The sequence below is a fragment of the Poecilia reticulata genome, chromosome 3 (genome assembly GCF_904066995.2).
Source record: "Poecilia reticulata chromosome 3, P_reticulata-male-v2, whole genome shotgun sequence".
Lineage (NCBI taxonomy): Eukaryota > Metazoa > Chordata > Actinopteri > Cyprinodontiformes > Poeciliidae > Poecilia > Poecilia reticulata.
Genome location: NC_088832.1, coordinates 3823838 through 3895926, shown reverse-complemented (window position 1 = coordinate 3895926; position 72089 = coordinate 3823838). Strand labels below are relative to the sequence as shown.

Sequence of the window (72089 nt, the reverse complement as noted above, 5' to 3'; positions counted from 1 at the left end):
GTAGATGTGAGTGGTCAAAGAGGGTGGTGCCGGTCTAGCGTACCGTTGAGTGCTGGGGGGGCGGATGGACGGCGAATTGCAAGAAGGGGGAGGAGGTTTGGCTGCAGAAGGAGGGGGCGAAGGAGAGACATTGGGGGGCTAGTGTACCATGAGAGGTGCACTAGCCCCCCTTCAATGTACAGGTAGATGTGAGGGGTCGTAGAGGGTGGGGCCAGTCTATCATACCATTGAGTGCTGGGGGGGGCGGCCGGACGGAGAATTGCAAGAAGGGGGAGGAGGTTTGGCTGCAGAAGGAGGGGGCGAAGGAGAGACATTGGGGGGCTAGTGTACCATGAGAGGTGCACTAGCCCCCCCTCAATGCAGAGGTAGATGTGAGGAGTCGAAGAGGGTGGGGCCCGTCAAGCATACCATTGAGTGCTGGGTGGGGAGGCGGGGTGGGGACAGACCTCTGAGACCTCCTCCCCCTTCTTGCGAATTGCAAGAAGGGGGAGGAGGTCTGGCTGTAGAAGGGGGGGGTGAAGGAGAGACATTGGGGGGGCTGGTGTACCATGAGAGGTGCACTAGCCCCCCTTCAATGTAGAGGTAGATGTGAGGGGTCAAAGAGGGTGGGGCCGGTCAAGCGTACCGTTGAGTGCTGGGTGGGGGGGCGGCCGGACAGCAAATTGCAAGAAGGGGGAGGAGGTCTGGCTGTAGAAGGAGGGGGCGAAGGAGAGAATTAATCCCCCCGATCCACCTATAAATGCTATTTTATTTATATAATTAGGGCTATTGTAAACAAATATTTTAGTAATCGCGTAATCTATCGATTATTCTTACGATTAATCGAGTAATCATATAAAAAAAAATTGACAAAATAAAGTTTTGGTTAATCTGGCATAACAGCAGTGTTACTATCGGATATCAATATCAGTCCAATTTTTCATTTTTGAGCTTCCCTAGCAGTTACTTTTTTGTTGTTTAGAAAACTAACCTGTAATAATAACAACTCGTTTTCTAAGTTAATCTGAGAAAAAGTCATACAAAAATCTAAAATTAATTTCAATTTAATAAAAAGAGGCAGGCTCACAAATACGCTTATTAAAAATATCTATGATTCAGCTTTTAGTTTATGTAGTCAGTCAGTAGATGAACTATCACGTTGCCCCATACATGTCAAGCTTTGAGTTTGAGAATATGGGAAATGTCACCTGAAGTGGTGGTGGGCCATAATTTAACAGTTTGTTCATGTTAAATTATTGGGGAAAAAACTGTTAAATTATGGAAAAATTCTGCTGAAATTCCATAAAAAACAAGAAAGTGTACTGGCAGAAATTACCAGGATATTTCCCTATTTTTTCATGGAAAACTTTGAAATAAAATACTGTTAAATTACGGGAAACTTCTGATAGAAATTCTGTAAAAAACACTGAAAATATCATGGCAGAGAATTAACAGGACATTTTCTGTATTTTTTTTTTTTTCAGAATTTCCATCAAAATATTTTCCTTATTTTAACAGGTTTTTTTTTATGTCAAATTTACCAATATTTTGTTAACCCAAAACTGAAATTCTCTCTTTTTACTCTGTTTTTTGTGATGCATTCACAAACTTTTTAAAAAACCTTCGACATTTCCAAATACCATTGAAGTCTGTATTCTATACCATATGTTAATTATAGTGTAAAATATATTACAGTTAATGTATTTAATATATTATTAACATAATTTTGAAACAAAATTAAATTCTAAGTCCACAGGAAATGTAGTTGTAGAACACAAAACACTTAGTTTGAAAGTATCTCATGCAAAGTGATGTAAAAATGAAACCATTCTACAATCAATTTGCAGACTTTATTTTGCAATTTAAGACCATAAATTGACGTCATCTAGTCTTTATAACTAACCTTTACTATTATATATTAAGAGCTAAACATATTCTTGAGCTTGCTAATGTTTATCTTCTGTACATCACAACTAATTTATTGCATTTTACTATACAAATTTTCAATGTATAAATTAAATGTAAAGCAATCTCGACTCTAGTCTTTGAAGTCAAATAAACAGTTTTGTTAAGTTATTACTATAAGATGGAACATAAAAAAATTGCTTTTGAACATGAAAATCATAGTTGTAAACAGGATCAACATACTTCAAAATAAATGCAGAAAGTCTACCATTATTTTTATGAAATACAGGTATAAATATTTTGTTAAAATCAAATGCTACATAAACCCAGCCGGTAACACTTTACTGAAGGCGGGTGAATAAGACTGACATGACACCGTCATAAACATCTGTCATGGACATGAATAAGTCTTCATAAATATTTATGACTGTTGTCATAAAGCGTCATTCAGTAAATCATGACACTTTTAATACAAAGTTGACATTATTGAAAATGTCTTTGTTTTGACAACTTGACATTAATCTAGACAAAATGATTAATGATTGATTAATAGTATTCAGCAGGTTGTTTTCCAATGTATTAAAATTAAATATGATTGGGACACTTAATGATATTAGCGATTAGGTAATCCATTCAGCAAGCACTTTTACTTTTAATACTTAAGTATTTTTAAAAGCCAGTACTTTTTTACTTTTACTTAAGTACAAATGCTAATGTGGTAGTTTTACTTTTACTTGAGTACATTTTTGTCTGTGTATTTGTACTTTTACTTAAGTACATTTTTTGAGTACTTTCTCCACCACTGCTGAAATGAAAACATGCAGGTCAGTTTGCCTTGAGGACAAGGTTTGGGGAAGAACTCGTGATCTAAATGTTCAATCAATGTAAGCTGTTTTTCACACACCCCTACACATGCCCCTTTCCCCCCACCACCCACCTGGCCCCATCTACCCCTCAATCTCCTCCCCCTTTCCACTCTCCTCCCCTCCTCCTTGGGCTCTGGGTGAAACAATTTTAGGTGAGGGTTTTAAATTTTCACATTTTATTTTGTTAAAGATTTTTTTTGCTCTAGTGGCCTTTATTTGATGGTTAATTGACAGGGAGGGGGGTAATGAGGAGGGAGGTAATGAGGGGGGCGGGGGGAGGACATGCAGCGAGGGTTGCCAAGGCCGGGGGTCGGGCCTGCGACGCCTGCTTCGGGGGCAGGGGTGGACAACTCCAGGCCTCAAGGGCCAGTCTCCTGTAATTTTTAGATGTGCCTCTACTTCAACACACCTGAGTCAAATAATAAGGTCGTTAGCAGGACTCTGGAGAACCTGCCTGAACAGAGGAGGTGATTCAGCTATTGGATCCAGGTGTGTTCTACCAGGGAGACATCTAAGAGTTGTAATGCACCGGCCCTCGAGGACCAGGATTATCCACCCCCTATGTGTGCAATCTGTGCAGTTTGTTGCACCCTAGTGATGGGTAAATGAGGCGTCATGAGGCGTTTCAACTCATAGCAACGCTGTATTGATACTGTGTCACTCAATACTGACACCTGCTGGACATTAAAAATTCCTACAGGCAACGTAGTGATTTGATGACCAAGTCTATACAATAAGATTTAAGTCTTTGTATTTTATTGAATATTATATGTTGTATTATGTCATATCTTCAGTTACATTTAAAATATATGTCATTAAATCGTCTCCTCCAAGATGCCCCGCCAGATTCACAGCTGTATCTACAGCAAAGCGACGGATCTCATCAAACAAGCCTCCGGTCGGGTTTTGCGCTGCCTCTGGCCACAGTTTTTTTTTTTTTCCAGCGGACACTGAAAGTTTCAGTTTCCATCTCCTGAATGGCCAATCTGTATTAAACACCGTAACGTTATTGGCACTCAGGTAGAGAAGAAGCGCGGAGACCGTTTTTACCAATCATATGGTCAATTAGGACGAAGAACACTGTGGAAAAAAAAACTGCACAAAAAAATCTGCGAAGCAGCGACACCATGAAAAGTGAACCGCGTTACAGTGACGGTTCACTGTATATGCAGTCCCTGCAACAGAACAGCCCCCAAACCTCTCTCAGAGGCATTAGTCTGTAGAATAAAAGATCTCTCAAAATCAGGGCTGTGCAGGACTGGACTCTAAGAGATTGCCGTAGGTCCTGAAAAGCGGTTTTGGCCTCCTCTGTCCAGATGATCTTGATGGGGCTTCGGGAACCAGTGAGGTCCGTTAATAGCGCGGCCCTGGCCGAGAAATGAGGGATAAAACGATGATAGAACCCTGCCATACCCAGAAAGGATCTTAACTGTTTTCTGGTCTCAGGCAGAGGGCAGGCCTCTATAGCTGTAATTTTATTTATTTGAGGCTTTATCACTCCATTTCCTATAACAAACCCCAGGTACTCAGTTTCAGTTTTGGCAATCACACACTTGGCTGGATTAATAGTCAACCCTGCAGACTGGAGGCGCTCCAACACCTTCTCCAGACATTTCAGGTGATCTTCCCAGGTAGAACTGAAAATGACTATGTCATCAAGGTAGGCTGCAGCAAAATCAGACATGTCAGACAGTACCTGATCCATCAGTCTCTGGAATGTTGCCGGGGCACCATGTAGTCCAAATGGCATGACTTTAAACTGGAACAGGCCCCACGGTGTCCGGAAAGCAGTAAGCTCTTTTGACCGCGCCATCAGAGGTACCTGCCAATAACCCTTGCAGAGATCTATGGTTGTTAAATATCTGGCCTTCCCAATCCGCTCCACCATGTCATCAATGCGGGGAGCTGGATATGAATCAAACTGTTATTCCATTCAAATACCTGAAATCAATGCAGAAACGTATGCTGCCATCCTTCTTTGGCACCAAAACCACTGGATGGCACTACTCGCTTCTTGATGGTTCAATGATTCCGAGTGACAGCATCAGATCGACTTCCTCTTTCAGTGAAACCAACAGACGCTCAGGTATTCTGTAACTCAACCTTCTCACAGACGCTCCATCTTTTAATACTATGTCATGCTGGACAAGGTCTGTTTTACCAGGATTTTCCTGAAACATATTTGAGTTGCACAGATTTCTCACATGAGCTTGCCTTTCTTCCGAGAGGTGGTCCAGAACCAGCAATTGAGGTGAGGGCTTTGGCAGGTACTGGTTATCCTCTTCCTCCTCCTCTGTCACATCTTGAATAAGAAAAACCTCTGCCTTTGGCCTCTCCACCCATTCTTTAAGCAGGTTGACATGGAGCACTCTGGTGGAACGGGGCTGATCTGGAATGGCAATCTTGTAGGTTTGTTTGCCCCAGTTTGCTCTGGATTTCATACGGACCTTGCCATTTCGCCAACAGTTTACTGTCAGCACTGGGAAGGAGCACCAGCACTTTCTGGCCAGGACTGAAAGACCTCTGGCGCGCCGACTGGTCATACCAGTTTTTCTGATGTCTCTGTGCTTCTTCCTTATGAGCTTGGGCCAACGCCATCATCTTTTCCAGTCGTTCCCACATCTGAACAACATAAGAGACAACATTTACAGCTTGAGATCTTTCTTTGTCACCCTCCCACGTCTCCCTTAACAGAGATAGGGGACCCCGGACCTCATAGCCATACAGCAATTCAAAGGGTGAAAAACCAGTAGAGGCCTGCGGCACTTCTCTATATGCAAAGAGAAGGTAAGGTAGCCACTGGTCCCAGTCTGTACCGGTTTCATTGACAAACTTGCGCAACATTTTTTCAAGGTCTGATTGAAGCGCTCTGTCAGGCCATCTGTCTGAGGATGGTATGGAGTGGTCTTCAGGCTCTTAATTCCAAGGAGTTGGTACACCTGCTTCAACAAAGTGGACAAAAAATTAGTTCCACAGTCAGTGAGAATTTCAGTTGGAAACCCAACTCGTGAGAAGAGCTGTATGAGACAGAAGGCAACTGCTTTAGCTTTTATTGATTTCAAAGGAAAAACCTCTGGATATTTTGTAGCATAATCCAGGATCACCAACATGTAACGATTACCTGATTTACTTCTTTCTAGGGGACCAACGATGTCCATTCCCAGCCGCTCAAACGGGGTGTTGATGATTGGTAAAGACTGAAGAGGAGCTCTGGGGGGAATTCTTAGGGAAGACTTTTGGCACTGAGGGCAGCTTTTGCAGAACCGAGTCACATCAGATCGTATTCCAGGCCAATCAAAATATTTTCTGATGCGGGCCATTGTCTTGTGCTGTCCAAGATGACCAGCCCATGGAATGGAATGTCCTAAAGACAGCACTACCTTCTGGACTGGTTCAGGAACCACCAACTGCACTGCTGACGATATAGGATGCCATCTTTCAGCAAAAATTCCCCCAGGCCATTCAAACCTCGTTCAGGACGTTTATTTCCCTCTGCTTTCTGAAATAAAGATGTTGGAGCTGGATCCCTGTGCTGCATTTCTCTGATGTCAGTGGGGATTTTAAACCCCAAAGGTAACTCAGGCTCAGAGCTAAAAGGTGATTTAACAACAGTGTGTTGAAATTTCTCTTGCCATCGCTGTCTGCGGGACTTGCGAGACCTCCCGGGTGTGGTCTCCAGGTCCGCATCATAAAAAGGCAAGGCACAGAGTGGTTGTATAAGCTCCTCTCTCCTCTTAGCTTGAGATCTGGTCAATGCAACATTGCTGGAACTCAATAAATCACATAACACAGGCAGATCCTGACCCAGTACTGCTGGAAATGGCAGATTCTCAGCCACACCAATATTTAGAAGATAAGGTTGGTCTTGTACTTTAATATACAAGTCTGCTGTTTGATATGACAACTCGTCTCCATGAATGCAGCGGACAGGAATTGTCTCCACATTAACTATTTGCTGGAATAAAGTCTCTGTGCACCAGGGTTTGGGTACTTCCTGAGTCAATGAGTGCCTTTAATTGTTTACCCTCAACTTCAATTGAGGTCGTCTTTAAACCAAACGCCACTTTAGAGTCCACACTTTGTCTGGGCACAAAACACATTTGTGTTATCTTTGTGGAATTCTTCGGGCACATTGGTTTTGTGTGTCCTTCCATCCCACACAGATAACAAATCACCGTCTTGGCTGGGACTCTTAATGGTTCATTCAATGACTGGACCTTTAGAGGTTTACTCACCCCTGTCTTTTGGTAATAGGGAACAGGTCTTGCAACCTCCCTCATTTTCCATGCTTTTTGACTCCAGGGTTGTCCTTTTTTTCGTGCTGCCACAAACACGTCAGCCAGCTGTGCAGCCTCTGCAGCCGACTTTGGGTTATGTTCTTTAATCCATATCTGCAACTCAGGAGACAGCATTCTTAAGTATTGTTCCAAAATGATTATTTTACCGACCTCATGCACAGTTTTTCGTCTTGGCATCACCCACTTTCCATATAACTCCTTCAATCTTGCATACAATTCTTTTGGATTCTCCTCAGGTTTTACTTCCAATGATCGAAATCTCAATCTGTATGTTTCAGGATTAATGTCATACTTTTGAAGCACCGCTTCTTTAACTTTATCATACTCCAAAGAGTCATCCATATCCATGTGAACATACGCACCTCTTGCTTTGCCAGTGAGTAATGGAATCAGATAAAAAACCCAATCTGCTTTTTTCCACTGGCAAACTAGAGCCATGCGTTCAAAGGTTGTTAGAAAATGTTCAATGTCATCCTCATCCGTCAGTTTTTCAAGTCTCGGTTCATGAGAGTAAAACTGACCTGAGGGAGCATGCCTTTGCTCATTATTACAGCAGGTGGGCTCCTCACCTTCATTTGATTCTACATCAGATTGTTGAGACTCATCCAATTGAAGCTCACGAGCAGGGTTGGTACACGCTTGCACTTCCACCTGTAGCAGCTGAAATTGGTGTCGCAATGCTCTGAAGCACTGTTCCTGCCGATTAAACTCCTCCCTTCGTCTTGCTTCCTGGGCTTCCTGCTGGCCCATATGAGAACGAAGAATGGATATCACTGCTGATATTGTGGGTTCCTTACCCTCATTACTATCCACCCCTCCAGAGGCTCCATTTTCCTCTCCAACTTGCTCCTCCATTCCGACAGGCTGGTTTTGAGGCTCTCCTTTTTGTCCTTTGGCACTCCTTCCTGCTCTTTGCATGGCTTGGTAAGGGGAGAGGGCTACTAGAAAAAATAACTGGTGCCTTCAACTGCAATATCCCACTTCTGACACCACTGTGATGGACCGGGCAGTAAAGGAACAGCCAGGCACCAGTTTTAAGTCAAAAATAATTGTTTTTTATTTAACCCAAACAACACTTGGGTAAATAATAGAAAAAATGACAAAAAATTGGGCCCATAAAAGAGGTCAAAGTAACAGACATCAACGCATAATAACTCAAACAAACAGACCTAACTAACACAGACAAAAGGGGAAACTTAAATACTGGCTGATCAGGCCACATACAACACACTAAGGGGAAAATACACAAAAACCTAACTGAAACTAACATAGAGAAATCCCATTCCCCCCCTCTGGATGATGAGTAGTGGTATGAACCAATTTGCAGTCTCAGCTGGCTTGCTCCACCCCATCTCCACCTCTCTGCTCTCCTAAAGGATTGGAGCAGCCAGCCCTAAGGAAACTCAAAACCAAACAAAGGTTAAATCATGCAAAACACAACAATGTAGACTAAAATGTGCGCACTTATTCCAGAATACAATGCCATGTGTTGCCTTCTAAACAAAAACCAGTTATTCTGTAAATTGAATCCTAGACTTAAAGAAACCCAAATATAAGTGAGGTGAACCCATTTATAGTGAGAGTGAATGTGAACCTGTTGCGTGTGGTGAAAGTGAATGTTACCACATTTGTGTGGCTGTCACTGCAGCCATCACACTGAGTTTATCTAGGTGAATCTGAGACTTCATTCTCATGCCTGGCCTCATAATGCCTCAGCATTGGAAAGGTGGATTTATTTAAATAAGACAGTTTAGTTAAACATATTTGACGCTTAACCTGCAGAACATAATATGAAAGTAAACTAAAAGTCAGTTTCAGCTGAATTTGGGTTCAGATAGATTAAGTAGAAACTGACAAGAACCGGATGAAACGACAAAAATGAAAACAAATTTATTTTCCAATATAAGATCAAAATGGTCCCTCACTGCAGAAACATTTCCTTTGAAGCTGCTCCATAGATGACAATGTGAAAACTCAAGAATTTGTTTGGCAAATGCTTTTGACAGATTCGCTTCCTTATAAACACAGTTTGGCATCCAGTGTCATTTCGAAACAGTTCCTGTACTGGTCACGTGACTTGCTGAAACCAATACGCGCACCGACACGGGTGTTGGTCTATGGGCTTGATGCATGAGCCGGCGCGTCGGTGTTGCTGGACCCATCACTATTGCACCCCTCATCACCTTCTCATCTCCCCCCACTCCCTCCCAAAACACCCCACACCCACTTGCTCCTCCCAGCCTTCCCCTCCTTATCTCCTCTCATCCCTTCTTTCCTCCCCCATCCTTGAGCTCTGGGTCAGAATATTTTATTACTAAGTGGGGGTTAATCATGTTTCAAATTACGCACTACATGTTGAGAACATTGGGTTGTGATTCCTTTATGTACATTTTCTTACTTGTCTGTAAATATTATTACTGACTGTGCATAATGTGTTGACACAAAAACATCTACAACCCTCTACTAGGAGTTGTACAGTCTGACTCCCCCTTTTTACACTAGTGGTTTGTCCCAACCAAACAGCCATTTTGCTGCTGGCTTGTTTGCAACCAGCTTGTGAATTGAATTCTCCTCTGAGCAGTTTTATGGTAAGTTTTTCAATATTACTTTGATCTTAAATGTGTTTATTGAAAAATAAGGGCATTGTTTTGTGCCTATACTAATCCTGGTTATTTTGGGGCAAAACAGATATTTTTAATAATTGAGGTCATGTCTCATTTTGTATTATTTTCTTCCTACCCACCACTCCAGGCCTAAGTATGAAATCCTGCGAGATTTTGTGAGATTTGAGTTTTTAAAATAGGGCGGGGCCTATTGTTTGGTCTGGGAGAGCAAGTGGTGAACAAGGAAGTGTAAGGCTGGCTGCTCCAGGTGGGCTTTAAATTGTTGTGATAGTAATCACTTGTTTTTCTTTTTTTTTATTATGATGTGCTTAGGGACGTGTTTAGATGTGTCTCTGTTCCAGAACAACTGAGTTAGATGATTGCATGACCGTCTGCAGCCATCAAGAAGTGCAGAATCATCCACAAGTTAATCATCCACAGATTAAATCCAGGTGAGGCAGAAAGGAAACACTTAAAACATGTAAGGCAGGTGAGACACTGAACTAAACCTGCTAATGACTGATTCAGTCTGTTGATTCTTGTGTTGGTAACTGGTTAAACTGAACTGGTCTATTATTACTGGTGTGGGATCTTTATCAGCATATGGACATTTTGTAATGAATTTAATCAACTTATTTGGAAATATTTGTAGTTGATTGAAGATTAAACCAGCTATTTGATGGAAATTTATTCTGTGTAAATTATAATTTTTCCAACTTCAGTACAAATCACCTTTTGCTCTATTTGTCTCTGGTGGGTTAAATAAACCCTGATCTTCTCTGAGTTTTATCTTTAGGTTTTCTGATAAACTGCCTTTATTTTAAATATTGATTCCCTCATTTTAACATGAGTGCAGCATCATAAATCCTACACCAGACTGCAGCTTCATAGGTAAATGTAGCTGTATACGTAAACATTAAGATAAATATTAATGAAAGATTAAGATGAATATTAACAGTGAGTGTACATGGTGAACTATATGGTCTGTATTTGTTCTCAGACCTGTAACCAGTATACTGTTTAATCTTTCAATGTCTTTCAGAACTTTTCAAATGTTTATCATCTTTCTAACTGGCAACTTCCTCACTTTTATTTTTGTTTTTCAGCCGTTGCTCTGCAGTTTGACCAAAAGCTGACTCTTGAGGACTGCAGTAAAACTGTCAAGAAGTGGCTTCATTACACGCCAGAATGAGAGGAAAACATCACAAGGAATCAAAATGACGCCAACCAGAGTCAAACTGGGGTACAGATCTGAACTTGTACAGATCTGTCCCTCTTAAATAAAATGTTATATCAAACATATGTTGTCATTTTAAAACTTTTGTACACAGTTTGCCCATGATCTGCCAATAATATAGTGTTTAACACCAGTGAAGAAACTTTTTGGTATGTTATTATGCAGACCTATTAGACCTAAAAATGTATATAAATCCTTAGCTTTCATTCAATATGAAATCAACCCAAATCTGCATGTAGATCCACATTCAGATGAAGGTTGAATCAATGTTGATTCCTAACTGATTCAATGCAATATCAACACAAATATGCATGTAAATTGACATACAAATGATGGTTGAATCAACATTAATATGTCAGTTATGGTTGAAACCCTAACGTTGATTCAACATACAAGTCACCAACCACTTTCAATGTTTCAATGTCGGCGTTCAACGTTAATTCAATGTTTCTGGCTGACATTGATTCAATGTTTCAATCATTCTGTGCTATCTGGAGGCAGTACGTTGGACCATTTTTTTCAGTAACGAGTAATCTAATGTGTTGCTATTTCAAATCCAGTAGTCAGACTACAGTTACTTAACAAAATCACTTTACTGTGCGTTACTGTCTTCTTTTGGAATTTAATTGTATTTCCTCTACTTGTCTTGCCGAGTGATTGACATCTCTAAGCTATAGAGGACCAAAACTGACATAATAAATAAAATTAGACATAATAAATAAAATAATAAATATATTAATAAAAGAATAAATATATGTCTGACATAAGAAAGAAAAGAATAAATATATATCCTACATAATAGTAAATAAAAGAATAAATGTATATAAAAATAAATATATATTTTGATAAGAAATAAAAGCATAAATATATATATTTTCTTTTTCATTTCCCCTTACACATGAGTTTCCGTCAAGAAAAATAGATATTTTGCTTTGCCTTTTGTTGCTTCTCTCTTTTCTGCTCGCTGTTTTTCCATTTGCTGTATTTTTTTTCTGTATTATTTGCTGTATTTTTTGCTCACTGTATTTCTGCTGCATGGTTATGTTAATGAGGTAGGCTGTCTTCTATGTCCAGCTCTTCTTCTATTGGTCAATAAACAGGAAAGAGAACGATCCGTGTGCAGGTCGATTGTGAATGCCTGGGCCGTGGTCCTCTTCGGACCTTATTTGAGAGGAAGTAAACAACTATTGGAGATGTATTGTTGGATTGCTGAGGAATTAAGGCACGTTGCTACGTTGCTTAGCACGTCCAGATTTTGGAGGAAGTGGCTTGTCGTTTGCACAAGTCTGTGTACCATACAAGAACAGTTGGAAGACCTGGATATTTGCTGCCCGCTGACGTCTTGGAATCATTTCTTCTTGCGGGTGTATCCGTCATGGATATTGGCAGACATTTTGGGGTCAGTGAAAGAACAGTTCACAGGCGAATGGCAGAGTACGGTATAAGGTAAGTACGCATGTGTGGTATTTCTTTTGCTACTTTGAACTGATTTGTATTTTATATTTTTATTAGAATTCCAGTTGTTACGGAACATCTGTTTCAGTGACGTGCGATGAGGTTCATGGCTGGTGAGGCACTGACTTAATCAAAATCATAAGACCCCCTGCATGTTATTGTTTACCTACGGAAATACAGGGTGAAAATAGCAATATAAATGATCTTATTATTATAATATTCTTCCATGATGACAGCTGAGGCTCTAACTCACGTGATCGCACATCACTGATCTGTTCAAATGTACAAATATCGAATTTTATTAGTAAAATATATTATGTTAAGCCTTTAATCCACTTAAGAAGTTTAGAATTGTGAGATATATTCATATTCATCTACGACTGGCTCGCGATCTGTTCAGGGTGTACCCTGCTTCTGGCCTGTTGACCTCTGGAGATAGGTCCCCTCACCCGTCATGACCCAACTAAGATAAGTGTTAATGGATGGATTCATTCAAATATATTGAGGTGTAGATGTATTTACAAATTTGTTGATGTCCACCATTAAGATACTTCCACATGACTGTTGGTAATTCGACTTCAAAATGTGTAATACATTTGTGTCAGAAATTTGGTCCATACAATTCCTTCCGTGTGGAGAACCTCACTTTCGGTTGCGTTTTATTTTTTCCTGTAGAGTATCTGAATTATACTGCAACATTGAAGATGATGAGCTGGATGGAGTTGTGCGAGAGATTCTAAGTTATCACCCTAATACAGGATACAAGATGATATTGGGCTACTTGAAGGCCCGAGGTATTCATGTCCAAAGTAAGTCAACGGATGAGCCTATGGCTGCTTATATAAACACCAATTGCAGTTGTAGATATCGTTCGATTGATAACAAATAGCATTTACCACTTATATGCAACATAAAAAGATTGATCATAAAGACAATTAAATGTTATGCAGTTGAAAGTAAATTAAATGTTCTAATGTATTGCAGTCACATAGCAATATTGTAATCTTAATTGTCATTAGTACACCATGGACTCATTGACATGTGAGTGTTTTAGGTGTATAGTTAATGTTTGAAATGTTCTATTTCATTATGTTCATCACCTCCAAATCAAACATGTTTTAATTATGGTTTACTTAATTTTTCAAGGAAGAAGAGTGCAAGAAACAATGCACTGAGTTGACCAGCAAGGAATTTTGATGCGCACTTTCCAGCTTCGCACTGTTCGGCGTAGAAGTTAAGATACCCTGTTCCAGCTCCAAACAGTTTGTGTCACATAGATGGAAACCATAAACTTATACGGTCAGAATTACTTGTTTGATAAAAGATAAGCAACACTTAAGATACTTCCTGACCAAAGAGAAATAACAAGACCTGTAAAATAACTAGACCAGATAAATGCTTGAGTGTTTGATTAGTATCAAACTAATCAAACATTCAATCTGTACATTGAATTCAATCAATGTACAGATTGAATTCTGTACATTTAGGACGATTCAAACAAGTTAAATCATCCTAAATGTAGCATAAAAAATGTTCCCACTTCTTCAATGAGCATCTGTTTTGAAATGGTTTTGATAACTTAATTTAAATCATTCTGTTTCTTACGGGTCACACCTATTATGAAGCTTATAAACCTGTTAAGAAAAATACATTTGTTTCGTGTTTGTAAAAGTTCTGTAGCTGAAAAGCTTGTAAGTTCAGGGGCATTGACTGCATTAGCTGCCTCATTGTTTACCTGACTGCAGCTACAAACAATCATGCCACAACAGTTCTTGACAGCTTTCTGGAAGCTGTGAATACATATGGTGTGCCATCTCGTGTTTGTTCAGACAAAGGAGGGGAGAACGTACTAGTAGCACACTTCATGGTCTCAACCAGAGGTATTTAAATTAAAGTCTTGATGTATTCTCCATTCTCCATGTTTTCATACTGACTACTTCCATGGAAGTTGCTATATTACTCAAAATAGTATGAAAAATAACTGTCGTGAATTCCCGGGGTAAGTAGAAAGGTCTGCATCTCACAATTATAAACTCAAATGTCCACAGAGCAATGGCTGGAGACCAGGGTGGTGTTGTTACACCAGCTGTTGTTAATGTAAATACAAACACCACCTCCCCTTGATTTACCAGTAAGAGCATGGCTCCTGTCAGCTCTAAAAGTTGTTAGCCCCTCCAGGCTGATGGCATGATCAGGGACAGATGAGTTTAGCCATGTCTCACAGAAAATGTGAATGCAGCAGTTTCTTCCCAGATAGCAAAGAATGATTGAAACAACATTGAATCAATGTCAGCCAGAAACGTTGAACGCTGACATTGAAACAACATTGAAAGTGGTCGGTGACTTGTATGTTGAATCAACGTTAGGGTTTCAACCATAACTGACATTATATCAATGTTGATTCAACCATCATTTGTATGTCAATTTACATGCATATTTGTGTTGATATTGCATTGAATCAGTTAGGAATCAACATTGATTCAACCTTCATCTGAATGTGGTTCTGCACACATATTTCTGTTTATTTTACATTAATTCAATGTTGGTTCAACACTCATTTGACTGTGGATCTGCATGCATCTTTGTGTTGATTCTACATTGAATCAGTCAGGAATCAATGTTGATTCAACCATCATCTGCACATGGATCTGGACACATTTCTGTTGATTTTACATTGAATCAGTTACGAGTCAATGTTGATTCAACCTTCATCTGAATGTGGATCTACATGCAGATTTGGGTTAATTTCATATTGAATGAAAGCTAAGGATTTATGTACACAACACACTGGATTCACTTTGACTTTACTTGAAATGATTAAGTTTGATACCACATTTGTATCCCTCGTCAAGCTAACCAGGGACAGATTCCCTGGTAAACCACTGGCTCTGTGGGTAGAGCAGTTGTCTTGTGATCGGAAGGTTGACGGTTCAATTCCAGCTCCCTCCTGCCACATGCCAATGTGCTCCCTGGGCACTTAACCCCAACTGATCTGTGCATTAAATAAATGTGTGAATGTGACTCTAGTGTAAAGTGCTTTCAGTCGTCAAAATGACTGGAAAAGTGCTATGTAAGTTTATTTGCCATTTATTTACCATTTTTGAAGTAAACTAAATGATTTGAATAAGACTGACTTAAATCTGTTATCTTAAACAATAAATTTGTTAAAAATAAATTAACAAATTGAGTTGGATGATTATAATATATTGATTGGTTAAACTTAATAAATTAAGTTGGATAAACTTAATTGAATTGCTTGTTACCAACGCCAGTCTGTCACAGGGCAACACAGAGACACACAACCATGCACACACACTCACACCTAGGGGCAATTTGGAGAGGCCAATTAACCTGACAGTCATGTTTTTGGATTGTGGGAGGAAACCGGAGTACCCAGAGAAAACCCACCATGCACAGGGAGAACATGCAAACTCCATGCAGAAAGACCGGGAATCGAACCCAGAACCTTCTTGCTGCAAGGCAACAGCTCTACCAACTGCACCACTGTGCTTGAAGAAGCAATTCAATTAAGTTGGTTCAACTATTTTCTTCTTAGAGTGTGTTTTATAGTTGATCCACTGTCATTTGTCGACTTCAACCAAAAATCAACCATTAATCAGACCTTGGCATTTCAGTCATCAGATTTCAACCACAAAACAACATTGATTCAATGAAACAGTTTCAACGGTTTGATTGGATGGTTGTTTGATGGTTGATCCACCGTCATTTGTCGACTTCAACCAAAAATCAACAATTCTAACTATTTTTCAACGTTGATTTAACATCGTGTGCTATCTGGGACATCACTGATCATAACAAACAAAAAACATAATGAGAAATGGAACGAAGGAATATATTTTTACTACAACTCTAAACCTTCAATTACAGAGATGTGGAGTTTCAGAGATATTAACACTTACATAATCATTTTTGGAGCTTGAAATCCATGGAGGGTTTGGGGGGGAGGTTGACGCTGACGACTGGCGATTCATCCTCAACCAAACTGGTAGTAATATATACAAAAAGGCAATAAAAGATTAAAACATACTGAAAAATGTATAGAAGACACACCAGCTGGGAATAATGCTTTCAACATGAAAAAGCCTTTTACAGTTTTTCAAAAGAAATGAATCGATCAGCAAGGTTGATAAATCCGACCAATATTCATGTAAACGTTCAATGTCATGAAAAAAACATGCTCCAGATTATTACGGATCTGTTCAAGTTAGCCAATAATTTGATTAAATGTTCACCGGCTCGATTTTTTCCAACACTTATACTCCGCTCACATTCGGCATGCTAAGTTAAATATGCTAACACCGAGCCATCTCAGAAAGAGAATACTTAACAAGCGTGGTGAACAACTCAGACAGGTGGAAAGTAAATTGTTCTGAAATAACTTGGCTGTTGTCGCTTCGCTTCGGTGGGAACCTGTGATTCTGGGACGGAGTCAGTGAATTAACTCCTTCAGTGTTAGAGCCGCTGGTGGAGTTCAGAGTTAAGAAGTGAAGAGTTATTGATTCTATTTTAACAGCTCTAGATTTGATACAGAAACACTTTGTTTTAACGCTGGATTTTAACTACTAATAATATACACCCCAGAGTTACATAAACAGAATGTGACTCTATAAGTGTAAAATTAACTCTGCTTTTGCACAAAGTCTACTAACACCAAAACATTTAACACTTTTGAATTTGCTGTGTACATCGGGGGTTACTCGGCTCAGTTCAGCAAGCAGGTCACTGCTTAAAGGTTGTAGCTGGCTGACTGACAGTTTGTTCTCACAGGGCTCAGTGGCCTGAGCATTTCATGTGCAAAGCAGCATTGGCCTGGATGGTTTCAGATGTCATAAGGAGTAGCTGGCAGGAGGAGAGCAGCAACAGCAGATGCAGATCAACACGCTCAGGGCCTGAAGCAAACCCTTCGAAGCAAATGCCTGCTCAAGCAACCGGAAGAGGTGACAAAACACATCAGGTAGCTCTGCCTTTCCACATCATTCTCACCCATTCTTGTCACATATGTTTGAGACTTTCACATCAGACAGAAATGGCCACTGAAAGTGACAAGCTCTGAGGCCGGACAAAAGCAGAAAAGACATTTAACTGGACCTTTAACTGGCTCCCCAGATGTCCACTAATATCTTCAGAGACAAAAGTGAGATAAATATTTATATCAAAATAGGCTCCTATGTTCTCAGAGATAATTAATACAATGAAGTGCTCCGGGCACATAGGGCAAATGTCAAAATAAGACTAAATAAGTCTGATCATTTTTATTTAATTCTTATTTACAATAAATTAAAGACTTAAGGTAGGGTCAGTGCTGAATTTAAGAGTCAAAAAACAAAAATCATAATACCAGGAGACAATTATTTAATTTTTAACAAAACTGAATATTTGTGCCCATTTTTTTTTTATGAGGATGGTCAGGAAAGGGTTTTCTATGGTTATTACAACCTACTGTGGCAAGTAGAAGGTGGAGGCTGCACATGCTGGCAGGGTGATTGCAAGTGAGCCAATTGCGCCAGAGGGCGCTCAGTATAAAAGCTGAGGTGAGCTGCGGACTGACACTTGTTATTTGCTATTGACACGTCGCGCGCCGCGCTTCCGTGTTGAGCTGTCTGTGTGCCGAGTACAGGTGAGGTTGGCTGCCTGCAGGGGCGGATCTAGTGGGGTGGCAGTTGCCACCCCAAACGAGAGCCTCGCCACCCCTGTTGCCACCCCAGCTAGCGACAATGAATTCAATAAATAGTTATGGCAAATTGGACATTAAGCGCATGAAACTTTTTTTCCCCGAAAACATTGAATGCAACACAATGTAACCTGACACCTACTGCTAGGGAAGTGCCAGAGAAGTACAGAGCGCGAGTCAGCAGCATTGATAGATGTATATGTTACTGGACTAGACATTATGTGATTTATCGTAAGTCACACATGCGCCATTGCTGTCCATTGAGTCAGGAATATTGAATATTGGTGGTCAGGAAAATACTACAATCACGCAAAAAATCAGAACAACGGACGCAATGTTTAGTAGTTAATTCAACCGTAGATAATGGTAATACGGGCTTCAGATTTCACAGGTGAGGAAAACGTTTTAATTAAAGAAAACATTGAACAAGTGAGCAATGGGTCAGTTAACTGTTAGCCTGCTACTGACTTTGATAACCTTAGCATGTGCTGCGCAGTTCTGTGTGTTCTGGTTCCGTTGGCACTAAAACAGGTCAACCCGCACACCACGTCATCAGTAGAGCAGCTGTTTAAATCAGCTAATCAACCGCCGCTGTGCTCAGGCAAAAACTTATTAATAATCATAATATAGACATTAAGCCTGACAGCATAATGTAACAGACTGGATGTTCTGTTTTAGTGTTTTTGCTACTTTTTTGTGTGGGAAATGTTTGTTTTTTGGTGTTGATTCCCCTGACGGGTAATCTCTGCTCTGTGTGCTCGTTGAGCTGTTGTTTGTCGGTTGCCACGGCAACGGGTCTGCGTAAAGCGACAAGAGCGAGAAAAGGCAGAATAAAAGTTGTTGGAGCTATTTTTTCTTTACCCATTTGAATTTTGTTACTTTATTCTTAAATTTCTATTTTTTGTATTATTTACAGAGTTTATTTGTAGGTTGAAAATTGTTGATTTTATTTATTTTTTTTGTTTTAATATTTTCTTATTTATTTTCTAAATTTAGACAGGAAGTAATGTGGGTCAGTCCACATAGATAAGTGCAGGGGCCTGGAGAAGGACCATTTGGGTTTGGGGCCGATGGTTTTTAAGAGTGGTAGCATGAGAACAAATGAAAGTTTGATGTCTGTAATTGTTTGGTGAAAGAGGAAAATAAATCACCAAGAACAATCAATACGTTTGGACATTGAACCTTGTTTTGCCCATGTCTAGAATCATATATATATATATTTATATATATATATATATATATATATATATATATATATATATATATATATATATATATATATATATATAAAAGTCCCTGCTCGGCAGGGACTTTTTCTGTCACCCCTGAAAAAGTCCCTGCCACCCTCTTCCTCTTGCCACCCCATAAATATTTTTTCTAGATCCGCCCGTGCATATTGCCAAAACATGCATCCCTGTGCTAATTGGGGAAAATAAAGAGCTGAAAGGATTTCATCTTTTCTACGTAATGACATTTGTTCTTTGAGCTAATGCTACAAGTTTCATATCAACAAGACGGATGCAAATATTTTAAGGCTCATAAATTAAAATGCATTCCCTCCTACATTAACAGACTAGAAAGTTAAGCATGATATAAAATGTTCTACATAATGGGTCTCTGTTTTGTAATGCTTTTAAGTTATTATGGTATCAAAAGAAAAAGCAGAGAATTTAAAACCATTTGCGGAGAACGTTTACAACAGACACGGATTGAAAAAAGTTTGGTGTAAAAACCGTATTTATTTAAATTAATTTGTGAAATAAATCCCACCGTTTTAGGCTAAGAAACATGATAATGTTACAAATATCTTTAAAATTTCCTCTTCGGTCATATTTTTGTCCGTTTTCTCGTCAATATGCGAGAGCTTAGAGCGATGCGCGCTCCCGCGACAGGGGATGCAAATCTGGGCAGGCAGGCGTTTCTGGGCATAACACCGGGTAAGAGAAAAAAGGCGCTGCGGTAATTTTTGTGATTCCTGCTCATCCTGCATTGAAACAGCATGGTAGTGATGGGTCCAGCAACACCGACGCGCCGGCTCATGCATCAGGCCCATAGACCAACACCTGTGTCTGTGCGCGTATTGGTTTCAGCAAGTCACGTGACAGGAACTGTTTCGAAATGACACTGGATGCCAAACTGTGTTTATAAGGAAGCGAATCTGTCAAAAGCATTTGCCAAACAAATTCTTGATCTTTTACATTGTCATCTATGGAGCAGCTTCAAAGGAAATCTTTCCGCAGTGAGGGACCATTTTGATCTTATATTGGAAAATAAATTTGTTTTCATTTTTGTCGTTTCATCCGGTTCTTGTCAGTTTCTAATTAATCTATCTGAACCCAAATTCAGCTGAAACTGACTTTTAGTTTACTTTCATATTATGTTCTGCAGGTTAAGTGTCGCATATGTTTAACTAAATTGTCTTATTTAAATAAATCCACCTTTTCAATGCTGAAGCATTATGAGGCATGAGAATGAAGTCCCAGATAAACTCAGATATGCAGCCATTCTACAATTACTCAGTTGCTTTTTATAAATTATTTCACATACAGTGAACCCTCGATGTAACGTGGTTCACTTTTCATGGTGTCGCTGCTTCGCAGATTTTTTGTGCAGTTTTTTTCCACAGTGTTCTTCGTCCTAATTGACCATATGATTGATAAAAACAGTCTCCGCGCTACCTGAGTGCCAATAACGTTACGGTGTTTAATACAGATTGGCCACTCAGGAGATGGAAACTGAAACTTCCAATGTCTGCTGGAAAAAAAAAACTGGCCAGAGGCAGCAAAACCCGACCAGAGGCTCGTTTGATGAGATCCGTCTCTCTGCTGTAGATACAGTTGTGAATGTGGCGGGGCATCTTGGAGGAAACGCTTTAATGACATGACTCCGGATCACATTAATAAGCCCCGATTGATACACACGCACATCCGCTGACCTGAAAACAGGTTTTGTACTTTGGTTTCAATGTAGAGGATTTATTTATGCTGTGTAATAACTGTAAAAAATAAAGGTAACTACTTCACGGATTTTGCCTCACGGGTTATTTTTGGAACGCAACCCCTAAGAAAAACAAGGGTTCGCTGTAAATGTAGTGTTTACTTAATTTTTTTCTACAGCAGAAGTTCTGTGAAAAAAGCTTAACAGGCTTAATTTCAAAAGGTTGTAAAAACTTTTTTTAAATAAAAATATGTAGGAAAAAAACAGTCCATGCATCCTCATTCCAAACACATTCACTTAAATTGGTCACTTTATGGTACGTGTTCACATTCTTTATTGACTGTATATCAAATATATTTTAAATGTAACTGAAGATATGACATAATACAACATATAATATTCAATAAAATACAAAGACTTAAATCTTATTGTATAGACTAGGTCATCAAATCACTACGTTGCCTGTAGGAATTTTTAATGTCCAGCAGGTGTCAGTATTGAGTGACACAGTATCGACACAGAATCAATACAGTGTTGCTATGAGTCGAAACGCCTCATGACGCCTCATTTACCCATCACTACAGCATGGTTTAGTGGACAGACTCACCGCGTAGTAACGGCGCCTGCAGGAGCATCGCTAACGTTAGCAGGTAACAGGCGATGTCCAAACCAGTCATGTATATCAATGAAGAAATCCTACAACCACTAAAATCTGACACCACTCAGGTTTTGTTTACTTTTAGTGAAGAAGGAAGTTGCGCTGCTCTTCTTCAGAGATTTTGTGTAGATTCTTTCATTAGTTCTTGGTGCAGCGCCACCACAGGCGACGGGGGGAACAGGGTTTCTTTTAATAAGTCTGAGTGAACATAAGCTAAGTAAATTCCCCCAGTGGTAGAATTTCGAACAACAAAAAAAAAAAAAAAAAAACGTACTTAAGCTGTCAACTTACATTAAAACTAGAACAAACACAAGGAGGGAAAGAAAAGAACACTTACTCCATTTGCGCGTTGGCCTGGCCCTGGGGCTCTGTGTTCGAGGAGTTTAACCGGTGGTTGCTAATGAAATGACAATATGATTAACCTCTTCCACAAAATTACAGAAATATAGTTAACCAAAAACTTACCGCGTTCCAACTCATCCAACCTATTCGCAGCCTCCCTTAACAATTCAGAAACTGAGTGTCGTTGTGATTCCTCCATAACTTCAGTACTGTTGAACTGAAGCCGAAAGCGCCAAGTAGGAAGGCATGGACCTTACCAAGCTCTGCCCAGAAACGCCCCGCGAAAGTCTCACGTGACTGCATGTCTCACAAACAAAGCCTCGCGGTGCTTAGTTTCTATGTGTAATTTCATTTCGACTGACTCTCGACAGAGTATTTCTGAGTCAATTAGTTTAGCATTTCTGCCGGATTTTCAAAAAATATTAGCCACGACAATGGACAAGGGAACCAACAAGTTCATGTCATCTTTTTTGGACGACATCAAGATGTTTGAGCCACGCGATGAGTCCAACATTGGACTCATTAGCTGTGCGCGTCACAGCTAAATGCTACCGGTCGATGAGAAAAACAGCAGATCCTCACACCCTCAGCATAAATATAGCTGTGGACAAGATCACTGATGCCTATTGTTCTTGCAAGGCTGGGTAAGTCGGGCATTCATGGTTTAGAGCAGTGTTTCTCAAACTTTTTTGGGCCAGTCCCCCCCTAGTCTTTATCCAGGTCCCTCACCGCCCCCCACCAAAGAATTTGCAGGCTATTTTGCACTGACTGTTATTTTATCATTAATATAACTATCACTATTGTAGATGTTTTGATTTTTATGCTTGTTTCTGTATTTATCATCAAAAATAATTTCCCAGAGAACAAAAAAGCCATGGGAATAGATATTATTTTCACAGGCGTCTACAAAAAATGCAATGAACATTCAAGTTAAAATTTGTAGGCCTAACAGCAGCCAGAGTGGAAAATATATTCTTATTTTGTGCCATTTTCTAGTTGTTAAATATTCCACAAAATGACCAGATAAAAGATGTACAACATGCCAGTTTAAACTTTGAACTATTTGCAAAATGACTGAGCATTAAAACATGGATAGAACTGTAACTACATTAATCATAACTCTTCTTCTCTTCAGTGTTTCTGTCGGTTTCTGGTGGTGCAGCTCTGTGCTGCCTTCAGGAGAATGGGACATCAGAGTATCATCCATAAAACTTCACCAACACGGCATTTATTGTGCAAACCAGAGCTTTCAGTGGAAAAACAAAAGTTCCAGGTCCTTTTAATGCCATACAAATATGAGACAGAAACATGGATTATATCTTTATATAGACTTGTCTATTGATTATAGATTAATAGTTTTGCTGGACAGAAATTACAAAGAACAAATCTGGTTCTTAATCAAATCCTAATAAGTCAAATTGAAAGTGTCATGGAGTCATCAGCCTCATGACATTAACACTGACATGAAAAATAATATTGAAGAAATAAATATATCAAATCTAATTAAAAACATAAATAAGTGATCAGTTCTTTACTATTATGGTCTGTAAGACATATTTATTCTCATTACTAGATGTGGTCTCAACAAACCCATGAAATTTCAACAATATTATTTTACCTTTTATCTGGAAATAGTGTCTGTTTATTCTTGCCATACAGTCTCTGTATTAATTATTGCTCGAAAGGTCTTGCCATACCAGTTTATTCCTCTATTTACTTTAGTTTCTTAGTTTATTCTTGCATTTTGTTGTTCATTCATTTCCATTTAGTTTCTTTTGGTTAGTATTATCCTCTTTGTTTATTGCTATGTCCACTTTAGTTTCTTTCCTGTTGCTAGATTTATTTTATCGTTTATTGACCCCCAGTAATCTTCACTCATCACCTGCGCCTCCTAATCGTCATGTGTTTCACATCATGTGTGGATTTTTTCACTGTTCAGCGTCTGATTCTCTGTTTTTATGCCATAATTCACATCTAGTTCGTCGCTACGTTTTATGTCCCGCTTCTCCTATATCAGTGTTTTGCGCAATGTGCGCCTCGTTTTTTTTTTTTTTTAAGCCCCTAAGGTGCAGGGCGTTCAGGAAGCGTATCGATGGGGAAAAGGCAGACTGACATAAACCTATAAAAACAACGGAAACAATTTCTGCATTCTGATTATTGAAATTTAAAAGTGCTGTGTTGTTCAATCACCCCCGTTTCATACTGGACCAGTTACAGCACCGGTATTAACGCTATAAAATGAACGCTCTCTATCGTGGTATCACCCATGGAGGGATTTCTTTATTTCTTTATTTAAATTAGTTAATTTTTCAGAGGGATACACAGTGAGGGTATCGTGATTTTAGCTACCAGTAGCAGGAAAACGGAGCTGCGCGAAGAAGCTAACAGGAGCTACAAACACTGAATAGAAGAGCTGCCATCTATATCGTTGCAGCCAAGCATGATTTAATGTTACACAATACAGTTTTACCAAGTTACTCAAAGTCTAAACTGGCATTGTTGTGCATTTATGGTGTGAAGTTTCCCTTCGACCAAACGCACCCCCAAAGGCATCCCAGAGCCCCCCTTTAGTAAAAATGTCCACCAGCGCCCCCTGCCGTCCTCTGAACGCCCCTGGTGGGTGGTACCGCCCACTTTGAGAACCACTAGTTTAGAGGGTGATTTCTGTTGGCAAATGTGCCTAGGCCTGATACATGGCACTCGGAGGCTAACACGATTAGTGTGGCTAACATGATTACAGTTTAGTAAAAAGCCTTTTCAGGTCAAATAAAATCTTTAATGTATGTCAGATACGGTACACATTGCATATTGATCTGTTCAGCTAACGTAAGACTGTAACTGACAGGCTCCAAGGTGTAGAAGTTGTATCGGTACTACCATTATGCTGTACTTGGCTAAAAGGTTTTCATAATGGATGTGTTTATTATTGACTTTCTTTTTTTCATTCACTAAACACAAAGAAAGCAAAACAATAATACGTACACCAGCAGACACTCCTTGGTTCTTTTTGATCCAAGCAAGGCATTCCGTTTCAGACTTTGGAAATCTGAATTTTAGTTCCACAAATACGATCAGGATACCTGACATCGCCTGTACAGATACCGCACTGACAGTGGAGAACCATTCTTTTTCGAGTCCTGATGCAAAAACTTTCTGCCGGTCTGCTAGTCCACAATATACATTAGCATGTGTTTACTACTGTAGCTTGTGTTTGTGAGACGGTCACGCACGTGGTAGCTGCGCTGTGACGTAAAATGGGCATTAGCCAATGAAACGCTCCCCCTGTGGTAAGGTCCATTCACAATCAATCTGCACACGGATCGTTCTCTTTCCTGTTTATTGATCAATAGTAGAAGAGCTGGACATAGAAGGCAGCCCTCCTGATTAACATAACGATGCAGCAGAAATACAGCGAGCAAAAATACAGCAATACAGCAAAAAAAAATACAGTAAACGGAAAAACGGCAAGCAGAAAAGAGAGAAGCAAAAAAAGGCAAAGCACAATATCTATTTTTCTTGACGAAAAACTCATGTGTAAGGGGAAATGAAAAAGAAAATATATATATTTATGCTTTTATTTCTTATCAAAATATATACTTATTTTCCATTTATATATGTATTCTTTTATTTATTATTATGTAGGATATATATTTATTCTTTTATTTATATATTTCTACTTTTATTTATATATTATTTTATTTCTTATAATGTCTTATGTCGGATATATATTTATTCTTTTATTTATATATTTCTACTTTTATTTATATATTATTTTATTTCTTATAATGTCTTATGTCGGATATATATTTATTCTTTTATTTATATATGTATTATTTTATTTATATGTTTATTCTTTTATTTATATATGTCGGATATATATTTATTCTTTTATTTATTATTATGTCAATTTTGGTCCTCCATAGGATGCGACAGTGTCAGCAGCGACGGAAATGTAAACAAAGGAGGGAGAAGGGCATTTTGTTGGAGGAAAAACAGGAACTATTTTGAGTTTTTCAGACAGTGGAATACACAAAATCACACACAAATTACTAAGTTTTGTTTGTACTGTTGTAACCATTAAACAATCTGCCCTTCAGTTTAACCATATAAATGGAGACACATTGTTGATGTTACCATTAAAAAATAACTTGCAATTAAGTATTGGCAAAGCTTAAAGTAATTTTCACAGGTGTCGGAGCGTTGTTGTTAGCAGCTGCTGCAAGTAACTAAAAAGTTACTTTTAATGTAACTTAGTTACTTTCCAAATCAAGTAGTCAGTTATCTAACTCAGTTTGTGGGTTCACTCTTTGAGGCTGCGGGCCCACCACGATTGGTTCCCTGCCCGCATTTAGGTACCTCAAAGGGTATGCACTCTTACTCGAGATCAGGGACCACCTTGAGCAAAAGGGACTATCTTTTATGGTTGGTGTATGGTGTATACGGTGTGCTCCAGGGCGTCACCTCTTGGTTTGTATGTGCTGCGTAGAATATGACTAGCATATTCCAGTGGGTGCAGTTGCTTCATCTGAGCTGGGCCCAGATGGAGCTTGTGGTGCTCTGTTATGTTGGTGTTCGTAATCATAGGAGGAGGAAATTTGGGAGTGTTTAGTCACCGGAGGAGGGGGGAAAAGGAAAAGGAAGTTGGTGGTGGTGGGGAAGGGGTTTGTTTGTGGGGGGTGGGGGGGTTTAGGGTTAGGTCAGAAAACGGATACGGTTAGGGTAAGGGTTAAGAATTGGTGAAGGTTTAAGGATGTGGGAGGAAGGGGGGGGAGGAAAGAGAAGGGTGGAAAAGGGGGGAGATACAATGGGGGGCGTTCACACTGCAGCCTGAAGTGACTCAATTCCGATTTTTTGGCAATTCCGACTTTTTTGCCTGGGCCATTAACACTGCCAGTAAATGCGACCTGTATGTGTTCTGCAGTGTAAATGGGCAAACGACCTGAAAGTGTCCCGCATGCGCAGTAGAGGGCGCAATAGCGTCAGCGTTCTAAGTGTTCTGCCAACCGCCATAAAAAGAAGTGCTCAGTGTTTGCGGAAGTAAACATGGAGGCTAAACAGTGGAGCTTAGCTTACACATTTGAAGTTGTTATCCGGCCGGAGCAACATATTAACAACTTAATCCTCATATACTCTGTCATGGTTGTTGTTTTTCTTCCCACTTGCGCGTATCAGGACAGAGAATAATGAGATTTGTTGAGAATCAGCGACGTTTCAGTTCGGATGAATGCAACTTGGACGTTAGGTCGCATTTGAATCAGATACGTATCGGATATGGGTCACATTCGAAATAGAATCCGACCTGTGCTGTTCACACTGCCATGAAAAGATCAGATACAGGTCGCATTACGTCAAAAAAATCGGAATTGAGTCACTTCAGGCTGCAATGTGAATGCATCCTAAGTAAATTTTAAAGGAGTAATCAGCCAAACAGCTCTACAGCCCCCCCCCCCCCCAAATGAGTTGGGGGAAACCACAGGTAATAGAAATCTGAAATTTGGTATGTAGAAAAAAAGAAAAAAAAAAAAGTCTCTTGGAGGTACCCCCTAAAATGCTCAGGGAGGCGGCCATTTTGGGTCAAAGGTCAAATTTTGGCCATTTTTCCATTTTACTCACGTCTAACTTTAACGAACTCCTCCTAGGGACTTTGACTTATCGGCTTCATTTTTAGTCATTTTGGCTTCATTTTTAAAGTTATTTAAAATAACTTTTAAAATAACTATTTTAAAATAACTTTTAAAATAACCTTTAAAAGTTATTTTGATAACTTTTAAAAGTTATCAAAATGGTGAGTTTTCGTACATGTTTAGGGGGCGTTCCGGGGCGCCGAAATTGCCGTACTCGCCACAGAAAACCAACAGCTACAACTTTCACATAGAAAGGTCAATTGGCATCAAACTTGGTATGAGGGATCCTGGTTGGATGCCTGACGATCCTATGTCGTCTTAGTCTGACCTCATATAAGCCCCGCCCCCTCAGAACAGGAAGTGACTTTTGTTTACTTGGAAAGATACAACTCTGGCTCTCTTGACCTAATCAAGATGATCTGGAGTCAGATGACTGATAACAAGTTGGTCTCACTTGCTTTGAAGCGCCAAGAGTTTCCAGTGAAGGGCGTGGCCGTGGCGGCGCAGCCAAGTCACAGGTCACGCCGCCACCATACGTTGCTCTAGATTCCACATGTCTCAGTCCAGCTGCACCAAACTCACTGAGATCGATCCTTGTCCACCCCCCGACAGGAATCCAGTGGAAAATTTGGTGGGCGTGGCCTAATTCCTCCACAGCGCCTCCTAGAATATTTTAAATAATCAGCCCCCAGCCATGCTTTATCCCACAATTATGAAACTTGGTACACATGTGTAACTTGTCAATACCTACAAAAAGGTCTCTTGGAGCCATGGTAAAACCCAACAGGAAGTCGGCCATTTTGGATCAAAGTCACCATTTTGTCTTTTTTCATTGATGTCATATCTGGGTGAACTCGTCCTAGAGCTTTCCAGATCCAGGCTTCAAACTCAGTCCGCACAGTCTTGAGGCATTGAGGGTCAAAAGTTAGCAAAGGAATTTTCCTATGTCAAAGCATGTGGGCCAAGCTTCAAATGTGGCCATTCTCCATGAAACATGAAGGCTGGGGGAACTGCGCCACAGTGTCAGCGGTGGCGAGAGAGTGGTGGTGCAGGAAGCCCCACGGTGGCAAATAGGCCGGAGCGGCGCTGAGCTCCGTGGGCCTCCAACGCTGCTTGCAGCTTTAATTAAATGTTGATTTTCCAAAGAATTTTTAAAAGTTCAAAACAAAATACCTATTTCAAATTAATTACAAATAACTATTGAGAAGTTAAAAAAAATACTCTGTGAGAGTTAATATTAAGATCTAACACTGAATTAGTGTTAGTAAGAGTTAAATGATTAACTCCAGCAGGTTTGATATTTGACACTTTATAAGGTACCAACTCTCCAAAAAGAGTTAAATTAACACTTTCTGGTGTGGACCCTTATAGACGCTTTAAAAGTGTTGAAATCAAATCTGACAGAGTTAATTTGGGCCTCCTGGATTTGCTGTGTATCTGATTCAGTGGGTGAATGATTATGATATAACATCTGTGTGGCTTTTATAGTGTTTCTCTGCAGTTAGAAGGTTTGTCTTTTTTCCTTCCCAAATCTTTCAGGGAACAATTAAAGCACACAACACCCCATGTGTGGATGTGGTAATAAAGCTTCTTTGCAACTGCTGTGTTATCTGACTCTGAAATTTATCTTTATGAGAAAAGTTAGTGGATCTACTTACCTGGGTTACTAAATCATCATCCTCAGCATTAAGTGCCAAACTAAGTGTCACTAATCCCCTTCTCTCCCTTTTAGAAATAATTTACTGCGGCTGGAACTCCATTCATCCATCCATCCATCCATCCATTTTCTTTACACCCTTGTCCCTTAGTGGGGTCGGGAGGGTTGCTGGTGCCTATCTCCAGCTAATGTTCCAGGTAGACCCTGGACAGGTCGCCAGTCTGTCGCAGCTGGAACTCAAGATCTGTAAATAATTCACAAAAGTCATGCATAATCTTACAAAGACCGCAGAATGAAAGTAGCAATTTTATTTACAATATGTGCAAAGGAATGAAATGTGCAATTCAGGAGACATTGACTGGAACTGGATTGATGGATTCTAGAAGGGAAACGGGGTTAGAAGTTGGAAGTTTACAGGTAAGTTTAACTTGGACGTACTTTTGGATGATCAGTCTTAATTTGTGCTGAGGGAGAAGACGTTGGGTTCTGCTGACAGATCGGTTTGATTGTTTGATGAGGCAAGACCAGCATTGATCAGAAACTGGGGTGGTAATCCAGGAATCGGCCACCCACAGGTAGCCCATTGGAGAGTGAGCAGGCAGGTAAGTACTAAGTCATAGTGATGTATCTTTCAGAAACTGGTCAGTTTTAAAAATAATTTTTAAAAGTTCTGACTTAAAAAATTGGAAACATCCAGGATACCAAATTTAGCCAGTATATAACAATGATGAAATCTAATTGGCTTTTGATATAATTCCATCCATCCATCCATTATTCCATCCATCCATCCATCCATCCATTATTCCATCCATCCATCCATCCATCATCCATCCATCCTCTGCTTATCCGGAGTCGGGTCGTGAGGTTAGCAGCCTGAGTAAGGAGGCCCAGACTTCCCTCTGCCGAGCCACTTGGGCCAGCTCCTTTGGGAGAATCCCAAGGTGTTCCCAGGCTAGCCAACAAACATAGTCCCTGCAGCGTGTCCTGGGTATTCTTCTAGTCTCCTCTCAGTGGGACATGTTTGGAACATTTCACCAGGGAGGCGTCTAGGAGACATCCTAACCCAGGGGTGTCAAACTCCAGTCCTGAAGGGCCGCTGTCCTGCAGTTTTTAGATGTGCCACAGGTACAAAACACCTGAATCAAATGGCTTAATTACCTCCTCAGTTCTCCAGAGCCTTGCTAATTACTTAATTATTCTATTCAGGTGTGGTGCAGCAGAGGCACTTCTAAAAGTTGCAGGACACCGGCCCTCGAGGACTGGAGTTTGACACCCCTGTCCTAACCGGATGCCTGATCCACCTCAACTGGCTCCTATCGACATGAAGGAGCAGCAGCTCTACTCTGAGTCCCTCCTGGATGGCCAAGCTTTTCACCCTATCTTTAAGGGAGAGCCCAGACACCGTACAGCAGAGGTCCCCAAACCTTTTCCTGTGAGGGCCACATAACTTTTCCCTTCTCTGGTGGGGGGCTGGAGTCAGTTTGTAACAGAAGTGTTACACATTTATCACCTGCACTGGCGGAAATTGTTGACGGGGGTTGGGGGGTTTCTCGATTCATTAATACCCACAAAGCACATGGGCAAAAACCGTTAGTGAAATGGTCACTGGGACTGACTAGTATATATTTCATTGAGGGAAACCTGGAATGCGGTGTTCATAACAAACACGTGTGTTCATCTGCTCTACCGCTAGCAAACAACGGTAATGATTAAATAACATAAAAGTCAAGCGGTTCCCTAAAAGTCCAACAGATGGCAGCAATGCGCCATGCAAAACAAAACACCCAGTTTACGGGACACACTTCCTGCTAAAGAGCCCCCTGTTGGTTGAAGAAAAATCCACATAAAAACCGGAAAAAACAATATATGAAAAAAATCTGAATGCTCTCTGGTATTGTTCAGGTGGCCGGACCAAATGTGGCGGCGGCCCGGATCCGGCCCGCGGGCCGTAGCTTGGAGACCACTGCCCTACAGGGAAAACTAATTTTGGCCGCTTGTATCCGTGACCTTGTTCTTTCTGCGCCAATCCGACTGTCGACACTCAAGCTACTCCGCTTCTGGTGGGACGTCTTTTCAAACCTGAAGAAGGCACTCTACCCTTTTAGAGCTCAAGACCTAACAGGGACTGATCCTCATACTGGCCAATTCAAACCGTGCTGCGAACTGTGGCAGTGAAAGCTGTAGATCACGATCTGATGAAGCCAGTGGGACCACATCATTTGCAAACTGCAGAGATGCGATCCTAAGGCCACCAAAATGGATCCCCTCAACACCTTGGCTGCACTTAGAAATTCTGTCCATAAAAGTAATGAACAGAATCAGGGACAAGGGGCAGCCTTGGCGAAGTTCAACTCTCACTGGAAACAAGTCAGATTTACTCCCAGCAATGTGGACCAGTCATACCGGTGTCAGAGTGATAAAGCCGGTGATAAAGGCCTAGGAGCCTTTATCACCGGCTCTTAGGCCGGTGATAAAGGCCTAAGAGCCTTTATCAAAGGGCCCAGTACCCCATACTTCCATAGTACCCCTCACAGGGTTCCCTAAGGGACACAGTTTAACACCTTTTCCAAGTTGTGTGCCCACACAATCATAACCAGGACAAAAACCACACTGATTTTCCTGAATTCTTGAAGTTTGACTATCTGACGGACCTTCCGTTGGATAGTCGATGGAGGGTCAACTATCCGAAGGATAGTATTAATACCTTTAAGGCATAATTAGAATTACTTCCCAGTGGTTTGAGTACAGTTTGGTTAATCTGTGACCAAAAAGTAACTTTGCCAAACAGATGTGACGCTCTCATCTGCTGGTGTATTTGTGCCTTATTAATGGCACAAAACTTGGGAAAATGTTTTTACGGCCATGCGTACAATTAAGATCTGACATATCATATTCTCCAATCCCAAGTTATTCATCTTCAAACTGTTGGGGGTCTGCTGAAGTCGGTAAGAAAGATATGAAGGTTTGGAAAGGCATTATGATTTGGGGTAGGAGTTTTGCTATGCATATGCTGTCTTAGTCTATGTTAACAAGATGGAGGAAGAATTGAACAATGACAGACAGTTGGAGAGGTTGGATACGGTTGTAAAGATAAACTGTATTTGGGTTCTGGTAGTCTGTCAGAGATGGTCTTCTCCTCTACAAGTGTTAAGGTGCTGTCTTTAATCCAGCTAGCCCCTGTTCCCCTCCCCCACCAACAGTAGGAATGGTGGTGGTGGGTTGTTTAGCCCCCAGCTCAACAGCAGGCCTGCTCACATGTCATTGAAATATCCTTATTCTCCTCTTCACTCCCTTACCCTTACACCCCACCCTCTGCTCACCTTTCACCCCCCATATTGTCTCATCTTTTTCCAGAGACACCAGACATTGACGGATAAACAGCAATTGAAGAAAAATATATCAGTGTTTGCCCTCTCTGGTTCATTATTCTCAAAGAGTTAGAAAACAGCTGTATTTGATCCTGCAAAGTTGAGTTTGTTGCACCGACACCAAAAGCCTGGCTCACTATTGAGAGACGTGCCTATAGGCTTTATTGTTGATACTAAAGTTGTGTCAGAATTTTAAACGGGGGCAGAGATGCAAACTGATGTATACTCTGCAACGGAAATATTCTCATCTTGTTTAAAGCTTGCAAAATTGTTGTGAAATTGTGGAGAGATTTTCAAAATTATCCCCAAATGCACTGATGTACTTCAAAAGTGACATCAAAATACTTTAATTCAAACATATATCTTTCAAAGTTTGTAATATTTGATATAAGTGCCTTTAGCATTCGTGTAAACAACACAGATGTGACCAAAGCAGCGTGATGCCGGCCTTTGATCCCAGCGTCTTTGCTTTGATCTGGCTCACAGAGTAAAACATGTATTTTCCGAAGGGGGAATTCAGCCAGGCACCACAGTGAAATGGCCCTGGCAGCTTTAGCCAAATCTCAACTTAGGTTGCAAATGCAAAGAGCTTCACAAATTAACTAACATACTTACTAGTTTTATATGTTCAGGGCAGAATGCCCTATGAGGCATAAAAAATTGTTGCTGCTCTTCTAATAATGCATTTTATAAGTCCCTCATGCCCCCCATTTGGATTAATAATTAATTTATGCTGATAACCTATTTGCACAAGAACAAACTGGAAACTTGTAGAAAATTACATCCACTGATCTAATGCCTGTGAACTCATGAACACTTTCAATGTAAAGTTTTGAATTTTTACCATCCATCCATCCATCCATTTTCTTTACACCCTTGTCCCTTAATGGGGTCAGGAGGGGTGCTGGTGCCTCTCCAGCTAACGTTCTGGGCGAGAGGCGGGGTTCACCCTGGACAGGTCGCCAGTCTGTTGCAGGGCAACACAGAGACACACAGGACACACAACCATGCACACATACACACTCTCACCTAGGGGCAATTTGGAGAGGCCAATTAACCTGACAGTCATCTTTTTGGACTGTGGGAGGAAACCGGAGTACCTGGAGAAAACCCACGCATGCACAGGGAGAACATGGAGACTCCATGCAGAAAGACCGGGAATCGAACCCAGAACCTTCTTGCTGCAAGGCAACAGCTCTACCAACTGCGCCACTGTGCAGCCCTTTTACCACTAGAGCTGTAGCAAATAATTTGTACTTATTAGCTTTGAAGCCAATTATTGCAGAAAGTAGACTTAGTGGAAGGATTGCTGGGAAAATGGCATTCCAGGATAAAATGCATATTGATGGTTAGCATCAAAGCATACCCCTTTGAAGTGGTGCTTTGGTGTCAGCATGTAATGATAGAGCTGATAGAGGAAACTGGACATGAGACATGTTCTTCATGTAAGCCACATAAGCTCGTGGATGGCTGCTAGAAGTGGTCACATATCCAATAGTAGTTTAAGCTGGATGTTTTTTGAACAAAATTGTATTTGAAAAACAAGTTACTTTGTGAGTGACACATTCTAGGTGGCACTAAGTGGCCTCTGGTAAAAAAAAAAAAAAAGGAAAAAAGTAAACCTTAGTGTTATCTATGACCAGAATACTTATTTAAACCCTGTATCAGTCCCTCTAGGACGCTGCAATGCTTTTTGGTGATTCATGCCAAAAAATACAAATTTTGCAGAATGTTTTCAATAATGAAAAAGATTTCTTTTTTATCTTACAAAATGTAAAGATTGTTGCACATAACCTTCCCAAAGAAGGCAATATTTTAGCAGTACATATTTAAAGTGCAAATAACAGTACCTTATTGAAATAACACTGTCAGTACAAATAAAATAATGTGCAATAAGAACAAGAAAACGTCATGTTGGTCAAGTTAACACAAACACAGAAACTCTCAAAATGTCATAAACTGAGGTGAAGTGGTGGTGAGGATGACGCAGAGACCCAGGTTGAAAGGTGAATGGTGGTTTAATGATGAAGATAAAACAGCTCAACAGTCCAGACGAGCAGGCAGCACCAAGGCCGGCCCAAGCCTCCACGGGGCCCTAAGCGAAATTTGGTTTGGGGGCCCTCTAGTTCTGCTAACAATGTACAGTCGCTGCAATCAGCAGCCCGATCATTAGGCCATTCACACACCTGCTATAAACTTATTGCTGAATAAGTTTACATCAGGGGTGCCCAAACTTTTTGAGAGCAAGATCTACTTTTTCTCTCATCAGCCGCCTGAGATCTACCTCATGACACAAAGACATAAAAATTGCAAATTAAACTCTATTGACTTATTTTATATGCAAATATACATCAGTTATAACAGAAATAATAAAGTGACAGAAAACCTAATCCAGTTTCTTCCTCAGTGAGATTATGACACTGGGAGCAGGTTACTGGTTTCTCAGTCAGAAGCTGGTTGTAAACCTGACGCCAGCAGGTATCAGTCAGTCATGGTGGATCTGAAATTTGGTTTGATGACCTCAATATGAGAAACTACAGACTGATAGGAGGAACCAAAGAGCCCAGTAAAGGTAAAGGCAAATCTTCTGAAGTCGGAATATAATTAATTTAATTTCACATAATTATCGCGGTAGAATTTGTTAAAACTTAATGAAATATATTTGTCCTATTTGATGTTTGTTGTGACGTATGCTCACAAACGAACCAGGTAATTAGTCCAAGTTTGTCATTTATTGAATGTTCCGAAACTACAGCGGGTGTAATGAGCCACAGCAAAGGTAAACAAAAGTAAAACAACCCGAACAGACTATCAGCTGGAAACATCTCCTACCTTTTTACTCTCGGTCTCTTTGTCGTTTAAGCACACCCGTTGCCGTGGCAACCGCCTGCGCCCCGCAAGCCGAGCAAAGATTACATTAAAAACACAACATTCAGTCCGTTACGATATCAGGTTTACAGGCTTGATATTTATTTCTCGATTATTAATAAGCCTCTCATGAACACAGCGGTGGTTGAGAAGCTAATTTAAACTCCGACTCTGCTCGTCAGTCGGTCTTTGAGTCGCTTTTTTTTTGTTAATGGAACCGAAACGCACAGAATTGCGCAACACCTTGTTGAAACAATAATTACTGACATTATTAATTTTAACATGTTTCGTTGACTTTTTATAATTATTCTTTTTTTAATGAAGCTACAAACGTTTAGGATCTTAGTGAATATTTTTGATAAGCCTATCAGAAGAGGAAGTGCTGACTCAGCGTCCAGACGGCGTTCAGTTTGTCACCTGCCGAGATCGACTCAAAACCTTTCCGCAATCGACGTATTGAGCACCCCTGGTTTACATTATATACAGTGATTGCAGTGCTGTTTACATTATATGCATGTATAATAGGATACATTTATTGGCCAACTGATTTATTGACCAGTTGATTTCTGTAGCACAAATGGTCGCAAAATGGCCAATGGGAATCTTAAATTCGTCCCCTTGGCGGACATAGACAAGGTGGTAAGAGTTGAGGAGGAGGAATCCCGACGCTGGAAGCACAGAGTTTTCTGGAGCAGTCAGAGAGGAGCTGCTGTATGGTGAAATCTTTGGACGGCGGACAGATTACACAGAGCCTCTGAGGTACGAGAGGAGTGGAGAGTTGCCAGTCATGGAAATTAAACCACAAATCATAAAGATAATCTTGAATCAAGAGGAGAAACCAGGTCAGCACGAGGTTCATTCAGGAAGCCGCTGAATCTTTAAAGAAAACCACAAGAACTAAGAGTGGATCCAATAGAGTGGATCCCTCCTCTGATTGAGGAGGGTATTTATTAGGGGGACTCGCGCCAGGATCAGGTCCTGTCTGTAGAGCTTGGTCTATGTATTTTTCAGTGTCTACATTGCATGTGACTGTGGCAACGGTGCAACTGGATGGAAGGATGAGAACAGGAGTCATCAGATGAGTAGTCTGGAAAGAGCATCAGGTTTGAGATTAGGCCTGTCACGATAACAAATTTTGCTGAGCGATTAATTGTCTAAAAAATAATTGCGATAAACAATAATATTGTTTCAAGACCTTTTGACACCGATTTAATGGAAATGACGTAATAATTAATGCATGCGATTTCCTGCCATATATAGATACACTTTATTTTCAAAAGAACACATAACACGGGAACTGACAAACTAAATAAACAAAACAACCAAAAACAAACATAAAATGGATTCTCGGTCTCGATTAACAAAAAACGTACTTGAATAAAAACATAAAGCCAAAGTGGAAATAAATACTGCATTCAACCAAAAGAGTGCAGATTATGAAGTCTGTATATTATATTGCCCTTCAGTAATCACTAGATTTAAATAGAGAAGATGGGCACATCCCATTACCTAATGCAATAGTTCATACTGCATGATTTTTTGCCCCTATTTTCCCCTTCTGACAATCTTAGATTGTGGTCGATCTAAGATTGTCGCTGGTGATTTCGTAACCGATCATCCTGCAGTGTGTGGTGTGTTAAGGTAGATTGTCGTGGCCGCTCCGATCTAAATCAGGGTTTTCCCCCCTACTGGGAGCTTAAAGCTGAATGTGACAGGTAGCCAATCAGAAAGCGCGGATTCTCCTCCATGCTTCCTGAGGGGAAATTATGGACGGGAATCCCAAACAGCTGACACGGCGCAAACCCGAAGTCCAGCGGACATCGGAGAGGATATGTGGAAACAACATTAATATTTATTTAACATTTCATGCAAAGAATCTAGAAATAACAAGGGGAGGAGTTTTTCATTCAGTGTCATCAAGAGAAAAAACAAAAGGCAGGAAGAGACGATAAAGCCGATAATTAAAATGAGGTTGATAGGTTTAATTTATCATGCGATTAATTGATTTATCGTTTATCGTGACAGGCCTATTTGAGATTTTTGGAGCCTGGACCATAATAGATGGAGAGATTAAAATAAGACAAGAACAAGGACCAACAAGACTGTTGGGAGTTGAGTATTGTGACTGATTGACAGTAGGAGAGATTTTTATTGGTCCAGACCAACTCGGGTCTGGACCAATTGTCCACTATTGACAACACTCCTCCACAGGAAGTTTTGCCAAAAATTCCTTGTCCCCCACATCGTAATTGTGCTCACCGGGTGAAAGTCTATGGCACAAGGCAGCACAAGGATGAAGTTTATCGTCAGCGCTGGAACACTGAAAGAGGACAGCACCAACCCCAGTCTCAGAAGCATCAACCTCAACAATAAGTAGTTTGTTGGGATCAGGCTAAATGACGATGAGTGCTTGAGAGAAGTGGTTCATGAACAAGAGGAAGGCATCGTTGGTTTCAGGGGTCCAGGAGAACAGCGACTTAGCAGAGGTGAGGGCAGTCAAAGGAGATTTGCCTGTAATTACGGATAAAGGTATAGTAGAAATGACAAATCCTAGAAATTTCTTAAGCCATTTGAGGGTCTGAGGAATGGACCAATAGAGCGTAGCCTTAACTTTTTCAGGAGCTGCACGAACCTGTCTGCCCTCAAGGATGTAGCCCAAAAAGGCAATGGATAATTTGTGGATCTCACATTTTTCTGCTTTGATCTACAGACAATTCTCAAGAAGACTTTGGAGAACCTGACGGCCGTGATCAGATACGGATTTGGAATAGATGAGGATGTCACTGAGGTATGCGAACATGAATATGCTAAAAAAATCAAAAAACATAAATAAGAACATCATTGACTAGGGCTTGGAAGACTGCTGGAGTGTTACAGAGACCAAAATGCATAACTAAGTATTCAAAATGGTCAATGGGAATCTTAAAGGTGGTTTTTCATTCGTCCCCTTGGCGGACATAGACAAGGTGGTAAGTGTTGAGGAGTTCCAGTTTGGAGAAAATGGTATCACTCTGAACTGCTACCTAGACAAATGGCCGTGGAAATGATTTTGTTGAGACTTGGATTAATCTAATGTAACCAATTCATCTTTTAAAGGGCTGCTTAAAGCATGAAAAAGGCATTTTTTAGTGCGGTAGAATCTAAAATTCTACCACACTTAAATCTTGGAACAAAATTTTTTCCAAAAGACAAGATGGTATGTTCCAACTTTGTTAACAAAGTTGACCTTATAATTTTGTCACTTTAATAATATTCACTTACTTGCTAAATTAATGTTAGTTTTGCTTTAGTGGTTATTTATCATTTGACTTATTTTACAATGAAGTTTGATGCTTCGTTAAAGATTTTTTGGTATTATTAAATTGACCTTTTTTTTTTTTTGAAGACCTTTTGTCCTTGGTTATGTCTGCTCCCTTACAGTTGGTGTAGGAACAACAACTGTAGGGTAATAGGTGGGGGGAATTTTTCTGCCATAATTTGAGAGCATACATTCTCAGACTGAAAGCTTTTAATACTTGCGTATGGGGGAATTTTTCTGCCGTTGAATTATGATAGAAAAATTCACCCATACCAAGCTACTCTAGTTAAGTCTATTTTTGACCTATCACAGAAGCTAAGCAGTGCCAGGCCGGGCCAGTACTTGGATGGGAAACGCCTTGGAATTCAAGGTGTTTTTGGTCATTGTGAAAAAATATTCATGTTAATGTAATCTGTAACTAATAATAATGTAAATTACGAGAAAAAATAGTAACACGGTGTGGTGATGAGAGCATCCACCACAAGTGGGATTATTTTATTTTTTATTCGTATATTTATTTTTTATAAGCTGTGTAATGCTGTATAAGCAACCATTGACCTACAACAACATCCTTGCTCACTGGCAAAACTCTGTTGTAGTATGTATTTTGTTCTCCCTTCTCTCTGCCCTGGAGGACAACAACAGGTCTGTAAACCCAATGGCAGCAGAACTATGCAGTGGGAGAGACTGAGTGCTGTACTAAACAGGAGAAGAAAAGAAAAAAAGAGTTAGTGTGTTGGTTTGCTGGGTGGGTTCAGGAGCTCTGAAGGTAGCTTACCTCTGGGAAGAGTATTGGTCTCAGCTTGACAGCCAACTCTGTAATTCCTCGTTGTGACCCCTGAGAGGCAGGGTCACAACAACATCACCATCACACCGGCTGCTGTGGACCATCCTGGGGCGAGGTGGGGTTCGTTCCCCACACCCCCACAGACACAATGTGAATCCAATTATTTGCTTTGTCTCCGGCCAGAATGCAATCCTACAGGCAGGATAGAAAAACCACGGCTAAACAAGTCTGCTTCCAGGTGAATCACAAAATTATCTTCAGTAATTAGATGGAGAGCAAAATGTTTTATAATTTTGATTTAATTTAATTCAATTGCAGTCATGTAACATTGACATTTTTCATTGTTTACATTATTGCACATACATTTTAATCAACTGCAAACATAATTTTATTTGTTAATATATTCACCTGAGTTTAGTTGATTCTCTTTTATTTGTGGAGTCTCAAATCCCAACAAGTCATCTCAAAGCTGTGTGTAGGTCTAAGTCATTTACTTCAGGTGCATGTTCCACATAAAGACTCAAAGGCAAGTCAAATTAAATACTTTCTTAAAAATAATCGGTTTTCTAAAGAAGTCATTAAAATGCAATGAAAAGAATTTTTGCAGCAATTCATCTCCTGAGTTAACAGAAGGGGACAGCAGAGTTTCACTTGTGCAAGTTGAACTAATTTGTCTTTGAAAGTAAAACACCTGCTTGGGGCTCACAGACAGCGGTATTTACAAAAGTTGGAAATAGCTCATTTAGAAACCGACCCATATTTCCATCCTCCTGATGTGTTGATCAAATTACCAACGTTGCCTGAATTCACACCACATCTATGTCACCACATCTCCCTTTTTGCAGAAAGACAACTCTTGAAGAGGATTCAGGATGTCTGACCCTAGTGTGGGGGATTTTTTCTGCGATAAGTCAAGAGCACACATTTTCATTCTGAAAGAAGGATTCCATGTCTTTTGTTTTCAAAAGTTTTAATACTTGTGCTTACATTTTCAGTCTGAAAGCAAGACTTCATGAGCTGTTCTCAAATCTTGCAATTCCTGTACTCAAAGCTTCTGCTCTCTTTCAAATATTCACTGTGTTCTCGCAAACCTTTCTTCTGCCTGGATCAAATCTACGCATGCAAACCTCTCTGGTCACTTTTGAATTCTTTTCTGCTCACTCTCGAAACAAAAAGTACCATCACCTGGTGACCTCTCAGTCAGTAGAATGAAAGTGGGTGCGTTTGTTTCCTTCTAGTGGGTGTGCCTGTCTGGCTATGTATTGATCCTTTAATCATTCGAAGCGCTATGATGGACGTCAGCAGTGAGAGATGGTAGTATTGAACAGAGTGACTGAAAATGTTTTCCAAAGTTGTTTATTCATGGCTTCCACTTGTTCAAGTTGAGCTAATGTAAGCGTGAAAATTGGAGTTATGAAATGTAAAATATTTTATTGTGAAAGGCTCCCCGGATGAAGGAGAGGAGTGAACGTTCGAAAACAGCTGAGTGCCGGTCAGCTGAGTTTGATGACAGCTGAGGGTGTAGCGGAAAAAAGTTAAATGTTCAACACTGAGAAAGAGCTCAATTATTTCTGTGGATTATTCTACAAAGGAGAATCACAGTAGCTGGACACCCATGAGTCTTACACTGGTGGCAGCGGTGGGATTCGAAGCCACGCCATCGAAAGAAGGGGAACCAGATCTATACCCCCTGCTGTATAGATTCTCATTTGGACTGTGCCCAGATCGGTGTCCGTACTCAGGGGAAGGCTGGCAAAACTGTCTTGTTGGTGAACGAGAATCTCTCTTATCCAACTTCAACTTTAGTGTCCCTAGTTCTTTACTGAGATCCTTTACAGTACTAGTGAGGTCCTGTATGGCAGTTTTAAGATACGCTTGCTCGCTCGAAACAGTATTTACAGAAGATGCGTTTACATCTTGTGCAGCAGCACCTGGCAATACTGGTGATATTAAACGAGCAGCCTGACGAGCTCGCTCTGCTCGTGCTGCAACCTCAAAAGCCTCCTGAAACGTCTTCACCCCACTCTCGTGGCACTTGATCTGTAGCTCCTGATCCAAACCAGCAATGACTATTCCTGCACTGGCTAAAAAACCCAAGACAAAAATGTTCTTCCATATTTCATGTGATTGGTTGATCATAAACAAAGTCAGAATAAGTTCAGCCTCAGTTAATACATGTAGATTTTATTCCGTTACAGACTCGATGCATACTTTCTGCTTTCTGTTGGGACTAGTAAAAAGAAGTCTCAGAGATAAACACATGCAGAGATCAAAATATGGGTTTCAATAGGGTTAAAAAAATAGGAAGTCCCTTATTGTTGCAGAAAAGGTGACTTAAGGTGCAATTATTGACTTATGTTTGTCTTGAATCCAAACATTTTTTGAAGCATTGTTTTTACATGTTCTCTGAACATGTTATGCCTAACAGCAAAGTAAATATCAGAAGCTCATGTTTTGGCATCTGCCTCTCTCCAGCCTTACTTATTGATTTTCCCTTTTGAAAAATACATCTGAAAAAGCCCTAAGCTATCTGACACTGCTGAGGGCCCTGACAGACACTGGTTACGCTCATGGTCCCCTTGGTTGTTTGGGAGACCCCAAGCAGATCTGGCAGTGAGAGAGGTCATGGGTCATTCTGTTAGGGTACAACCTACAGGTGCCCCTCCCCAACACGAGTTTCTTCAAATAAATCTCCAACTAGCCCCTCTCCCCCATCACTATATGATATTGCAACATGAACCTGGCCAGAGTCATTACCAACAGTTACTACATCAGACAAGCATCACCTCTGTATTTATGTTGTACTCCTCCATCTCCTCCTTGCTCATGTTCTTATCAGCTTACCCTCGTAAAAAAAATACTTTAGTATATTTCAAACATACTTACATTTGTGAAAGTATATTTTAAGTATACTAAGTATTAAGTGTACCATCTATAAATATATATGAAGTATACTAAAAGTATGCTTGTACCAATTTCTAAATTATAACTTTAAGCACATTTAAATATAATTGTACCAAAATACACTTTGAAGAAATATATTAAATAAAAGTATACTTTAAGTGAACTAAATATGTATTTGCCCAAGTGTAAATACACACTTGCTCAATTGTCTATTTAAAATATTTGTAAAATATCTGTAAAAGATATTTTGTGTATGTTTTAAAATATATGCTCAAAATAGAATTTTTAAAAATTCACTTAACGCTTACTTTAAATTATTCATTTCAGTATGTTTTAAATTACATCTCAGTGTATATTTTAGGCTAATAAAGTATGCCTTTTTAGGTGCCTTAATAATCTTTTACTATTTTTGTTAAAATGGCAAAGAATAAAAAAATGAGAGTCCTTACAGTGGAACTTGATGTAATGTTTAATAAAGTAACTAATGTGTTCATTCCATAATATCAAACATTGACAGTTTAGTGACAGACGTGCTACAACAAAAATAATATTTGTCCTTAACACTAATTGTAGCAGGTATGTAGCCTTCTCTCTCTCTCTACTTCCTCTTCTCAAAGGAGGGAGATGTGCTACCAGCTCTCCGTCTAACGGGGGAATTGAGTTTCCCAAATCTGCTGGGATTTACCCTGTCCAGAACTGAAGTAAACTCTGTTAAAGCTGGCGTCGAGAAAGACTAGCCTGGTTTCTGACGACCTCCAACCAGATGTCCCACCCTTTTTCACTCTGTGAATTAGCCAGATTGAGCAGCCTGCAACCAACTAGTTTCACAGAGCACACCTGTTAACGGTCGCTCTCTCTTTATTACAACTTGCACTTGTTACTGAACCAGGTTGGTTTTAGTGACTCGGGCGAGTCCCAAGGGTGTTGTTTTAGTTTTGGGCTAAAAGCAACCTATAAAACATTTTTCACTTTTTCCTCCCAGAATCAAACTTCATAGCTATTTTACAACCATCAAAGAACTTTAAGGTGACTCATTAATTGAATGTCCACAACATCTTTTAGATTTTCTTAATGCTAATTATTTTATTAGTAAGGCAATTTTGGTTGCCTACACGGGTTGGTCCCCATGTGCAGAACAGTCTTCGGCTCTGTGGCCCCGGCTCTTCTTCAGCTGCAGAGTCCTTTGTCCATCTCCATCTTGGCTCGAAGCTGCCTGAAGGATCCAACCAAAGATTCCTCTTTTGCACCCACCTTATAAAGGGTTTATCCACCTTTTGGTGTGTTTACATTGGCTAGCTTTGTTGCTGTGCCTGTTTCATTGGCTGACTACTTGGACAGATGATCTCATATCCATCACCGTCTTGGAGACATTATGTCCTGATGTCTGTTCTAATGATCCCGAGTTGCTCAACAGTCGTCTGTTGCTTGCCCAACCTTTTCTTTTGCAAGTTAAAGTTTAGCAATAAGGCCTTGGTCATCTCTGCTGTCCCATCAGTTCCTCTTTCCCCCTGACCTTTCACCTACCATCTACCTCCAACACAACATCAGTGACCTTTAATTACAGTTACACATTTTACACCATTTCCAGTTCAATGTCAAAATCACATTTATAACCTTTTAGTTTCTCTGACTTAGCATTCATTTATAATATTATAACCATTACTTATTAGTTTCTCTTATTATAATCATAATGTGAGTTATTACAGACATTTCTGAAAAGAAACCAAGAATAATCCATTATTCTAATAATTTGATACCAAGTTACTGTTACTTGTTTCACCTGCAAGTATTTCCACAAGTGTAAGAGTAAGTTTAAATATTCTTATTGTTGCTGGGATCAGGCAAAGATGACGTCCGGAGTTGTCATTGTGAATTAAAAGGGTTTTATTTACCTTAACGCAAGAAAACTCAGTCTGAGTTTTTCTGTGATCCTGTTCCCTGTGAGTCCTGTCTCCGCGTCTTCCCCGTTGATGGTCTCCCAGGTGTGTCTCGTTCCCTTGATAACCCCATGTGTATTTAGTCTCACCAGTTGTCTGTGTTCCTCGTCGGGTTCTTGTCTATGTTTGTCGTGTCTTAGTCTGCCGGCACAGTTGAACTGTGAAGTTCTGTGCCGGCTTTAGGTCATCGTCTTTTGTTTTCAGTCAGTTGCTGCTGGTGCTGAGCCTCTGTGTTTTCCGCTCTGCCATGCTGCCTGCCTGTTTTTGGACTGTTGAGTTTTTCATTAAATCATCATTTTCATCTATACCTGGGTCCTGCGTTTGTAGCCGAGTTAATTTTATATTTTTTATTTCTTTGGTGAACCTTCTCAAAACACATGATTGCTGTCACTTCTGCACTGCAGTGGATTATTTCTGTTTTATACTGTTCTTATTTTTGGACTCTAGTGTGGTTTCAAATCCATCCTCACTATATATGTATATTTGTTTTTCTTGATTTTTGAATTGTATTTTATTTTGGTGGAGAAGCTTTTATTTTCTTATTTCCTGTTTCTGTATCACATCCTGTGAGTTCGCGCCGTCTCCTCAGTTCGCGCCAAGCTGCGCTGGGGAGAGGTAAGCGCACACAGTTGTCTTGCAATTGTGGATTGAAACATTCAAAATGTGTATAAAAAAAGGGTATGCTGCTCGACTTATAAGCTGTAAATAGTTGTTTAGCTTAATGATGATTTAGCACAGCACTGTTCTGGGTATTTAATTCCCACGGTCTTTGCATTTATTCGGCTTGTCCAGTAACACGGTTGTTTTATTTATCTGTTCTATTGTATGGTAAAGGTGTGTGTGGGAAAGCCAGAGCCAGGAGCTGCTGCTGAACTTGGTTTTGTTTTAAACAGGAATAAATCATCGTGAATCCTGATTCCTGCTGTCGTCATTATACAACTGTTACACGTTCTCTCCTCACCTCCAACCACCACAATTCTTGACAGAAGGACCCGACCAGACCAAGGTGAGGAACGCCATAATTACCACCATGGACCCAGCAGACCACCAGCTGTTGATCCGGAACGTTAAGCGCTATGCTAAAATGTGGCTATGCCTTATGATCCAGTCAGCCGCCTCAGCACTGCCACCTGGATGCTGACCTGGCTGGATGAATGGAGTTCCCGATTCCACCTCCCGGTTTTGGAGGTTTTACGCCAGGAGGTGGATTGGGAGTTTTGGACGGTGTCAGCGGTGTTGAAGTGAGAACCTCTCCCCCCGAAACCATGTTGTTGTTCCCAGAGTCTAACCCTGCTGCTGTCCATGCTCCAATCTCTACGCCAGCTCCGGTTCCATCAGCTCCAGTTTCCTCGTCTCCAGTTGCCACAGTCCCCATGGCCATGGGGTTCCAGGTAGCCAGGCAGGCGACTGGTCGGCAAGCGGCATGGCTAGTGGCGTGGCCTGCTCCAGAGTTTCCTGCGTTTGCTGCTGACGAGCAGCCGCCCGCTCCAGAGTTTCCTGCACCCACTGCCGGTGTGCAGCTCCCCAAACTCGCTGCCGGTGTACAGCTCCCCAAGCTCGCTGCCGGTGTGCAGCTCCCCAAGCTCGCTGCCGGTGTACAGCTCCCCAGTGCTCCTCTCGAGACTCCTAGTGCTCCTCCCGAGACTTCAGCCAGCCGGCATTACGGCCGGCCTGCCAGAACCTGCTGCTGGTGCGGCGTCTCCAGTGTCTGCTCCATCCGAGCTCCCAGTGTCTGCTCCGCATTCTCTCCTCACCTCCAACCACCACAATTCTTGACACCTTCGGCTTAAAAAGTTCACACTCCTCAGCAGTGAGTTTAACCCCATGTTTCTGGTATCTTTGTAAGACTGCTCTTACATGTTCAACACGGTCCTCAAATGACTTGCTGTGAACCAAATTGTCATCAAGGTAAGGTAGGCAAACATCATCACGCAAACCCCACAAACACTCCTCCATGCTTCTCTGAAATTCTGCTAGGGCTGAACTGAGTCCAAATGGGATTCTAGTCCATTGGTATAAACCCAACGGAGTAATAAATGCTGTGAGGGGCTGGCTGTCCTCATCTAAAAACCCCTGATGATAAGCCTTTCCCTGGTCCAATACTGTAAACTAGGAGCTACCTGTAAGGCTGTCCAGCATGTCTTGTTTTCTGGGAATAGGATGTTTGTCAGGTACTGATTTGCGATTAAGTTCTCGATAATCTACACAAAGTCTGAGCTCGCCTGACTTTTTCCTCACACAGACTATCGGCGAAGAATAGGATGACGTTGATTTTGTAACCCAGCCTCTGTTTATCAGGTCCTGCAGGTAGGTTTTTACTTCCTGATGCAGTGGTTTAGGCACACTAATGTAGGTCTTTTGAACTGGTGTCTGATCTTTGAAAGTAATGTGCATGCGAAGACTGGGAATACAACCAACATCATTTTCATCTTTGGCAAAAGCTTTACACTCCTCCCTGAGCATGGTTTTCACTGCAAGCTGCTGCTCACCAGTTAAATGATCCAACTGTACAGGAGGATCCCAAATATCACTTGTCACTCCTGGGAGGTGATGAAACTTTAAGATCTGCATCACTTGTCATGTTGTTCGTTTGTTGGTTTTCTACCGGTTGTAAAGCGGCTGGATATACTGCTTTTACAGACTCGATATGTCCCAGAATGAGACGTGGTTTTAAAGTGACATTATGATCTGTGGTGTTGGTGACAGACACTGGGACCATGGCTGAGTTGCCCCTTTTTCACTTTAAACAATACCTCTTGCATATGAAGTCCTTCTGGGATGCTGGTGTTCAGAGTAGGACAAAACAACATTACAGTGTCCTTGTCAGCCTGGATGCGAGTTCGACAGCGAATGGTTAGAGTTTCATCAGAGCCTAGGATAACTTTACTTCATCCTGTTTTTACTTGAACATCTCTACAAGGGCTCTGGGATGTCTGTACTAATTGGATAACAGACTTTGCAGATCCAACATCAATGTCAAAAGCACTGCTCACTATGTTAGCAATGTCATTGTTTTTATTACCCTGTTGCTTCAGTTGCTCTTTGATGACTTCCTCTATCACATTATACCCAATAATAGGGTCCTGAGCCACATTTGGGTCACTAGAGACAAGCACTAAGAGTCTAGAGCTGGACTTTTTAACCCCAGTAAGTTTAAACTCTATGGGAATCCACCCTATAAATGGTATTTCTGTTTGATTAGCAGCAAGCCCATTTAATAGTTCTGATCCCAAGAGCTCATCTATCCTCCTGATAGTGGTGTGAGGTAAGTGCTCTGCCCTCCAACTGTCATTTATTACTGTGGCCTGTGCACCTGTGTCCCACAGCGCTACAACTGGTAGATTGTCAAAAGTGCAGCTCACCATTTTACGCCTACCAATTAGTCTTACTAATTTCCTCCCCTGTTTATCTGGGGAAATGTCAAAATTTTCTACAAGTGGACAACAACCTTTCTCATTTTTTTCACCCAGATTTTGTTCAGCTATTCTCACAACTTTACGTGTATGGTTGTGTGTGTGCCAGTGTTGTGTCTGACATGATTTGGAACAATACATGGCAGCTGAGCAACCTGAACACTTCTGGAGTGGAGTGTTGACTGATTCTTGCCGGTGGCAGAAAAGGCAGCAGCGGGACTCCTCATGTGACCGGGTCACTGCTGGTCCCATGGCAGTGGCCCTCCGATGTTTTCCTGCAGCTGACGTGGAGCTCGGCATCCTCTGGAAATGTGACCTGGCTGGCCACATTTGAAGCAGTGGGTGCAGTCATCGCCTCTTCCGTTGTTCTGGCAGGTTCTGCATCCCCTCCTTCTCTGGGTTCCCCCGGCGTCTGATGACCTCTTCGCAGCATGCAACTTACTGGTGTTCAGGGAAGCGATGAACATCTGCTTTACCTCTGCAGCCTCGTTTCTCAGTTCGTTCACCAAGATGTGCATTTCAGGTGGAGCAGCAGCTTTTGTCTTGTCGTCCTTGGTCTGAGATCTGCTGTGTGGTTCATCTTCAATGAGCAACTCGTTGATCCTTGTGGTTTTTGGGTTGTTTCTCTTTAGTTTATTTAGCCGCTCTGCCTCGAGGTTGGCAGCTTCATTAAGTTTCTCAATCAGTGTTTCATCAGTTACATCTGGGTCATCGAGAAGTGTCTTCATTTAAAATTTGATGTTATCATTTTTCAGTCCTGTACACACCGATTGTAAAAACTTTCTTTTTACCAGGTCCACACTGTAGTCTTCCCTTTTTTCGTTCTTGGATGCATATAGAAGCCTGTCTTTAAGCTCAATGGCCCTGAATAAGAAGTCTTGAGTTGACTCTTTTGGGTCCTGGGAAAGATTAACCAGTTTTTGGTACAAGTCAGATGTGTCATCTTCTCTGTAATGTCCTTTTAATATTGTCTTTAGTTGTGGGAGCGTCGAATCAGTCTTTATTTCCAGCATGTCCCGCAGCTTGAGATCAGGGTTAATTGCTCTTATCACCGCTTCAATAACTTCTAGCTCACTGTGGCCTTTGCGGAGTCCATTCTCTATCTGGTGCAGCAGGCTGGTGTAGGACAGCCGATTCCGCTGCCCGCTCCCTCCTATTTGACCACAGATGCGAAACTCACGGCGAATAGTCACCTCCGGTACTTTGGCTGATGAGCTCAGCCCAAAGCTGGCAGCAGCTTCTGTTACTCTGAGTTTTTCCACTATGGCTTTGATCTCTCCTTGCAGCTCTTCATATTTGCTACTTGTATCGAATGAGCGGAGAATTCCACGGCGCTCCTCTTTAAGTTCCGGTTGGCCCAGAGCCCATGAAAGTTCTTTCACAAACTGCACAGCATCATTATGCGTATAGCTGCTTTCAAGTTCATCTACCTTATCTTCTACAGCCTTCATCAGCTGGCGTCTGGTTCTGTCGTTCGTGGACTCTTCCTCTGTAGCAAAGCATTTCAACTGGTAACTGACCTCCAACAGCCGATCACGGCTTAACTGACAGCGAGGCTGTGACTTCGTCTCGCAGAGTTTCCAGTTCCATGGTGGGGACTCACATAAATGTTTTTCTACCTCTTGGATGAAAACTATTCTTAAATCTCTTCGATCTCAGGTCCGATGGTTGGAGAGAGTTTTACTTGAGTGGCACACAACGCTACCGTTACCTGCCAACGGTTCCAAAAGTCTCTGTGTTTTTGCTCTGAAAATCCTTTTAAAACATCTCTCCTGGCTGGCTCGCCATTATATGTTGCTGGGATCAGGCAAAGATGATGTTCGGAGTTGTCTTTGTGAATTAAAAGGGTTTTATTTACCTTAACGCAAGAAAACTCAGTCTGTCACACCTGGTGCCTAACGCTCCTCAGCAGACGAAAAACAGAACACTGGCTCGCAAAACGGCACGTTCGAGGAACACACGTAAAACAGTCACATTCAATGACATAGGAAATATTAGTACAGACGATTACAGCACAAGACAGACACAAGATAGTTCTGAAGGAATTAACTTATAATAAAACAAATTGAGTGGGGTACCTGTGAACTATAATAAACATGAACAGTAAAATAAATAAATAAACTGATAAATTCAGTGTATCTCACATTATGATCAAACCAACATCAACCATTGGTTAAACCAATATTAATTATTGGCTTAATTATAAGTCAGTATTATTAATGTAAGTATTTTACTCTGGGTTTTATCCAATTAATCAAAATGTTTAGATTTTATTCTTTAAACCTTTAATGCTTTGAAATAAGGAATATCTATCCATCCATCCATCTTCACCCTTTACACCCTTGTCCCTCAGTGGGGTCAGGAGGGTTGCTGGTGCCAATCTCCAGCTAACGTTCCGGGTGAGAGGCGGGGTTCACCCTGGACAGGTCAGAACTATTTTTATACACATGCAGGCTGGAAACCTGCTCTTCCTGTCCATGACGCTCTTTCTGCCTGACTGATTTTTTATAATTAAATAGAAAAAAGAAGGATCTAAGCAAAGTTTGCAGGACACAATAACAATACACACAACCAGATTAATTTTATTACAGTCTGACTCTACTGTTGGGTCTTGATGTCACCTGTGTAATTATTTTCAAAGATAACTTTATTCATTTTTATTATTAAACTAAAATCTCCAGCATGGGGAAGTGGGATGAGCTCAACTTTTCTCGACAAGTTTTACATCTCTCCGAATATGATCTGTTGTTTTCAGTTTTTTAACAAAAAACACGGAAACCATCTTTTTAAAAAATGTTTTAATTACAATTATATGTACAAGTTACATAGACAGTAACTAAACGAACAATAAGGCTTAAGGAAGGTAGTAGAGGAAAAATTACAAATAGGAAAGGGATACAAAAAAGAAGAGGTTACAAACAGGACAAGGTTAAATACAGCAGTTAGGGCAAATTACAAATTCTTTACAAATTGTAGTAGTCTTTACAGCTTTAGTATTGGTACAATTTTTAAGAGAATATAAATATGAAGAAACATAGCCATAAAAAGCATTATATTTGGGTTTCACGGAAGCTGTCTTTATCCAATCCATTTTCCAAATGTATGATGTAAGATCTATAAGTCAATGGCATTAGCTCCAGTTCATACTCCAGACCAGATGGTGGCGGTATTGCACACTCTCTTTTAAAAAAATTAAAAAACGCCATAAAAAGAAGAAAAGCCTTGAAGTCAAAGAAGATAACATACACTCTTCAAATTCGCCATTTTTACTCGCATAATAATGCCTTAAAAGTAGAGAGGACCTTGATAATAGTTAGTAACTGGTGACGTCCTAGTCCGAGTTAGACAACATAACTGGACAAGAACCGGATTCAAATGAAATATGGGTTACGAAAGGAACTGAAAGGACAAAGGCTGCTAACGTGTTGCTAGCTGGGGGTAAGTTTGCTCATCATTCTCTTGTGTGATCCTAGAGCACAAGTAACATTATTACGGAACTCACCGCTCATTCGGTTAAGTAGTGGTTACACTGGCATTATACAGTTGGGAAAAGCATTCAGAAGTGTTAGTGTTCTACCTCTGTAACCTTTGCATGTTTGTAGCTTTTGTCACAGCATGCCTCGCAGGGACTTGGGGTTACATATTGACCTAGATGGCTACAGGTGGTAGATTCATATTTGACTGACATTACAGACACAGGTGAGTAACCAGGCAATCTGTCCAATGTCATTAAGCTGCTTTTTACATGACAGTGTCAGGCTTGCATTTATTGATATTTGTGATTGGAAAGTCATGCATCACTAGTTATATACTCTGCATCTCATCTTTGAATACAAACTAATTGTAATCTTGCAAATTCTGAAAAAAATTTGTATTTATAAGTTTTGTATAAGTTTTATTATTGTGCAATATACACACTTCAGATCATGACTATTTTATTCTATTCTATAATCTTTCATGCCAATCAAGCATTTTTTAACTTGGTGATTAATTTCCTTTACTCTTGCATCCATGTTTCACTTTTAAGATAATCCTTCTGGTTTGAGGCTTTGCCCTGTTTACCTGGAAAGCTGCCCTTAACTCCAGAGTTCTTCCCCTTTTCCATCATGTTTTAATAATTAGGAGTGGTTTTTTATTAGTAAAGCAAAACAATGTTTAGAGACACTTCAGTACATAAATAGTTGTAACTATCCTGTGTACATCCTCTCTCTCTCTCTCTCTCTCTATATATATATATATATATATATATATATATGCAGAATATGGACTGGAAGCCCCAAGATCAAAGTGGGGTACACCCCCAAAAGTGGTGGAGAATGACCGAACTAAGATCCTGCGGGACTTCCAGATCCAGACAGACAGAATGGTGATGGAGAACCAACCGGACATTGTGGTGGTGGATAAAGAACAGAGGAAAGCCGTTGTGGTGGATGTAGCAATACCAAGTGATTACAACATCAGGAAAAAGGAGCATGAGAAATTGGAGAAATACCAGGGCCTCAGGGAGGAACTGGAAAAGACCTGGAAGGTGAAGACCAAAGTGGTGCCTGTGGTCATCGGGGCCCTCGAGGCAGTCACCCCCAAACTGGAGCAGTGGCTCAAACAGATCCCAGGAACAACATCAGACATCTCAGTCCAGAAATGTGCAGTTCTAGGCACAGCCAAGATACTGGAGGAGAACCTCAAGCTCCCAGGCCTCTGGTAGAGGACCCAAGCTCAGAGGATGAAACAGACCACCCGCGGAGGGTGAGAAGGGAATTTTTATATATATATATATATATATATATATATATATATATATATATATATATATATACACACTATTATTTTTTAAAATTATTTATTTATTTTTTTTCTTTAGAGTTCATATATATATTATGAACTCTGAACAAAGAAAATTAGCCATTTTTCTTGATGCTGGAGAAAAAATCCCACAAAGGAGCATTTTGGGATTTGATTCCTTTAATAAATAGCAAGTTTTTTTAATAGAACTTGAATGGTACATTTCCTGACACCCCTAAATATGTTTCTCAAGCGTTTCCCTTTAGTTTTCTCTCCAACAGCAAATGTTCATGTACACTAAGCGAGACAAGTGTTGAACAGTCCACCTTAGCAGAACTCATGCACAGTTCCTACCAGAGTCAAACCTCCATAAAACTCCTCCCTAAATGTCAGAGGAAGTTCCCCCCTGCCTGAGCCTGTCATTTCTGGCACCTTCGGGTCAGAACCAAAATGTGACTTATGAGCTCAAACAGGGGAGGTTGTGCAGCTTGTGTTTTTGCAGCAACTAAGGACAAAACATATGGCTGAGCTATGCCAATTACTGTCCTAATATACAGAGGAGAGACTAGCAACCATGTAGTTTCTTTATTGCAACTACATTCAGTTGCTCAGCTCTTGTTGACCCCACTTGCTTTTGTTTATTATTTTTGTCTAACATTAGGAAATAATAAATTAGGAATAAAATTGAATATAAATAAATGCAAGGAAATGTAAGTTTATTTATATTGCACCACTGAGACAGATGTGCTTTACTGGAACCAAAGGTTTTCAGGTAGTTTGTTCCAGATCTCAGCAGTCTGTGAACTAAATGCCGCATCACCCTGTTTAGTTCTGGTTCTGGGAACATTGATGTATGTTGTTCAAAAGCTCTACAATGTAGTCTCAGTGCCGGGTGGTCTTAGGAAAACTTAACATAAATACTTCATATGGGAAACATTTCCCATGTCTTGCTTACTTGCCTGATATGCTGTGCATAGGAAAATATCTTAGGTGAAATAATCTACCAATACAACAGGTACTTTTTCATCATTAAGAAATTATTGACTTACAGCAATCTCTTAGTTCTTGCAAAACAGTTACTTTTCAGTTAATTTTGTTTTATCCTATCACAGTTGCACTAGTTGCACTAGAAACTGGACAAAAAATGTTTGGTAATATTTTGTGTTTTGCATTAAGCATTGGCACGTTAAGTTTAATGCCAAAGCTTTAAGCTGGTCCTGTTGTCTGCAACATAATCTGAAGTACCAATTAAGCTTTGGAAGGCAGGAAAATGTTTCTTTACTCTGATAGTCTTCTGTTTCACTTCCAGTGTTCCTCAATCCACTCATTCCACCTGAGTGAAGGAGGGAAAAGAGAGGAGCTTATCCATTTTTTACCTACATGCTAAGGGCCTTGGCTATGTGTCAGCAAGGGTGGGGGGAGTTGAGGTAATTGATGTTGCCTCTGTTAGGGGTTGGGCTTCAAGGCGCATGTCATGTACTGTAAATCAGAGGAGATCAGCAAGCCAGCCAGAAAGTCAGATGACACCAAGCACATGCACAGAGCTGCTGACCCCCTCCCTTCATCCACCACTCACCTAGTACCGTCCTTTTCACTGACCCTTACCAGTTGATCCTATCTCACTCGATAAAGGATTCAACTATTCTAATAAATGACAATATAAATAGCCCACACATTTTTCAATGTGATTGTTTAGAAATGCCACAATGTGAAAGATCAAGACTCAGTACTTGGATGAATTCATGAGTGTGTGTGAGTGAACCCAAAACACTGCCCCTCACTCTCTAAATACTTTGTATAGTTTTCACGGCGATTCATTCAGTTTTGCCCAAATAAAGCTGACTTTTTTTTCCATATGTGAAAAACATGACATTTCACAGCGATTTGTGAAATGTGAGTTTTACATATGAAATGTATATTGGCCGACAGTTGCAAACATGCAAAAACAGCGAAACGAGATGCAAACAGGTGTATGCTGCAAACTCCAAAACACACAAACAAACAAAAATGCTGCAACCACAAACTTCTACAATAACAAATGTTGCAATCACAATCAAAATGCTGCAAATACAAAAAAGGAGCAAGGGGAGAAATGTTGAAAACAGCAAAAACAGCAGCAACTTGCTCCATAAAACGGAAGTGAACCAGACCACTAGGGGGAGTCAAACAAAAAACAAATCATATCGGATCAGACACTCAGCAAAAACAAGAAGTATAAGAGTTAAATAGAGGTCAGTACACTATTAATTTGTCACAAAACGTTTTTAGGTGAGAAAGTAGTCCTTATAGCTTTATGTATCCAATCAGTTCATCCAAAATGAGTATTCTTTGAAATGTGCTCCGGAGTTTTCGAAACAGCATATCACTGTTTTCCCCGCTAACAGCCTTCTGATCTTGGCAAGTCACTCTGTAATTTTCCGCTGCCTATTGTCTATTCGTAGCAGCTGTCTGACAAAATATTCTTCTCTGGAGATTTCAATACTTCTGAAGTTATTATGCTAAACTTTGCCACAGTGTTTTCTTCTCATACTAATTACTTATATTCCCTTCCTTGGAATTTTTTTACTATGTAAATTTGTAGTAAGAAAAATATTTAAACTTATCCCTATCTTGAAGGGGTAATGATCAAACATTACACTTTCACTCTTGCTTGTATATGTGTTCCATCTTCATGATGTATAAAAGGCGCATGTCATATACTGTAAAGTTAAAGTCTCCAGTGAGGAGACACTGTTGGCCTCGGGTTTTACGGCTGTTGAGAATGCCATAGACAGCAGACATAGTGTCTGAGTGCAGCTATGCCATGTTTTTACATCTTTGGATTACTTATTTTTCACCAGTGTGGTGTATTAAAGGAGTAGTTGTTTTGTATGTGTGTGTGTGTGCGCGTGCGTGTGTGTGTGTGTGTGTGTGATGCATCAGATTCTGTATGAGGAGGGGAGGTGGTGGTGACCCCATGATTGAGGTCCCAAGAAGGCATGTGCCCGTCTGCCAGAGCCTGATTTATGTCTGATAATGTCATAGAAAAGCAACATAGAAACTGTGACAAAGTTACAACTTGCATTTATTTCAGCCCAATTTCCTTTAAAGTTCTTTTTAATCTTTTTGCCAAAGTAATTGTTGCAGACCTTTGGTGATCCATAAATTATGGATAAATTACATAATGCTTTGGAGTATTTTGAACTTGTGCTTTTTGTATGGTTAGTTTTTCATTTCTTACATTGTGCAAAATATGCAAGGTGTGTGGAGGATCTTAATATATGCTTTTTTTTGTTAACGTATATGAGTCTGCAACATATAAATGAATCCTTTTTTTGTAAATGTTAGCTGCTTATTGTGCAGCTCTGCACCAAGGACTAGAGACCAGCTAGACAGATGAGTTCTCCCAGCATCTAAAACATTAATGCAGAAATGTGATTATCCATGCCATCACAGGCCTCTTGGTTCATGCCTATTGATTTTCCTTCCGCTCCCCTCCCCCTAAAAAAAAGCCAAGAGGGGAGTTTCTGCAGAGCTAGAGCACCTCTCCTCTCTCCAAGGCCTCCTTCAGCCCAGGCCTTCTCACCATTCCAGCCTTACTGATTTCTTCTGAGACTTCGCAGGGGCAATAGACTTCTGACGATAACCCAAGGTTCTGTAGGAATGGACTGGGAGATGGAGTATAGAACTAGTGGGGGGAAGCAAGGCTCAAGTCAGGCCTACAAGCTGCAGTGATCATAGAAGCCTGAATCGGCCTAATCAGTATGCCAGAGTGGAGAAGTGTACACTCCGGAGAGAAAAACTACGTAATCAGAGACTAAAGTTGTTCAGGGTCTGGTTAGCTTGACTCTCCCTCTCCTCACTGGTTTCATTGACCTGAAGCACTTTGACTAAAGGGAAAAATGAGCATCTCTCATGGCTTAGCCCAGGGACACGGTCCATCCATGGGTATGTCTACCTCCACACTGCTGATCAGGGAGCTCTGCTGATGTTGCTTGGCAAAAAGCAACAAAAAAACCCATACTGAAATCAAACTATGATGCCACAAAACCTTTTTTTTTGTAAAAAGAAGACACTGAAACCAATTTTTGTTTATCATGAGCATAACCTTGTGCTTAGCTTAAAAGAAATAAAAAACAAATAAAAACAAAAATAAAATACTGATTTGCTTCCCCCCTGCATTACAGAGCTATGTTCACAATTGCTCCTATTTATTATATAATATTACTTAGCCTTCTGTTCAGCTCAGTCATTTAGAAAACATTTTCATAACATAGGTTCACATAATTATTTACATCATTATTTAGATAAATGGGCAGGTTACAAGTTTGAATCTATTTGTGCAGAATTTAATATTACCACTACACAGTCTGGTCCTCCGGTAAATTATGAGGTAGATTATGATGCTGAATATGAATGTTTCGTAAATGGCGGATTTGAAAATGATGGAGGAACACAAGTAGGTAATACCACAGTTCAATGTAATATTACTTGGGTTTTATCTTGGTTCAGACATGCTAAAATGACACCAATATTTGTAACAACCCCTGTCTGGTATCAAAATCCGAATTATAAAGAACAAAATTGTGTAAATTTAACTAGGACTATCCCCACATTATTTTTTCTCGGTGATCAAACATATCCGGTAGCAGACAATTACTGGATGTGTGGTGATGACGTTTTAATGAACACATTACCCTTAAAATGGGTAGGCCTCTGCACCCTTGTTCGAATGAAGTACCAGTAACCTTAGTGTATGAAGGAGTTAAAGACTTGGTAGGAATGCACCACAATAAAACAAGGCTTCGAAGAAGCCTGGGAGATTATGGGTTGAATGAAGGAGTATATTTGAATCTTATAGGTCAACCAAGAGGAATTCCAGATGAACTCAAAGCGCAATATGAACTCTGCGCAGGTTTTGAATCTCTTACCTTGGATCACAATTAACAAAAATGTTGAATGGATGAACTATGTTTATTACAACCAACAGAGAATGATCAACTTTAGAGTTGAAGGATTTATGGCCCTAGGAGAACAACTCCATGAAACAAGTAGAATGGCAAAACAAAACAGACAAGCATTAGATTGGATCTTAGCCAAAATGGGAGGAGTTTGCCATATGTTTGCTAATGAATGCTGTACATATATCCCTATGAATACCTCGCCAAAAGGTACATTTAGAGCGGTATTGACTAAGTTGATGAAACAAAAATCGAAATTCAAGAAAAATGCAGGAAAGAACACATGGTCATGGAAAAGTTTGGAGAAAATATTAGGTGAATGGGGAGCCTTAGCAGCCAAAATAGGAATAACTCTGGCAATAATACTAATTGTTATCTCTCTGCTTGTGTGTTGTGTGATCCCTATTATGAAGAAATGGATCGTGGGGACTGTATACAGATGGATGACCAAGGACGGTGAACATCAGAAGGACTAAGCACAAGGCCGCCCAGACCAGTGAACCCATGACCAATTCAAGGGACTGCTGAGCTAAAGAACAATAGATGCCCGAACTAAAACCTCTACGGGATGTTAAAGATCTAAAGAGTTCAAAGGAAATGAAACAGAACTGGGTTGGAATAAAACAGACTCATGGGGAAGATACTGTTAGCATACACCATTACACATATTTGTTACACAACTTATATACAATACAACATGGGTGGCCCACACACAGTTAACACACTAGGAACACATGTGAATGGGCATGAATGTGTGAGACAGTATGAGTGAGACTGAGAGTATGAATGACAATATGAGTGTGCGTGAATGAGTACAAGCATTAAAGCAATCAATTCCTTGCTTATTATGATTAGTATTTCAATCACACAATCACTGATTATATGTGCACTATGGACACTTCTTCATAATTGTCATCAAGATTATGTATCAATGTTGAAGTATTAGCCATCACCATGAATGTCTGATTTGGTCACTGTGGATCCATGATTGTGTTACATTTGTGCCGTATCAGGGAATATTGGCGCTCGCCCATGGCGAGCGGGGACCATAAGGTAAGGTTTCCCTGGAAATAACACAAATCAACAAAAGGCCAACAGGGTTTTTGACCTTGTACAAATGGAAGAACAATCATGAAAGCAATGTCCAATTTGTTAATCAATGTAATGGAATTATTATAGTAGTTAGTTACTCATGAAAACAATGTTTACCCCCACTACTCATTTATTACATTTTTAATTGACTTTCTTATATATTTCTAAGGTTATATACAGAGTTATGTTCACAGGTAGCCATGTAAACTTAGTATAGCAATTAACAAAAACAACTGCTAAGGTTAATTAGGATTCCACTTAAAAGCGGAATAGGGGGGATTATGTCGGAGCCGAAATACCATCTATGGAGTTGTTTTTGCGAAAGAATTCTTGGCAGTTCTCTAGTTCAAACTGACCTGACTCACTTCCCTCCATTTGCGTACAAAGTGCACAAATGGACTCGGAAGGAATGCGGTCTCGACAGATAGCATCAACAAATTGGTCTGTTTGGTAGTTCTGAGAAGGAGCAGATGTTTAACTCTGTTGAATCATGAAGTCTTTTGTCCTTGTTTGGATTTCCAGAAAGTATGTTAAAGGTCGTCCAATACACACCAAGTGAAAAGCACGCCAGGATCTGTTGGCAAAACAGCGCCTTTTCTCCATTGGTTGAAACTTTCCAATAGACACCGATGGAGACTTGAGAGTATAAAGACGGTTGAATTTGAGACTTTGGGGAGATTTTTTTTGTCGAGACTATGGAAGATTTTACGTGTTGAACTGACGAAACTGTAATTCCGTGGAGTGTAGTAAATCTCCGGCTCATCTATGGCGTAGCAGCAAGAACTACGTCTCTGTGTATTATTTTCCTTACTTATATGTTCAAGAGTAAGCCACCCTTAAATTCTTCAATAAAATTATATCCATGGTTCAATTAGCGTAATCTCTTATGTAGGATATTTCTATTGAAACATTATACACTAAGTTGAATTAAAGTAACTTAGCTTGTAGTTCTCTCTAATTTAGAACACAGCTAATTTCTCTGTGTGTAAGTTTAACCTTTTGACCACTTTGATAAGATTTAACAGCTGGTATAAAACAATCTGGTCCTGTCAACAGAGTAGAGCTTCCTCTCAGGACAGGGTCATAAAAAACATCTATGTTCACATTCACAAGAAAATAACACTTCTTTGATCTTAGAAACAGGTTTTTACTGGAACATAGTTAACTAGATTTAAATTAACTTAGCAGTCCCCTCGGACAGTCTCCTAATTTGAATACAGCAGAGAAGGGAAACACGCCCTCCCTTTAAAAGTATGGGACCCAGAACTTTAACTTCAGATCGCTCCGGTGTTACACGTGATGCTATCTCCGGGGAACGGTGCGGCGGTGAAATGGTTCCCCGTAACATTTTGTCTTGGTGTGTGGATGTCTGTGGAGTGAGGTAAATATTGAATTGGATGCTGGTTTGTGATTTTATTGTGTTCTGTCAGTTTCATTAGTTGTTTGTCTAATAAATGTTGTTCATGTTTTGGACTTGAGAAAACATTTTGTCTTGTCTTTATGGTTCAGCTGGTACAATGACGACCTCAATGAATCCGGGAAGAAGAGAGAATAAAACGAGTCAAAAGTTTTTAATTCTTCCTCTTCTGATAAATTAACAATTGGGGGCCCGTCCGTCGTGTTTGATTGTTGTCTTTGTGTCAGCTGAACTTGGTTTTTACTTTGTTTTCTGACGGTGCTGCGGTGGACACGTGCTTAGCTTCTCTGTGCTGCATTTCCTTTGTCTGAGTTAGCATGGCTGTGGCGCTAGCATGTAGTGTTTCGCAAGCCATTTGTGTGTGGTTATTTGGTTACATGTTTGAAGGGATCTTGAGTTTGTCTGTTTGGTATATAAATTTCCTCCTAAAAGAGTCTGTTACTTAGGGATTTAAATAAATACACATTTCAAGGAATTTTGGCAAATTCAAGCAGGGCCGTTACGTTACCTCTGTATTAATAAGCTGGGTTTCTTTTTTAAATTTGTTCCCTGATAATTATTCCTGTGTATCTTAATACAAATTTTCATTGGATTTATGTATTAGGTAGCATTGGCATGCATTGGCTAGGAAATTTCGACTCATTTCCAGTGGACTAAATAATTATTTGGGTTAATTGGACCGAGTCCCATCACTTGTGTGATTCAAAGAACTGTGATTAAATTTTTTGATTCGTTAAGGGTGCATCACCTCCCTCCTGGGACAAAAATTGTGTGGTCGGTTGGTTGTTAAAGGACTTAGCTAAATTGTGGCTTGTTTTGGCCTTGGGCTTGACCCAGTCCTAAAAGTGCTTGATAGTGGTTATAAGTGATTAAAAGTGATTGTTTGTAAGGAAGTTGAAAAGAGATTTAAGGATATTGGTTGAATTGAAGTTGGGAAATTTATTACATTGCATTATGCATTCTTTATAGAATTGGATGCTGGTTTGTGATTTTATTGTGTTCTGTCAGTTTCATTAGTTGTTTGTCTAATAAATGTTTATGTTTTAGACTTGAAAAAACATTTTGTCTTGTCTTTATGGTTCAGCTGATACAATGATGACCTCAATGAATCCGGGAAGAAGAGAGAATAAAACGAGTCAAAAGATTTTAATTCTTCCTCTTCTGATAAATTAACCACAGTAGTTCAAAACAACAACGTTGAATAAACATGACGACTTTAAAGTTTCAACAACACGGTTTTGTTTTTTACAAACTTTGCCACATTTCCCCCACTACCTCCCCACCCCAAGTCATTAAGCCAACCTTCATGTCCTATTTCCTCTCTACTCACACTTTTTGGATACTGACCAATACTTATCAGTACATTTCTTATGCTCAATACTCATCATTTGAAAACACAGCTTATGGATAGAATGTGATGCAATATGCTACTTTTATTTGTAACAAATTAAAAATTATAACAACTTTATCTGTTTTGGGGATTGGTTTAAGCCCTGTATGCTTTAGAATCCAAACAGCTTCTAAATTCAGATCTATTAATCAGTTTCTCCTTTTGTTTTCTGTGTTAGTCTTACTTCATATTAATATTAGTAGTTCTTGATATTAAAAGATCTTTGAATTCTAATTGAACAGAAAAGATATTTTAAATAAAAATTAGACCAACACCCACACACTCGTGTGTTGCAGATTATTAAAAGTCTGATGCTTGAGTCACTGATTTTGTTGTGAAGCTTCTGCGCAAATTAAATCTGGAAGACTCTTTAGCCTAACCTGCCTCATCAATCAGCGCCTCCCTCTCTTCACCCTGGACCTATCAGCATTGGATCAAGTCTCGCTTCGGCCAATCATCGTTCAAGCTCCAGTTGAAAAGGACCTCCTGCTTCTGTCAGCCCGCTCATCAGTGCCTCCCCTCGGATCTCTCACGCTATGCCCGCCTCGAGCTGTCGGGGTAAGACGTAACCTTCACATGTTGTATTGTAACACTAAGTTTTCTTGGCATCTTATTTTCTGTTGTTTTACTACCCCCTTGTGGCAGGATTTAAGTTAGGTTTTGTTTCGGTTAAAATTCAGTCTGTAGCGTTTTCGGCCTGCAACGTGGCAGAGCGACTTTGTCTGAATCTTTCTTCAAGCCTCGAGTATCTTTGTCCGTAAGTAGTGTTATTGTACTCAAAGGTTGTTTGACATAAGTTTGTCTGGTATTTAAGTTGTGTCGTCTTTAACCTTGTTAAACGTGTCCAGCCTTCGTGGCACTATGTGTTAAAATTCATGTAGTAATGTGTGTACTTGAGACGTGCAAGCTGTTCATATATGTATCTTTATGCTTATTTTTCAGTTTAACCAAAAACGATTAAAGGTCAGACGTACTGCAGTTCGACGTTTGGAGTTTTTTGTGTTCGCTATCTGTCTAGCTCAGTCCAGTGAAGACAGAATAGTAAAAGGACAGTTACACAGCCGGCTGGGAACAGATTCACTGTCGTCGACCACACACTGCAATCAAGATAAGGACATCATGGAGCAACGAAGGCAAGCAGACTTTGAAGTCTTGTCTCAAGTTGCATCGTCCAAGTCATCTGGGAGATCAAGTAAGTCCTCAGCCAGTGCAGCAGCTACCAAAGCAAAAGCTAAAGCACAGGCAGCCCTGGTAGAAGCCAAGTATGCAGCTCAAGAAGCGGAGATGATGAAAGAAAAAGCCCGCATTGAAGCTGAAAATCAGAAAATGATAGCTGAAGCAGAACAGCGCAAAGCAGAGTTGGAAGCAAATCTGTACGTCCTAAAAGTCAACAGGAGTGCAAAAGCAGCCTCAGCAGAAGCTGCAGTCTATGAATCCGCAGCAGCATCAGAGGTGGATTCTCTTGAAGAAAGAACCCAGATCTACCCTGAGGATCGCACTCAACGCACAAATGAGTATGTGCAGGCACACTACGTGACACCAAATGCTCAGCAGCAAGCTCCGGTCTCACAAGAATCACCTGCCATGCCCATAAGTGCAGAACGAGTTCATCCTGACCCAACTTCGTGGTTCCCAATTCATAACGAAGAGCCTCGTTTACCTAAGTTCTGCATTGAAGATGAAGAAATGACTGGTGCACAAAACAGAGACTACCCATCTTATCTTCCTCCACCAATGTCGCACGCATCCAGTCTCAGAGATTATCCGTGTGAACCAGCACAAGTAACGGCTCTCACCAAATACCTCGTCAGAAGAGAGATAGTAAGCTCTGGGCTGCTAAAATTTGATGACCGTCCAGAAAACTACTGGGCCTGGAAAGCATCTTTCCAAGACATCACTAGAGAGCTCAACTTAACAGCACGAGAAGAACTTGACCTTCTGATAAAGTGGCTAGGTCCAAACTCATCTCCTCAAGCCATGCGTATCAGGTCAGTCCATGTCCACAATCCATCATCAGGTGTCGCTATGGTGTGGCAAAGGCTAGATGATACATATGGTTCCCCTGAGATTATAGAAAATGCACTTCTGCTAGAGACTTTTCCAAAAATATCCAACAAAGACAATCAGCGTCTTAGAGACCTGGGAGATATTTTAATGGAGGTTCAGTCAGCTAAGTCAGGTGGAAAATCACCAGGTTTAGCTTATCTTGACACAGCCAGAGAGGTTAACCCAATTGTGGAAAAGCTTCCCTATGCCTTACAAGAACGCTGGATTACACAAGGTTCTAAGTACAAGGAAGAACATAATGTTCCCGTTCCACCCTTCAGCTATTTTCTAAGTTTCATTTGTAGTCAAGCGAAAACCCGTAATGATCTGAGTTTTATGTTTTCTACATATAATGTAATGACTCATGTAAAGTCAGAGAAACCATTAAAACACAACAACCCTTACAAAACAGTGTCAGTGAGAAAAATTGAAGTTGCAGTCGCAGCTGGAGTCATCAACAGTGTATCAGAAAAGAAACTAGAGGAACCAGCTGAGAGGTGCCCGATACACAGTAAGCCACATCCCTTAGCAAAGTGTCGTGGTTTTAGAATGAAGCACTTGGATGAGAGAAAAGCTTATCTAAAAGAAAACTCCATTTGTTTTTGTTGTTGCGCATCTACTAAGCACTTGGCCAAAGACTGTAAAGTTTCTGTGAAGTGCAAAGAATGCAACAGCGACAAGCACCTCACAGCTTTACATCCTGGTCCTGCTCCTTGGGTTACAGAAGTAGAAGCAACACAGCAAGAGCAAGGCGGGGAGCAAGAAAATAGTCCATCACTGGAGGTCACTTCAAAATGTACAGAGATTTGTGACACATCTCATGGGCTCAGATCCTGTTCAAAAATCTCACTAGTGAACGTATATCCTGTTAACGATCCCAACAAAGCCCAAAGGATGTACTGTATGTGGTTTTAGATGACCAAAGTAACCGATCTCTTGCAAAGTCAGCCTTCTTTGACATGTTTGGCATTGATGCAGTCTCCACCACTTATACTCTGAGAACGTGTGGAGGAATTAAAGAGGCTACAGGAAGGAAAGCTCACGAATTTGTTGTCACGTCTCTGGATGGAAAGATTGATGTAGCTCTCCCATCTCTTTTAGAATGTAATACTATGCCAGATGATCGTTCAGAAATTCCTACGCCTGACATTGTGCAACATTTCCCTCATCTAGCTCCTATTGCAGGTGAAATACCACCGATTGAGCTAGAAACGCCCATCCTTCTCTTGCTGGGGAGAGATATCCTGAGTGTCCACAAAGTACGTGAACAGTACAATGTACCATTAGGCCATTCATTGCGTTTTACTTGATTATCTTTCAAAAGAACAACATCACCCTGTTTGACATTTTGCCTTTCTCCGTTCCACTTTTGCCTTATCTGTAGTGTTTGAAGATACTCGTCTCCATCTTTTCCAAAAGCAATCCGCAAGACGTTGAACTTGCCGACACTGGGCCTTATAAAGGTCTTTGAGATTAAAGTCTCCAGGTGGTGTTGGAACGGCACCAGCTTTCTGCGTTAGAAGCATTGCAGGCGAGAGAACTTCAGGTGTTTCAGGATCATTTGAAACAGAAACTAAGGGTCTGGCGTTCATTATGGCCATGACCTCTGCCATGAGGGTGACCAAAACCTCATGTGTGAGGCGGGTGGTTGAGTTTTGCAATAATAAGCCATCAAGAATGCGTCGAACGAGTCCAATCATTCTCTCCCAGACTCCTCCCATGTGAGATGAATGTGGGGCGTTGAAAGTCCAGGTGCAGCTTTTGTCCCGTAGATAACTTGTGATCTCTGGGTCTTGTACATTAATTTGCAACTCTTTACATGCACCAATGAAGTTTGTCCCTTGGTCTGAGCGCAACACACCTTATGCCCAGAGGCTAGATTTGGGCTGGGTCATTGTAGGTGAGGTGTGCCTTGGAGGGGCACACAAAAAAACAAAGGTGAACGTCTACAAAACAAATGTGCTAAACAATGGCCGCATTTCTTTTCTTGAACCTTGTCCCGGTGCAATACAAATAAAAGAGAAGTTCAGTGATCCCATTCAGCAAACTATAGACCACTCATTGGACATCACACAAACAGCTGCAGTTAGTTTAACTGACAGTCTGGGGCTTAATGTGTTCCAAAAGAACCCGGATGATGACAAAACAGCCTTGTCTATCGAAGACAAGATCTTTCTTAAAATCATGGACAGAGAGGTTTATATGGATAATGAAAATCACTGGGTGGCACCACTACCATTTCGTACACCACGTCCTCTACTTCCCAACAACAGAGAACAGGCTTTGAAGCGTCTTACTGTTCTGTTACGGACACTAGAGAAAAGAAAAGACATGAAAGAACAATTCATTGAATTTATGCAGAAAATCTTTGATAATGACCAGGCTGAAGAGGCACCACCACTCAAACCAGAAGAAGAATGCTGGTACCTACCAACATTTGGAGTGTACCACCCCCAGAAACCAAGGAAAATACGAGTTGTGTTTGACTCAAGCGCCTCGTACAAGGGTGTTTCATTAAACAACACACTGCTCGGTGTTCTACTGCGCTTTAGGCAAAAACAAGTTGCAGTTACTCTAGATGTTGAGCAGATGGTTTACTGCTTCAGAGTCAAAGAAAGTCACAGAAATTATCTTTGGTTTCTATGGTTCCAAAATAATGACCTCAGCAAAGAAATCATGGAGTTTCGCATGAAGGTGCCGGTTTTGGCAACAGTCCTTCCCCAGCTATTGCAATCTACAGTCTCAGACGAGCAGCTGAACTTGGGGAAGAAGAGTATGGCTCCAACACAAAGCAGTTTGTCTTCCGCAACTTCTATGTAGATGATGGACTGGCTTCAGTGGACAGCGAAAAGGAAGCCATTGAACCCCTAACACAAGCAAGGAACATGATGGCAGAGTCAAATATAAGGCTTCACAAAATAGCCTCAAATGTCAGTCAAGTGATGAATACATTTTCTCCAGAAGAAAGAGCAGCGGACCTCAAAGATTTGGATTTGGATGTTGACCCTCTCCCTCTTAAGCGAAGTCTTGGGGTGAGCTGGAACCTGGGAAAATGACTGCTTCACATTTCGAGTTACTAAGGACAACAAACCTTTCACTCGCAGAGGAATACTTTCTGTTGTCAACAGCCTCTACGATCCCCTTGGATTTGCTGCCCCAGTTACAATTCAAGGAAAGGCATTGTACAGAAAGTTAACTGCTGGACAGCAAGATTGGGATGAGCCTTTACCAGCAGACCAAGAGGCAGAGTGGCTAAGGTGGTCTGACTCACTCACCGCTCTTGAACACCTTCAAATCCACAGGCCATTTGTTGAAGTTTCAGTATCGCAGGCTCAGAGAATAGAACTATGCATTTTCTCAGATGCTTCAACAACAGCAATATTGGGTTTATCATGGGCAAATCTAAGCTAGCATCATCAGCTGCCCACACTATGCCACGCTTAGAGTTATGTGCAGCTGTATTAGCAGTGGAACTGTCTCAACTGATCATACATGAAAGTGACATCAAGTTTCATGCAGTGAACTTCTATACAGACAGCCGAATAGTTTTAGGCTACATCCACAATGACACCCGCAGATTCTACGTATATGCAGAGTTGCTCAGATTCGTAAGTCTACAAAACCAGACCAGTGGCATTTTGTCACTACTGACCAGAACCCTGCAGATTATGGGACTAGGGCTGTATTAGCAACCCAACTGCAAAAAACCACCTGGCTCTCTGGCGGTCATAGAGGCAATGTCAACTTCAAGTTTCATAAATGCCTTGCGTCGTTTCCTCTCAATCAGAGGACTTGTAAAACACTTGCGCTCAGACCAAGGGACAAACTTCATTGGTGCATGTAAGGAGTTGCAAATTAATGTACAGGACCCAGAGATCACAAGTTATCTACGGGACAAAAGCTGCACCTGGACTTTCAACGCCCCACATTCATCTCACATGGGAGGAGTCTGGGAGAGAATGATTGGACTCGTTCGACGCATTCTTGATGGCTTGTTATTGCAAAACTCAACCACCCGCCTCACACATGAGGTTTTGGTCACCCTCATGGCAGAGGTCATGGCCATAATGAACGCCAGACCCTTAGTTTCTGTTTCAAATGATCCTGAAACACCTGAAGTTCTCTCGCCCACAATGCTTCTAACGCAGAAAGCTGGTGCCGTTCCAACACCACCTGGAGACTTTGATCTCAAAGACCTTTATAAGGCCCAGTGTCGGCAAGTTCAAGGTCTTGCGGATTGCTTTTGGAAAAGATGGAGACGAGTATCTTCAAACACAGCAGATAAGGCAAAAGTGGAACGGAGAAAGGCAAAATGTCAAACAGGGTGATGTTGTTCTTTTGAAAGATAATCAAGTAAAACGCAATGAATGGCCTAATGGTATTGTGGTCAAGGCCACAATACCCAGTGGGGACAACAGAGTGAGAAAAGTTGAGGTTAACATTGTGAAACAAGGTACTGTTAAAACATATCTTAGACCTGTTAGTGATGTAATAGTACTTTTGTCTGAGACTGCCACAAATGTTTGAATAAAGAGTGGTATATTTACTAATATACCAGACGGGGAGTGTATTGTAACACTAAGTTTTCTTGGCATTTTATTTTCTGTTGTTTTACTACCCCCTTGTGGCAGGATTTAAGTTAGGTTTTGTTTCAGTTAAAATTCAGTCTGTAGCGTTTTCGGCCTGCAACGTGGCAGAGCGACTTCGTCTGAATCTTTCTTCAAGCCTCGAGTATCTTTGTCCGTAAGTAGTGTTATTGTACTCAAAGGTTGTTTGACATAAGTTTGTCTGGTATTTAAGTTGTGTCGTGTTTAATCTTGTTAAACGTGTCCAGCCTTCTTGGCACTATGTGTTAAAATTCATGTAGTAATGTGTGTACTTGAGACGTGCAAGCTGTTTATATATGTATCTTTATACATATATGTATCTTTATACTTATTTTTCAGTTTTACCAAAAACGATTAAAAGGTCAGACGTACTGCAGTTCGACGTTTGGAGATTTTTGTGTTCGCTATCTGTCTAGCTCAGTCCAGTACGACTGTGTGAGGACAGAATACATGTCTCATTCATGTTTCGCAATGCTATGAACGCAGGCATTTTAGTCAATCCCCTTCCCGAACTCACAGGCCCTATTCGCATGCGCTATGTCTGTTACTACCCAATAGTAAGTCCCGCCCACTCCTCACAACTCTTTGGACTCACTACTGCCCAGTTCTCTGTCTAACAGGTCCGGAAAACCCCCAGAAACTCGAGTCTTACCCTAGCGATAGTTTGTGGAGAATTATCTGTTTAAACTGGGGTCGGAAAGGACTCGTCTAGCTCTGACTACCTTCGATCCAGAAGTTATGGCCCTTTGCAGTTGAAGAGCAATCCGCTGAGTAGCCCTCACAGCGACATAACCCCTACAACCACTCCTGTTAACGGTAGCTCCTCTCCTAAAATAACGGCACTTGTTAACGGCTAGATTAAATTTAGTGACTTAGATTTAAGTCCCAGGGTCATTATTTTAACACTCACCAGAGGAAAACACAAAGCCATCCATTCTCTAGAATCATGTATGTTAACTTTACCACAATTAGGAGAACCAACAATAATTAAGACTGACACAATTAAACTCACTGTTCACAATTCTCATTAGAATTTTTAGGATTATAATTTTATTAAGCAGGCTTTAGCAGGGGCATATGACAACAGATTAAATTTCCAAGAGTTATAAAAGAAACAAAGTTATGATGAAATCAACTAGGATCATTCACATCCTATCCTTGTTCTTATCCCTAACCTATTTCACTAAATTCACTGAGCGAGGCTTTTGGGGGAAGCAGGTCGACTCATACCCGATGGTCCTTGGTCTTGGCAGCTGTAATCTGTTAGATGTCCTTGGACAGAGTCCTTGTCCAGCCGGAGCAAGGTCCTCTTTAATGAAGAGAAGCGGAGAGAAGACTCACGCTTTCCATTAAACGTGCAGACTCTTTATCTTTAAAAGACCTCCGTCCCTTTTCCAAGTCGGCTGCGATGATTTTAGAGAGCGTTGGGTAGAAGCAGAGGAATCGGTCGAATCTGGAACCGGAGTTGGTGGCCGGTGGAACTTGTCCCTTGTTATCGGCGTGAAGTCTTTGAGCTTTTTCCTCGGTCCCGAGTGTAGTCCTCTGCTGGCCTTTAGTTTGCTTCCCTTTGCTGGCTCCTCTTCTGCGCCGGAGACGAAGTACGATCTTTTTCTGTCGACCATCAGTATTTATGCACTGTGGTTCTATGTAACCCGCCTATTTTCCTTACATCATCCTGACATCCTGCAAGGCCGGGCTGCCTGACTTGGAACCCGCCTATCTGCCTTATCATCCTGACGTTCTGCAAGACCGGGCGGCCTGACTTTCCCAAGGCCTATTACTCACCGGCCATCTGGCTCCAATCTCGCCCCCACCTCTCGCTCAGTGAGAAGAGTTTTTTGCTTTTTTCCTCTCCTCTCTCCTCAGCCTTTGTGATTCCAGTAATAAATGATAACCATACATAATTATGCTAATTGTTGTTAACTCAAAAGTATAACCTTTAGTTTCCCATAGTATAATAAAATCAACTGATTAAAAGTACAGATTATATATTACTATAACATTCACTCGATTAAAAGTACAGAATACATGTTTTGATAATTCATTACAGACATTACTTCATTGGCATGTATTATCACTTTATAATCACCTATCGCTCATAATCATCAGTTAATCATTGTCTAGGGTATACTGTTATTTCTCAGGCCTTTATTCCATTTTTCTGCGTATACCTGGACAGATCTCACATGCTCATACCAGATTCCTCGACAGCTACTTGGGCTATGTTTCTATTGCTCCAGGTGGCTTTCCGGGCTCTTTTACAGGGTCTCATACACAGTAGTAAATCTCCGTTATTTACCGTTATCAAGCTCTCGATAGCTTACTTTATTACGCCCTGTTCGGGACTTTCTGCTCCTTTTCCCAGTCCCTCTCAAGTCTAGCGGCCGTGTTTATTCACCTCTATCTGCGCAGAGGGATTATTCACAAACAGCAGATGTTTGCTCAATGAGCTACTGAGAGCGGAGCAGCCGGATCGTCATGATTGCCACATTTATCTCTCTGCTTCCATATTCGTAAACTTCGCTACCAATCGACGCTAGTGAATGAGATGCGCATTAGTGACCCATTCGAATTAAACGCAGGCCAGAAAAAAAAGAGGCTGAAGAGAGGTTATCCATACAGTCTGCGAGTCATAAATTATATTATTAGCCTAATTGTGACTCTCGCCTTGTTGCAAGGAGACATGCACAGTAAACTGGCTGCCGACGGATCGTGTAGTTGGTTAATATTTCCTCCATGGCTCATCTCGGTAGGATCAGTCTCTAATCGTTAAACAAGCCAAATTCTTGCTTTTTAGGGCCATTACCCAATTATTGCTTCACATCAAATTTTGTTCCATGTCCTATTCACTACTTACCAAAAGAAATCTTAAATAGTAGGTGGTTCAGCCTCAATATAATAATGAGTTCTGGCTTCGACTTAGGAATTTTTTTTCCCAATACATAACGCATCGTGGCTGATCGCTGTTTCATGTCGCTTCCCCACTTCCCATATCGTGTCCTCTGTCAATTTTCACGGTTAAACTGTTTAATCTGTTGTTTTCCGAGCCGCCTAAAATTGCCATGAACCTTGAGTCGCTCGCGCTGGGTTTTGACCTGTGCTGCTGTACTGAGCTTGCAGGAGCTGCATGAATCACAGCAGCAAAACACAAAGAACTTTGCACAGTTTTTTCCCCAAACTAACCATCTGAGTGGAGTAATGTTGGAAGCAGGCATTTTGGCTAGTGTTGACTAGCAAATATTAATTCGGGACCTAAGCTTGTTAACAAATAGCCTGTCTAAATATGTTTATGTTCAGCTTCATAGATTCATTTTGCCCCCCACTTCCACACCTCCCGCATTAAACTCATCTGTAGCCAGGGTTGTCTAAGTTGCATCTCTCGTCCAAGATCATCCGAAATCTGCATGCTATTATTTCCCAAGCCGTCCTGTCACTTCCAGGTCTACTCTCTAGCTCACCCAGGTTCCACGCTCCAACGTTCGTTCCAGACCCACTTCAGGGCCGATTGCCATTAGTAGTCATTCTTGTGGGCCCATCAGCAACAGGCGATCGGCATTTACAGCGTTCTGAAGCACACGGGCCATCCGGAGGAACTGAACCTCCAATTTCATTGCCCGGGTCCAATGAAGTGCACTCGCATGGCACGTTTCAGCAAGTTCAAGCCTTTAAAAAAAAATCTCTTTGTATCTGCTCCAGCTTCAACCTTCATTTCAGCAGCTCAAGTCCCCAGCGTTTTACTAATCCCTTCCATTGCCATAACATGTTCCCTGAAGGGTCATTTCTGCAAGCGATTCCATGTCGTCGCTTTCCACCATAAGCAGTCGTGTCCCAACTATAGAGCTGAATCTCCACCCATCTGTTTCATGACATCAACCATCTGTCTCATGACATCAACCTGCACCACTCCTGTTAGCATCTCTGCTCGTTTCAGCCCCGGTCATTCCAACATCCTTGCTGATAAGCCGTCCCTCTCAGCCTTTATCCAAC

General features: G+C 40.7%; 2 long non-coding RNA genes across 2 annotated transcripts in view; both read left to right on the top strand.

Annotated features, from left to right (window-relative positions):
- Positions 1–6274, top strand: part of LOC145551054 (uncharacterized) — a 12033-nt gene extending 5759 nt beyond the window's left edge. Inside the window, exon 2 of the long non-coding RNA XR_014086819.1 lies at positions 5891–6274. This is a non-coding gene — a long non-coding RNA (uncharacterized LOC145551054). The remainder of the gene's footprint in view (positions 1–5890) is intronic.
- Positions 6275–34614: 28340 nt separating this feature from the next.
- LOC103462337 (uncharacterized) lies at positions 34615–61549 on the top strand. The gene is made up of 3 exons (XR_533332.3): positions 34615–35193; positions 38200–38277; positions 57964–61549. It is a non-coding gene; the product is annotated as an uncharacterized LOC103462337 (long non-coding RNA).
- The last annotated feature ends 10540 nt before the right edge of the window (positions 61550–72089 follow it).